The 72,089-nt window shown below is 43.8% G+C and overlaps 5 protein-coding genes across 5 annotated transcripts; all 5 read left to right on the top strand.

Annotated features, from left to right (window-relative positions):
• Nucleotides 1-18,199: 18,199 nt before the first annotated feature.
• LOC307084823 (uncharacterized protein) lies at nt 18,200-21,562 on the top strand (the record flags this gene model as incomplete). Its single annotated transcript, XM_079749324.1, has 6 exons — nt 18,200-18,263; nt 18,585-18,708; nt 20,482-20,570; nt 20,721-20,841; nt 21,057-21,190; nt 21,321-21,562. 6 exons carry the CDS (start codon nt 18,200-18,202, stop codon nt 21,380-21,382), a joined length of 594 nt encoding a protein of 197 aa, XP_079605450.1. The 3' UTR covers nt 21,383-21,562.
• A 16,021-nt stretch (nt 21,563-37,583) lies between these two features.
• Nucleotides 37,584-40,978, top strand: LOC307084822 (uncharacterized protein; the record flags this gene model as incomplete). Its single annotated transcript, XM_079749323.1, has 6 exons — nt 37,584-37,647; nt 37,975-38,092; nt 39,866-39,954; nt 40,105-40,225; nt 40,441-40,574; nt 40,737-40,978. The coding sequence occupies 6 exons, from the start codon at nt 37,584-37,586 to the stop codon at nt 40,796-40,798; spliced, it is 588 nt and encodes a 195-aa protein (XP_079605449.1). The 3' UTR covers nt 40,799-40,978.
• Nucleotides 40,979-41,882: 904 nt separating this feature from the next.
• LOC307084821 (uncharacterized protein) lies at nt 41,883-45,251 on the top strand (the record flags this gene model as incomplete). The annotated part of the gene is made up of 6 exons (XM_079749322.1): nt 41,883-41,946; nt 42,268-42,391; nt 44,165-44,253; nt 44,404-44,524; nt 44,740-44,873; nt 45,010-45,251. 6 exons carry the CDS (start codon nt 41,883-41,885, stop codon nt 45,069-45,071), a joined length of 594 nt encoding a protein of 197 aa, XP_079605448.1. The 3' UTR covers nt 45,072-45,251.
• Nucleotides 45,252-61,248: 15,997 nt separating this feature from the next.
• On the top strand, nt 61,249-64,626 carry LOC307084820 (uncharacterized protein; the record flags this gene model as incomplete). Its single annotated transcript, XM_079749321.1, has 6 exons — nt 61,249-61,312; nt 61,640-61,757; nt 63,531-63,619; nt 63,770-63,890; nt 64,106-64,239; nt 64,402-64,626. The coding sequence occupies 6 exons, from the start codon at nt 61,249-61,251 to the stop codon at nt 64,461-64,463; spliced, it is 588 nt and encodes a 195-aa protein (XP_079605447.1). The 3' UTR covers nt 64,464-64,626.
• A 3,245-nt stretch (nt 64,627-67,871) lies between these two features.
• On the top strand, nt 67,872-68,912 carry LOC307084941 (uncharacterized protein). The gene is made up of 4 exons (XM_079749475.1): nt 67,872-67,920; nt 68,071-68,191; nt 68,407-68,540; nt 68,671-68,912. Exons 1-4 carry the CDS (start codon nt 67,911-67,913, stop codon nt 68,730-68,732), a joined length of 327 nt encoding a protein of 108 aa, XP_079605601.1. The 5' UTR covers nt 67,872-67,910; the 3' UTR covers nt 68,733-68,912.
• The last annotated feature ends 3,177 nt before the right edge of the window (nt 68,913-72,089 follow it).

The raw sequence follows: 72,089 nt of genomic DNA, 5'->3' as shown, positions 1-72,089 counted from the left end.
TGCGGTGCTCTCCCAGTGTTCCTCCTCCGACCACAAGCTCCACCCCTGTGCCTTCTTCTCCCGAAGGCTGTCCCCGCCGGAGCGAAATTACGATATAGGCAATCGCGAGCTCTTGGCGGCCAAGCTCACCTTGGAGGAGTGGCGACATTGGTTGGAGGGCGTGGAGCATCCATTTATCATTTGGACTGACCACCGCAACCTAGCCTACATCCAGTCGGCAAAGAGGCTCAACTCCCGACAGGCCAGGTGGGCCTTATATTTTGGTCGGTTTAACTTCGCCCTCACCTACCGTCCCGGCTCCCAGAACGTCAACGCCGGATGCTCTGTCCCGCCTTTACTCCCCTGAGGACCCGGGTGCAGACCCAGAGACCATCCTGCCACCTGCTTGTCTCATCGCCACTCTCACCTGGGAGGTGGAGTCCGCGGTTCGTCTAGCTCAGAGGCAGCAGCCAGATCCCGGTCTCGGCCCCCCTAACCGTATGTTCGTTCCTGACGCTGCAAGGTCCAAGGTACTGACCTGGGCGCACTCCTCCCGGCTCACCTGCCACCCAGGTATCACCCGCACCTTGGACTTCATCCGGCAGCGTTTTTGGTGGTCCACCATGGACCAGGACGTTCGCTCATTTATTTCGGCGTGTGCAACCTGCGCCCGGAATAAGACCTCAACTCGTCCCCACTCCGGGTTACTACGGCCTCTACCCATCCCTAGTCGTCCCTGGTCCCACATAGCCCTGGACTTCGTCACCGGTCTACCCACGTCCGAGGGCAACACCACCATCTTGACCGTGATCGATCGTTTTTCTAAGACCGCCCACTTCATCGCGCTCCCCAAGCTTTCCTCCTCAACGGAGACCGTCAACCTTTTGGTCAGACCTGTGTTCCGCCTGCATGGCATTCCCGCGGACATAGTCTCTGACAGAGGCCCCCAGTTCACCTCACAGGTTTGGTGGTCATTCTGTAAGGCTCTTGGTGCCAGCCCCAGTCTCTCCTCCAGATTTCACCCCCAGTCAATCCGAGCGAGCTAATCAGGAGATGGAGGCGGCACTCCGTTGCATCACCCACGCCAGCCCCACCTCTTGGAACTCTCAGCTGCCCTGGGTTGAATATGCCCATAACAGTCTGGTGAACGCCTCCACGGGGCTCTCTCCGGGTTAAAGGGTATTTCTCCCAAACTTTCCCTCCGCTTCATCGGTCCTTTCGAGATCGAGAGAGTCATTAACCCCAGTGCCGTTCGCCTCAGGCTCCCCCCATCCCTCCGGGTACATCCAACCTTCCATGTCTCTCAGGTCAAGCCCGTCTCCACCAGCCCGTTGTCCCCCCCCGTCCCACCTCCAACCCTTCCAAGGGTGATTGACAATCATCCGGCTTGGACGGCCCGTCGCCTCCTGGATGTGCGGCGCCGCGGCCGGGGCCACCAGTACCTGGTCGACTGGAAGGGGTATGGTCCTGAGGAGCGTTCCTGGGTTCCCCGGAGGCACATCTTGGATGCCGCACTCATCCGGGACTTTCTCCGAGATCACCCGGCTGTGGGGCGTCCGCCGAGAGGCGTCCGTCGAGGGGGGGTACTGTCACGCTACGTCCTGCTACGCGGTCCAACACCCCCATCTAGTGGCCGCTGGTGGCTTCTGGTCCTCATCCCCTCGACGCACCTGCCGGTACTATGCCAATCACCGTACCCTACTTCAGTCGGGGATTTCCAGTCTGCTGGCGCCAGTTCGTCGTTTACTGCTACAAGTTAGTATCGCCCAACCAGCTCTTGTTCAAGTCTTGCCCCGATTCCTTGCTCCCTTGGTAATCCCCTCTCCCCCTCTCTAGTTCTCCTTCCGCCTGCCTGCCTACCCGTTATCGGACCTTCGCCTGCCTGACTACCCGTCCATCGCTGAGCCCTTGCCTACCCGATCGCCCGCCCGGTACCTGACCCTCCGCCTGCCTGTCCCGCCTTGCTTGTGTCAATAAATCCTGTTGCCCTTGCCCTGTCTCCGCCTCCCTGTGTCCAGCACTTGGGTCTCCGCGTTCTGTTCCCTAACATCGTCCAGTTAAAAAAAAAAAAAGCTAAGTCACTTCCTGCTATGGATCTTAACTAAGACTCCCTGCTGCTAGACTGGACTCAGGTCCCGTCCACACGCAGCCGATATTTTGGTGAAACCACAAGTCTTGTGCGTTTCGGCCGTCAAAACGGATCCGGCGGATCCGGTGCCCGAAACCGCTTTTTTCTGAAACCATGTCCCAGGGTGGTTTCAAATAAATCCGGACGTATGCGGTTTCGTGTTAGGATTCCTGTGGATGACAGAAACGCAAACGATGATGTCCTCGCCCACTCCTCGACCCTGTATCCTTAGGTATTGGCTAGCCCGCGGCGTCTCAGAACGACAACAACAATGATGGCGGATTACATGCTTGTGACGATTCGGCAGCAGATAATGTCCCTTGTTGGGTTGCAAGTGCAATATTTAATTTTGTTCCTCTACCAAAGTAAGCTCAAAAGGATTACTGACAGAGCACATACACCAAATCTAATTAGATCCACCGCGAAGCGCTAGCAGGAGGTACAGGGACTGTATGTTTGTAAACAGCAAGCAGGCTTCATGCGCATGCTAGCCTCTTCTTCTTCTGTTTTTTGCTGGAGTTCTGTAGCAGAAGCAGCGCCCCTTATGGGCTTGAAATGTGTACTACAGCGTTTCTACAGCTCGATGGGCTTTCGCAATGAATCCGTCTTTACATAGATGTTCCTGAGGCGCATGAAACGAAAACGGATTGTTTTCCTTTGTGTGGACGGGGCCTCAGACTCCCTGCTGTGAGACTGCACTCAGACTCCCTGGTGTGAGACTCAGACTCCCTGCTGTGAGACTTGACTAGGACTCCCTGCTGACTGACTCCCTTCAGAGACTGGAAAGCAAACATTTGTTCAGATTTGAGCTTTGATAAATGGTCATTGTAGGCGTTGTTTGTTTGTTATTCGAAACAACGCAACATTAAACGTATTGCTGCTTTACAGGGATATAGAATGATTTTAACTTTTTAATATCAAGCCCAAGATTTAAAAACAGCCATTTGGTGAAGAAGACATACCAGTGGTGTTTCGGATATCAATCTGCATTCTTATCATGAATTTCTGTTTTTGCAGGTACACAGTATCTGTTGCGTGGGACGGATGGCGTCATGTGCTTCTGATTGACTTCTTCAGAAAGGCAACACGTCTGAACACATTCCAACTTCTCTCACACCACACCTTTTGGCTTCAATGGGAATATAGGTAATTTTGGTTTGCCAGTAGCAAAAGCAAACCCCTTTTGAGGTCAATCAACTGGCGAGAATTATGCATTTTAGTTTTGGCCTTCATCTTCCAAAGTCCTTCTCGACCTCTCATATTTTGTTAGAGTTTTATATTGTGGGTTCTTATCCACAACACTACTGATCCAGAGAGGTGATCTCTGTCTACCACTTGGTATAATTAAGGATTACACTCCCATTGCCTTGAGCAATGAAACAGCTGATGCCTGTAACACAAACAAGATTCAAATTTTGTTTCATATAAAATATCAAATATTGTACACACACACATACGCATGCACACAACATTAGGTCTTGTTTAAAATCTAAACCAAAAGCTCCCAGTCGTGTGGTCTTGGACAAGTTGAGCAGGTTGTTCAATGTTTTTTCATTTGAATGACACGTCTCACAGCAGGGAGTCTTAGTTAAGATCCATAGCAGGAAATGACTTAACTTTTTTTTTTTAAACAGGACGATCGTTTTTCATTTTGGTTATGACTCAAATAATGAGTTCATAATATGAAAAGGAAAACTCACCACTGACCGGCGCCATGTTGTGGACAAGGAGTCGGTTCTATGTTTTGTGTTCAGGGAGGCTTCCAAAACAATCATGACTTGTGTAAAGTGTGAGTGGGCTGACCTGGCGAGCCTGATCATGGCCCCGATCAGAAGGCCTCCGGGCGGACCGTGTGCGGAGGACATCATTGGTTTGCTGTTGGGTTGGTTGTCCACCACCACCAGGTTGAAGGGCAGCTGGCCTCCATCTGGTCACAGTTGGTGGATCATTAAAGACCAAACTCACCACAGAACGGCGCCATGTTGTGGGCAAGGAGTGGCTACTCTGTTTATGTTCAGTGAGGTTTCCAAAAAAAGTACCATAATGCTCAACTCAACTCAAAACATGGCGACCCTTTAGAAAACAGTACTAAAGGTATTCAAGTCCTGAACAGTGTGTCACAGTCACTATTCAGGTACTTAGGACAAAAACACGTAGAGACAAAACTAAAATGACCTATTGTCACATTGAACCCAACGGGTGTGGGGAGGGAGGTCTGAATGTGCGTGGTCGTCGTTTCCAGGCTTACTTTGGGCGAGGATCACTGAGGGAGAGAGCAGCAGGAGAGACGAGAGGAGAGCTGAGGAGGCCATTCTGACGGTCGACTTCAACACCTGCGCCAACCTGCGTGATAACCACTGGAGCCAGGTCCTCACACAGTTTACACACTGCAGCAGTTGATTGGACAACTGCTGCATGAAGGGTAAGTATTGGTGAGCACTCTTGCATACGGCATGTATTCTCTATCCGCCACTTTCTTTTTTCGCAATCTACAAACATTAACGTAGAGGGACAAAAGACGTATCTTAACGTAGAAGGACAAAATAGATATCAGATGATAGTTCCTATAATGGAATGTTCTGGCAAGGCCTTTCAAAGCAATTGTGAGCAATTGCTTTGAGGGGGGGGGGAGATGGGAGCCTCTTTTTATATATTAGGTAAAAACATATAATTGCCGAAATTGAGTGACAGGTTATGCAATTAAGAAAAAACAACGGTGGGCCTCTTCATAACTAATTTATATATTTTTTTAATTCAATAATGTAATAATTTTTTTTAATTTTTTTTACAAACCATCATTTTTGGTGCCCCCCCAGGTACTTGGTGCCCTACGCACTCTGCGTACTCTTCGTATAGGGAGCGGCGGGCCTGCCCAGGGTGGTTTCAAATAAATCCGGACATATGCGGTTTCGTGTTAGGATTCCTGTGGATCACGAAACGCAAACGATGATGTCATCGCCCCACTCCTCGACCCTGTATCCTTAGGTATTGGCTAGCCCACGGCGTCTCAGAACGACAACAACAATGATGGCGGATTACATGCTTGTGACGATTCGGCAGCAGATAATGTCCCTTGTTGGGTTGCAAGTGCAATATTTAATTTTGTTCCTTTACCAAAGTAAGATCAAAAGGATTACGGACAGAACACATACACCAAATCTATTTAGATCCACCGCGAAGCGCTAGCAGGAGGTACTGGGACTGTATGTTTTTAAACAGCGCGCAGGCTTCATGCGCATGCTAGCCTCTTCTTCTCCTGTTTTTTGCTGGAGTTCTGTAGCAGAAGCAGCGCCCCTTATGGGCTTGGAATGTGTACTACAGCGTTTCGACAGCTCGGTGGGCTTTCGCAATGAATCCGTCTTTACATAGATATTCCTGAGGCGCATGAAACGAAAGCGGATTGTTTTCCTTTGTGTGGACGGGGCCTCTGACTCCCTGCTGTGAGACTGGACTCAGACTCCCTGCCGTGAGACTTGACTAGGATTCCCTGCTGACTGACTCCCTTCAGAGACTGGAAAGCAAACATTTGTTCAGATTTGAGCTTTGATAAATGATCATTGTAGGCGTTGTTCGTTTGTTAATCAAAACAACAACGCAAATTTAAACGTATTGCTGCTTTGCAGGATTTAGATTGATTTTAACTTTTTAATATCAAGCCCAAGATTTACAAACAGCAATTTAGTGAAGAAGACATAACAGTGGTGTTTCAGATGTTCATCTGCATTCATATCATGAATTTCTGTTTTTGCAGGTACGACGGAGGTAGGAGGTAGGCGTAATGTGCTTCTGATTGACTTCGGTGGAAAGGCAACATGTCTGAACACATTCAAACTTGTCTCACACCACACCTTTTGGATTCAATGGGACAATAGGTTATTTTAGTTTGCCATTGGCAAAAGCAAACCCCTTTTGAGGTCAATCAACTGGTGAGCATTAAGCATTTTAGTTTTGTTCTTAAGTATAGTTTTTCTGTTTTTATTTGAGTATTGCAAATGAGCATAGCCAGATTAATGGGATGGATAAGACTAAGCAGACTGTATTTTATATATTTTTTTGCTACATTATTGTTATGCTCATTCATTTTATGAGGTATTTATTTAGAGTGGAAAGGTCTGTATTATACATTTCATTTGTATAAAGGTATCAAGTTGTTTTTGTAGGCAAAAAAATGGAAAATAATTAACTTTAAAAGTTAGAACTTTGCTCACTTCTGTCTCTCTCTTCTCGTGTATTGATTATCTTGAAGTAGAGTATTGATTGTGGGTTTTTATCAACAACACTAGTGACCCAGAGAGGTGATCTCTGTCTACCACTTGGTATAATTCAGGATAACCCTCCCATTGGGTTGAAAAAAGAAACAGCTGATGCCTGCAACACACACATGATTCAAGTTTTATGTTTCATATCAAATATCAAATATTGTACACACAAACACACACTCACACACACACACACACACACACACACACACACACACACACACACACACACATGCACACGACATTAGGTTGTGTTTCTAATCACAACCAGCAGCTCCCACTCGGTGTGGTCTTGGACAAGTTGAGCAAGTTCTTCAATGTATTTTCATATGTTATTCTACAATATACTGTACACATGTATAATTGTGGGTAACAATAAAAATGTTTCCAAGGTTTCTTGATTCAATTCCTCAGAGTCTTATTAGCTTATAGAGCAGGGGTCTTCAATGAGGTTAGCTTGTATCGGCCAATCAAACTCAGTCCTGGTGGTATATAATATGTTCCCTTTAAGAGTTTACTCATTACTCAAACTATAGCTAGGCTACGCTTTATACGTCTACTACTTGTTCAATATGCTTTTTCTTGTGCTGTTGAAGTGAACTTTCGCCTGTTGGTGGAGACTGATGGCTGGTCAGACCGAAGGATCTTCAATCCTGCTGCACACCCACAATAGAGCATCCATTTGGCGCTGACTGAATTTGCAACAAGAGACTCAGAATTCAAGTATGTTATGTACTCCAAATGTGTTAGCCCCTTTAGGTCCTCATTCATCAATCATCTGGTGCATGGAAACGGACCCAGTCCCAGATGCCAGTTTACTTCTTCTACCGTCTGAATAAACTATACTTTATAATCGGCTTAGCTCAGGAGGTAGAGCAGTTGCCTTGTAACCTTGTAAACCTTGTAACCGAAAGGTCGCTAGTTCGATCCCCAGCTGATTGTTGATGTGTTCCTGAGCAAGACACTTAACCCTAACTGCTCCTGACGAGCTGGCTGTCGCCTTGCATGGTTGACTCTGCCGTCGGTGTGTCAATGTGTATATTAACCGATGTAAGTCGCTTTGGATAAAAGCGTCTGCTAAATGCCCTAATTGTAATAATAGAAATCATGTTGGTCATTATGAATTAAAGTAATTTACCTGTTGTCTATTACTGCGTCCTCTTTGCAGGTTCACAAGTGAAAGCAAATTTGGTTTGCCAACCTATTTGACCCAGGTTACTTTTGGTAGAATATTAAAAGTAAAACAAATAACCAATTCTGGCAAATTTTGGTCAATAAAAATGGCACCGTCACACCTGTTGGTAAGATGAAAAGAACAAATGAATCACACACACATACACATTTAAACAGATATCTACCAATATGGCAATCATTTGCTGCTGATATTTAGTTGTACTGCACCTGGTTTATCAGGACTCGAAAACTACTTTGTCCAGCCAGATGACAAGGTTTTCCTGCGCTTCACAACCCTCAAACTGTGACTGTGGCGCCATCTTCCTGCAGATTCCTGAAATACACTGAGGGCTGCTCGACAATCTTGCAATATTTGTCGCTCGCTTTAACAAATGAGTTGATTTGATATGGAAATTAGTTAAAAAAAAACGAAATGGAGGTCGAATTATAATTACTTATTATTTAATTACTATAATTAAATAAAGGATTGAATTTCTCTTATGAGTATCATTCAATTTTGTTCACACACAAACATACAGACAAACAGACCCACACAAACACACACACAAACGTGTTTTAGTGAATAAGGAAATGTCTCTTATAGACAGAAAGACAAAAGCAGACAAACAGACACAGTCAGGCAGACAGACACATGCATATAGGCAGACAGACAGACAGACAGAAAGACAGACGGACAGATTGAGAGAGAAACAGGCAGGCAAAAAACAGGCAGGAAGAAGGACAGACGGACGGAAAGAGAGACAGAGAGAGAGAGGGACAGACAGGCAGTCAGACAGATGTTGGATGCAGTGTGGTGCTTCAGTACTCTTGTGGTGCGTCAACTCTATAGTCCAAAGAATTCAATGGTCAAAACGTTAGACAGAACACACAAAATAGAGGCTTTTGTAATACCTACAGCTAGTACATTTTTAGAGCACTCATTCCCTCGACCAGTTTCCAGTTAAAGACGATCAGTATAAAATAAGCCATTGTAATTTAATAATTATAAAAATACTGATTATATGAAGGAGGTGGTCACCGGCTCTAGCCCAAGGTGGCTATCACAAAAGCTAACCATTGCGGACATCGCAGAACCTAAACAACATCAATATTTAACCTACAAACACAATGTTAAGCTTAAATAGTTACTGTATTTTTTATTACACTGGCGCTAATATTATTAATCGATTGGAAATACGATAGTTTCATATCAGGGTTTATCTATGGGGGCCCCGTTTACATGGCTGGAGGCTAGCTGCTTGCTACATGTGCAGTATACTCCTGATGGAAGCTAAATCTGAGACTATAGAGTACAATGGTATAAGCCTCATCATTTTGTGAACTTATTTCGATGAGCTAGAAGTGAAAGAATAACGTCAATAGCACACTTTTCCTGGCTACTACAAGTGATGACACACACACGACCACACACATACACACACACACACACACACACACACACACACACACACACACATTCACACACACTTGACTGAAATTTGTTGTAAACTATTTTACATTATTTAAATGGTGTGCATGTTGACATTGTTTAGTCCATTTAGAATCTGGTCATATCCCTTCACTTGATTCAAGCCTTCAACATTTCTTCACGTCTTAAACATGTTGATTTACTAAAACATATGTTCAACCTCACTTTGCACTACAGCATTTACCGCATTTTCTGTAGGGAATACATTTTTCATTTATTATTAATGTAGATATTAATAGTTTATTATTATAACTATAGTTATTGATAGTGGTTACATTATTATCTAAAAATAACAATGATATAGTTTAGTGTATATTGTAACAACCTCAAACATACATGAGCTGACATTTTTCTTAAAAGCCAGATTTAGAAACAGAACAGGACAATAATATTACATTGATTTGAATTTATTAATTTTGTGTGTGTGTGTTTTGTGTGTTGAGAGACAATGTTTGTGTGTTTGTGTTATAGAGGAGTGTGTGTGTGTGTGTGTGTGTGTGTGTGTGTGTGTGTGTGTGTGTTCTGGAAAGAATAAGCGTGTGTTTTTGTGTGTGTGTTTTATGGGAGTGTGTGTGTGTGTGTTATAAGGTTTGTGTGTGTCCCACAAACACATGGGTGTTGCAACTTACTTCAGCTTCACTTTTGCTCACAATTGCTTTGAAAGTTCTTGCCAGAACATTCCATTATAGGAACTATCATCTGATAGGTCTTTTGTCCTTCTACGTTAAGATACGTCTTTTGTCCCTCTACGTTAATGTTTGTAGATAGTAGAGTTGGATGTCTCGAGACCGGTCTCGAGACCACTTTTACGGCAGACTTACTGAAACATTTTTGACTAAGAGTGTAACTACATGCTAAGTACAGGTAGTTAACTTATCAGTGTCTCTCGGCTACTTAAACATTAACAGTTTTCACCAAAGTTAGATATTTTGGCGAATTCATTGAGTAGAAATACTGTATATCAAAACCATGTCAGTGAGCACTTTAAGGGCTGGTATCATGTGGTTTGTTGTTGATTTTGGCATAATATGGTTGCTGACACGCAAGGAAGGATGAGCAATTTTGGTGCCTCGACATTGCTAGGTTAGCACTAGCGGCATTCTCGACGATGAAGCCAGATCATATCAGAGCAGCTCTGGCCTAGATAGCAAGGATGATGATGGAATTTAGCCTTAATTTTATAGTTAATAAAACTCAATTTCTCTCCATTCCCAAAACGCTGCTTTGACATCTGTTTTCGACTGACATTGTGTCATAAAAGCTGTGAGGTAAAAACGTCCTAAAACCAGAGACACTTATGAAGGAGAAAGTACAATTTGACATGTTGATTGTTTAGTGACAGCTCGAAACTCCTTGCAACGAGTTTGATTCACACGCCGCAACTCCTCGTCATGAATCTTAAGACTTTTTTGAATATGTATATTTTTTTCTTTAATTTCTTGTCATCAGCTGTGTCTGATGCTGGCTGACACATAAGGAGGCTTAATGCAACGTGAAAAATCAATTTTCTGTTCATGTGTCACACTGGATTGGATGAGGTTATTTTGTATGTAAAGACCTGCACTCATTGATAGATTTAAAATTACTGCATTGTAAGATACAGTAGTTTGTTGTGGTTGAATAGAAACAGATGACTTACAGATTCTTTTTCCCCTATGTTGTAGGTACTTGGAGTACAAAGCTAGATCTACAGCATCATTGTCTGATCCAACACAGCCACAAATAGCGGTGTTTGCTTCAAACATCCAGCTATATTCTCCAAATTCATCCAGGCAACAGGCTATCACCCAGTCCATCCTCCAGGACCTCATAGTTGGATGTTCTCTCCCCCTGTCTATCGTTGAGAATCCATACTTTAGACACTTCCTGAATGTCCTGGATAGCAAATACACTCCTATGTCAAGGGCCACTTTGACAGAGAGGTTGATTCCTCACCTTGTCAAAAAAGTTAAGGATGACATAATCAAAGCCCTTGAAGTCCAGCCAAATGTAGCAATAACAACAGACCTCTGGTCTGACCAGAGGCCTCGGTCCTTCCTGGGAGTTACTGCTCATGTTATCTGCAAGAACAAGGACTCCTACATTTTACAGTCTTTTTTGCTAGACTGTAGCCATTTCACAGGGAAGCACTGTGGTGAACGAATTGCCTTAGCATTTGACAGCATTGTTGAGGAGTATGGCATTGGCCATAAGATAACCTACATCCTGACGGATAACGCGTCCAATATGAAGCGGGCCTTTAAAGTCAGGATGCTAGAAGTAGAGCAGCCTGAAGGTGACAGCAGCGATGAGCTCGATGATGAAACAATGTGGGAGGATGCAGAGGATTCTGATCCATGTTCAACGGGTGAACGTCTCTCTTGCTTTGCCCACTCGCTGCAACTCCTGATTAATGACGGGATGAAAGAGGTAAAGGCAATAGCTAGAGCCATTGCCAAGGCCAGCAAGTTTACAACCCTGCTGCACAGCAGTAGTAAGCACAGAGACTTGTTTGAGGCCCACTTTGGCTGCAATAAGTGTATCCCAGCAGCAAACAATACACGCTGGAATAGCACTTACAGACAGTTAAAGGCTCTCATCACACTTGACCACCGAGCCATCACTGAAATGTGCAGTGATACAGAGAATTTAGTCTTTTCAGCCCAAGAATGGGCTCAGGTAAAAGACCTTTGTGCTTTGCTTGAGCCTTTTTCTGAGGCAACAGACCTTACAGAAGGTGATCATCAGGTGACTATTAGCATAGTAGTCCCCACCGTACTGGACTTGAAGAGTCATCTTACAAAGATGGAAGTGCAAATGGCTCAGCTCGTAACTATAGTCAAGGCACTGAAAAGATCCTTAGAGAAACGGTTCTCTGGAATCTTTAGGCAGATTCGCATGGATGAAGAGGATCCAGAGGAGCCGTTTAGCCATCGGATCTACTTCCTTGCCGCCATGCTCGACCCCATTTTGGACTGACCTGGGTAGACTTAGATCTCCAAAATGGTGAAACCGGACCATCACTGAAGGGGTTCAGAGATGACCTTAAAACATCATTAACAGGTGGCTATATAGTTATCATTTATTACTGTTGTTATTGTTGCAATTACTATTACCGTCGTTGTTTTTTACCCTCATTAGAGGCATCCTGTCTAATCCTGTCTCTTTTGTGTGTGTGTGTGTGTGTGTGTGTGTGTGTGTGTGTGGCACTTTTTCAAGGCCTTTTGATCAGAGAGGCAGACAGAGATGCAGCAGCAGCACCAATAGAAGAAGATGCAGAAGCATCGGATAGTGACTCCGCCCCACCGCCGAAACAGCGTCTTCTTTCACGCTACAAGACCTTTAGGTTGCAACGCAGCACAACCCAGGATTCGAGCACTGATGCACAAATACGCAAGTACCTAGACAGCATAAATGACTGTGACTGTGATGCACTCACCTTTTGGTCGAAAAACAAAGAGCGTTTCCCCAGTCTGCACAGTGTTGCCATGAAAGTCCTCTCTGTCCCTGCCTCTTCTGCCCCAGTTGAGAGAGTTTTTAGTAGAGGTGGAATTCTAATGAGACCCCACTGTGTACGGCTAGGCTGTAAGCTGTTGCAATCTTTAATTTTCCTGAAGTGCAATCAGCCACTATTTTAAAATATGAACTGTTTTCTCTCACTCCCTCCACTCTGAAAATATGCCTGTTTAGTTAAGTGATGCCCTCATTCTGTGTCTCTCTCTCTCTCTCTCTCTCTCTCTCTCTCTCTCCCTCTCTCTCTCTCTTAAGTATGATCTGTTATGTGTTTATAGTGTCTGTTCTGTTGTTCTTGCCTTACTGAAGAACAGGCTTTATATTATTGGCAGTGTGTTGTAATCACATGCTATTGCAGACATCAAGATGTCAGCATCTTGTCTCTATTCTTGTTAATGCACCATTTGATGTGCAGTTTGTATTGGTATGTAGAATTTGTAGTTTGCATTTGATTCATGTGACATGTGCGCATGTCATTGTTGTTTACTGTATTTTATTTAAAATGGAGTTGTTTAACTAAATAAATGTGACCATTGACATTTAAATAACATCTGCATATCACATTGTTTTGACTTCACAGGCTTAATCCATTTCTGGCAAGGTTATAATTGTGTATCTTCAATTTCATCTACAAATTAAGTATAATTGTAATTAGTTACATATTTCCCATAGCTGTTGGAGGTTTTAGCTGTTTTATCAGATGACTTTTGGACCAGTTAGTACCAGTCAGTCAGTAATATCAGTCCTCAACAGCAGACAAAGGAGTCTCAATCCTCTAATAGTGCAGTAACAGCTGTCATGCAATTGCTATACATAGTTTATCTCACCCAGTCTACGAAAACATTTACAGTGAGTGAGCTCACAGTCACACACATTCATGACAAGCTCTGTCTCTGCATTGTTCTGTCTGTAGTTGAAATAATACCTTCTTAAATTGAATTTAAACTGGGACTGAACCTCTTACCCCAGTATGCTGCTCTTATTCAACTGATGCAAGTTATGGTGTAACACTAGCTCACTAGCTGTTTTTTTTGTTGGTTTTTTTGGTCTCGGTCTTGGTCTCGTCTCGGTCTCGTCTCGACTTTGTCTTGGTCTTGACTCAGTCTGTCTTGGGCTTGGTCATGTCTTGGTCTCGGTCTTGATACCCTCTGGTCTTGGTAGTGTCTTGGTCTCGGTTTAGGCGGTCTTGACAACAAGTCTAGTAGATAGCGAAAAAAGAAAGTGGCGGAAAGAGAATATACGCCGTAAGCAAGAGTGCTCACCAATACTTACCCTTCAAGCAGCAGTTGTCCAATCAACTGCTGCAGTGTGTAAACTGTGTGAGGACCTGGCTCCAGTGGTTATCACGCAGGTTGGCGCAGGTGTTGAAGTCGACCGTCAGAATGGCCTCCTCAGCTCTGCTCTCGTCTCTCCTGCTGCTCTCTCTCTCAGGGATCCTCGCCCAAAGTAAGCCTGGAAACGACGACCACGCACATTCAGACCTCCCTCCCCACACCCGTTGGGTTCAATGTGACAATAGGTCATTTTAGTTTTGTCTCTACGTGTTTTTGTCCAAAGTACCTGAATAGTGACTGTGACACACTGTTCAGGACTCGAATACCTTTAGTACTGTTTTCTAAAGGGTCGCCATGTTTTGAGTTGAGTTGAGCATTATGGTACTTTTTTTGGAAACCTCACTGAACATAAACAGAGTAGCCACTCCTTGCCCACAACATGGCGCCGTTCTGTGGTGAGCTTGGTCTTTAATGATCCACCATCTGTGACCAAATGGAGGCCAGCTGCCCTTCAACCTGGTGGTGGTGGACAACCAACCCAACAGCAAACCAATGATGTACTCCGCACACGGTCCGCCCGGAGGCCTTCTGATCGGGGCCATGATCAGGTTTGCCAGGTCAGCCCACTCACACTTTACACAAGTCATGATTGTTTTGGAAGCCTCCCTGAACACAAAACATAGAACCCACTCCTTGTCCACAACATGGCGCCGGTCATTGGTGAGTTTTACTTTTCATATTATGAACTCATTACTTGAGTCATAACCAAAATGAAAAACGATCGTCCAGTTAAAAAAAAAAAAAGTTAAGTACCTTCCTGCTATGGATCTTAACTAAGACTCCCTGCTGTGAGACTGGACTCAGGTCCCGTCCACACGCAGCCGATATTTTGGTGAAACCACACAAGTCTTGTGCATTTCGGCCGACCGTCAAGACGGATCCGGCGGATCCGGTGCCCGAAACCGCTTTTTTCTGAAACCATGTCCCAGGGTGGTTTCAAATAAATCCGGACGTATGCGGTTTCGGGTTAGGATTCCTGTGGATGACAGAAACGCAAACGATGATGTCATCGCCCCACTCCTCGACCCTGTAGCCTTAGGTATTGGCTAGCCCGCGGCATCTCAGAACAACAACAACTGGGACTGTATGTTCTTATCATGAATTTCTGTTTTTGCAGGTACAGAGTATCTGTTGCGTGGGACGGATGACGTTATGTGCTTCTGATGGACTTCGTCAGAAAGGCAACATGTCTGAACACATTCAAATTTCTCTCACACCACACCTTTTGGCTTCAATGGGACAATAGGTCATTTTAGTTTGCCAGTAGCAAAAGCAAACCCCTTTTGAGGTCAATCAACTGGTGAGCATTAAGCATTTTAGTTTTGGCCTTCATCTTTCAAAGTCCTTCTCGACCTCTCGTATTTTGGTAGAGTTTTATATTGTGGGTTCTTATCCACAACACAAGTCATCCAGAGATGTGATCTCTGTCTACCACTTGGTATGATTAAGGATAACCCTCCAATTGGCTTGAGGAATGAAACAGCTGATGCCTGTAACACAAACATGATTCAAATTTTATGTTTCATGTAAAATATCAAATATTGTCCACATACACACACGCATGCACACAACATTAGGTCTCGTTTACAATAAAAACCAAAAGCTCCCAGTCATGTGGTCTTGGACAAGTTGAGCAGGTTGTTCAATGTTTTTTCATTTGTCATTCTATGATATACTGTCTTCTAGAGTCTTAGTCAGTGATGTTTATTTAGTAAAATGGTCAAAAACGGAGCAGCCCCAGAACAGACGAAGAAAATACAGAAAAAATAAGAAAGAAAAAATTATTAAAGATGAAGTTAAAAAAAATTACATAAATACTAATAAACAACCAGACAGAAAAGAGATAAACAAACACACATGCAAACAGCGACTGGACAAACAGCGACCCAGTCCAAATTACATCATTTTTACACATGGAGGACCAGAGAACAGAGTTATGTTAGCAACTATACACAGAAATAGAGATCATAATGAGAACATTAATGAGATAAGACGGTTATGTCTATTATATTGTAAACCTCTTGACCCTGTGTTTTATTTAATAGAATTGTTCACCGTTAGGATGCAGAACCAAAGGCAAGTTGAGGTTTAAACACTTTTGACTGCAAGAAGAGACGATGAAACAACGTAGGATATTTCACAAACATAGCAAAGTCATCCGGGTTGGATGACTTTCCAAGGTGTTGACCAAGACAGATGTAAATCTGTGTTAAGGTGTTGTAATAATTACTTAGAATGCCAGTTCCTGGGCATATTGCCCAGTAACTAGTCTGGGGGTGGTTATGCTCTTGCCATAACAACGTCTTCCCTGAGGTTGACTATAAAGGCAGGGGTCCCAAGGGCAGTAACCTCACCAACGACTCCCATCGCTGCAGAAGAACACAACCAGTGAAGATCAACCTTCCAGACATGGCCCAAGGTAGGAGATACACACCTCTGACTTTAAGGGCAAGGGTTAGCCATCGGATTTTGGACAAACATTAAGAGTCTATTCATTACTCAGCCATAGCTAGACTAGGTTTTATACATCTACTACTTGCTCCTTATGCTTTTCATTGTGCTGTTGAAGTGAACTTTAAACTGGTGGTGACTGCTGATGGCAAGAGTCAGGAATTCAAACCTTCTACGGACTGCAACCAGCCACTCCTGTTGGCGTTGGCAGATTTGAAAGATTCAGTTTCAAGCTTCAAGTAGGTTGTGTTGTCAAAATGTGTCCCTTTATGGTCCTCAATCCTTATTCATCGATCATCTGGTGCATTGAAATGGAGTCCTGCATCCCAGTTTACTTCCTCAACATAATCTGGAAGATTAAACGATTTCAAATAAAACATTATTTCAGAAATCCAGATGGTCATTATGAATGAAAGTAATGTACCTGTTGTCTATTTCTGTGTACTCGTTACAGTTTCAAGTGTGCAAGCAAATTTGGATTGCCACCCTATTTGACCCAGGTGACTTTTGGTAATAATATTATTACCATAACTGAGAAAAGCTTCTGGCAAATTCTGGTGAAAAACCACAACATGATCACACCTGTTGGTAAGCTGAGAGAACAAAGACACGCACACACACACACACACACACACACACACACACGCACGCACGCACATGCACACACACACACACACAAACATATATCTATACATATGGTAACTTTTTATTGGCTGCTGATATTTAGATGTATTTAATCTGTTTTCTCAGGGCTCTGCAACTACCGTGTCCAGGACAGTGACCAGATCATCCTGCGCTACATGACCGCGTGATCCTGACTGTGGCGCCATCTTCCTGCAGGGTCCTGAATTACACTGAGTGCTGCTCGACTCTCCTTAAACATGATGATCATCTAGTCTGAAGATATCAAACCTAAAAAATGTGTTTAATTCAACATATATAGAAATGATTTGGAAGTGAAACATATAAATTGGAATAAAGGATTAAAATTATCTCATGCGTATCATTCCACTGTTTTTGCACACACTCACTCACAGTAAGCAGCCCCCACTTCCTGCCATCCTATCTCTTGGATGTACACAAAAACAGATCTTCACGTATATTTATATAGTTATGAAGTTATTAATATGGTTCTTATAGTTATTATTAATACAGATATATATAATTAGCATTAAAATAGTTCATTTATATTGTATAAACTGCCTACATATTAGATATTTTTCTAAAAAATAAGATTCATGAACGAAATAGTGCAAAACATTACATTTATTTGAATGTATTCATTTTTAACCATACAGTATAGGTTCATTACCATTTGAAAGCTGTGCAAAGAATTTATATATACAGAGAAATGTCACATAATGCACATTAATATTGTGCATTCAAGGGGTGTGTTTGTGTTTCTATGTAGTGTGTGTGTGTGTGTGTGTGTGTGTGTGTGTGTGTGTGTGTGTGTGTGTGTGTGTGTGTGTTCTGGAAAGAATAAGCGTGTGTTTTTGTGTGTGTGTTTTATGGGTGTGTGTGTGTGTGTGTGTTATAAGGTTTGTGTGTGTCCCACAAACACATAGGTGTTGCAACTTACTTCAGCTTTACTTTTGCTCACAATTGCTTTGAAAGGCCTTGCCAGAACATTCCATTATAGGAACTATCATCTGATGTGTATTTTGTCCTTCTACGTTAAGATACGTCTTTTGTCTCTCTACGTTAATGTTTGTAGATAGCGAAAAAAGAAAGTGGCCGAAAGAGAACACACGCCGTATGCAAGAATGCTCACCAATACTTACCCTTCATGCAGCAGTTGTCCAATCAACTGCTGCAGTGTGTAAACTGTGTGAGGACCTGGCTCCAGTGGTTATCACGCAGGTTGGCGCAGGTGTTGAAGTCGACCGTCAGAATGGCCTCCTCACCTCTGCTCTCGTCTCTCCTGCTGCTCTCTCTCTCAGGGATCCTCGCCCAAAGTAAGCCTGGAAACGACGACCACGCACATTCAGACCTCCCTCCCTACACCCGTTGGGTTCAACGTGACAATAGGTCATTTTAGTTTTGTCTTTACGTGTTCTTGTCCTAAGTACCTGAATAGTGACTGTTACACACTGTTTAGGACTTGAAGACCTTAAGTACTGTTTTCTAAAGGGTCGCCATGTTTTAAGTTGAGTTGAGCATTATGGTACTTTGTTTGGAAACCTCACTGAACATAAGCAGAGTAGCCACTCCTTGCCCACAACATGACGCCGTTCTGTGGTGAGTTTGGTCTTTAATGATCCACCAATTGTGACCAGATGAAGGCCAACTGCCCTTCAACCTGGTGGTGGTGGACAACCAACCCAACAGCAAACCAATGATGTACTCCGCACACGGCCCGCCCGGAGGCCTTCTGATCGGGGCCATGATCAGGCTCGCCAGGTCAGCCCACTCACACTTTACACAAGTCATGATTGTTTTGGAAGCCTCCCTGAACACAAAACATAGAACCGACTCCTTGCCCACAACATGGCTCCGGTCTGTGGTGAGTTTTACTTTTCATATTATGAACTCATTATTTGAGTCATAACCAAAATGAAAAACGATCGTCCAGTTAAAAAAATAAATAATTAAGTCACTTCCTGCTATGGATCTTAACTAAGACTCCCTGCTGTGAGACTGGACTCAGGCCCCGTCCACACGGAGCCGATATTTTGGTGAAACCACACAACTCTTGTGCGTTTCGGCCGACCGTCAAGACGGATCCGGCGGATCCGGTGCCCGAAACCGCTTTTTTCTGAAACCATGTCCAAGGGTGGTTTCAAATAAATCCGGACCTATGCGGTTTCGTGTTAGGATTCGTATGGATGACAGCCACGCAAACGATGATGTCATCGCCCCACTCCTCGACCCTGTAGCCTTAGGTATTGGCTAGCCCGCGGCATCTCAGAACGACAACAACTGGGACTGTATGTTCTTATCATGAATTTCTGTTTTTGCAGGTACAGAGTATCTGTTGCGTGGGATGGATGACGTTATGTGCTTCTGATTGACTTCGTCAGAAAGGCAACATGTCTGAACACATTCAAACTTCTCTCACACCACACCTTTTGGCTTCCATGGGACAATAGGTAATTTTAGTTTGCCAGTAGCAAAAGCAAACCCCTTTTGAGGTCAATCAACTGGTGAACATTAAGCATTTTAGTTTTGGCCTTCATCTTTCAAAGTCCTTCTCGACCTCTCGTATTTTGGTAGTTTTATATTGTGGGTTCTTATCCACAACACAAGTGATCCGGAGATGTGATCTCTGTCTACCACTTGGTATGATTAAGGATAGTCCTCCAATTGGCTTGAGGAATGAAACATCTGATGCCTGTAACACAAACATGATTCAAATTGTATGTTTTATGTAAAATATCAAATATTGTCCACACACACACACGCATGCACACAACATTAGGTCTCGTTTACAATAACAACCAAAAGCTCCCAGTCGTGTTGTCTTGGACAAGTTGAGCAGGTTGTTCAATGTTTTGTTCATTTGTCATTCTATGATATACTGTCTTCTAGAGTCTTAGTCAGTGATGTTTATTTAGTAAAAATGGTTAAAAATGGAGCAGCTCCAGAACAGACGAAGAAAATACAGAAAGAATAAGAAAGAAAAAATAATTAAAGATGAAGTTAAAAAAAATTACATCAATACTAATAAACAACCAGGAAGAAAACAGATAAACAAACACACATGCAAACAGCGACTGAACAAACAGCGACCCAGTCCAAATTACATCATTTTTACACATGGAGGACCAGAGAACAGAGTTATGTTAGCAACTATATACAGAAATAGAGATCATAATGACAACATTAATGAGATAAGACGGTTATGTCTATTATATTGTAAACCTCTTGACCCTGTGTTTTATTTAATTGAATTGTTCACCGTTAGGATGCAGAACCAAAGTCAGGTTGAGGTTTAAACACTTTTGACTCCAAGAAGAGACGATGAAACAACGTAGGATATTTCACAAATATAGCAAAGTCAGCCGGGTTGGATGACTCTTCAAGGTGTTGACCAAGACAGATGTAAATCTGTGTTATGGTGTTGTAATAATTACTTAGAATGACAGTTCTTGGGCATATTGCCCAGTAACTTGTCTGGGGGTGGTTATCTTCTTGCCATAACAACGTCTTCCCTGAGGTTGACTATAAAAGCAGGGGCCCCAAGGGCAGTAACCTCACCAACGACTCCCATCGCTGCAGAAGAACACAACCAGTGAAGATCAACCTTCCAGACATGGCCCAAGGTAGGAGATACACACCTCTGACTTTTAGGGTAAGGGTTAGCCATCGGATTTTGGACAAACATTAAGAGTCTATTCATTACTCAGCCAAAGCTAGACTAGGTTTTATACATCTACTACTTGCTCCTTATACTTTTCCTTGTGCTGTTGAAGTGAACTTTAAACTGGTGGTGACTGCTGATGGCAAGACTACTGAATACAATCCCTCTACGGAATGCAACCAGCGACTCATATGGGCGTTGACAGATTTGAAAGAATCAGTCTCAAACTTCAAGTAGGTTGTGTAGTCAAAATGTGTCCCTATTTGGTCCTCAATCCTTATTCATCGATCATCTGATGCATTGAAATGGAGTCCTGCATCCCAGTTTACTTCCTCCACATAATCTGGAAGATTAAACGATTTCAAATAAAACATTATTTCAGAAATCCAGATGGTCATTATGAATGAAAGTAATGTACCTGTTGTCTATTTCTGTGTCCTCGTTACAGTTTCGAGTCTGGAAGCAAATTTGGATTGCCACCCTATTTGACCCGGGTGACTTTTGGTAATAATATTATTACCAAAACTGAGAACAGCTTCTGGCAAATTCTGGTCAAAAACCACAACATGATCACCCCTGTTGGTAAGCTGAGAGCACTACATCATGCAAACACACACACACACACACACACACACACACAAACATATGTCTATACATATGGTAACTTTTTATTGGCTGCTGATATTTAGATGTGTTTAATCTGTTTTTTCAGGACTCTGCAAATACGTTGTCCAGGACAGAGACGTGATCATCCTGCGCTACATGACCGTGTGATCCTGACTGTGGCGCCATCTTCCTGCAGGGTTCTTAATTACACTGAGTGCTGCTCGACTCTCCTTAAACATGATGATTATCTAGTCTGAAGATATCAAACGTTAAAAATGTGTTTAATTCAAAATACATAGAAATGATTTGGAAGTGAAACATATAAATTGGAATAAAGGATTGAAATTATCTCATGCGTATCATTCCACTGTTTTTACACACACTCACTCACAGTAACCAGCCCCCACTTCCTGCCATCCTATCTCTTGGATGTACACAAAAACAGATCTTCACATTTATTTAGATAGTTATGAAGTTATTAATAGGGTTCTTTATAGTTATTAGTAATACAGATATTGATAATTAGCATTAATATAGTTCCGTTTATATTGTATGAACTGCCTACATATTAGATATATATTTTTCTTAAAATAAGATTCATGAACGAAATAGTACAAAACATTACATTTATTTGGATGTATTCATTTTTAACCATACAGTATAGGTTCATTACCATTTGAAAGCTGTGCAAAGAATTTATATATACAGAGAAATGTCACGTAATGCACATTAATATTGTGCATTCAAGGGGTGTGTTTGTGTGTTTCTATGTAATGTGTGTGTGTGTGTGTGTGTGTGTGTGTGTGTGTGTGTGTGTGTGTGTGTGTGTGTGTGTGTGTGTGTGTGTGTGTGTGTGTGTGTGTTCTGGAAAGAATAAGCGTGTGTTTTTGTGTGTGTGTTTTATGGGAGTGTGTGTGTGTTATAAGGTTTGCGTGTGTCCCACAAACAAATGGGTGTTGCAACTTTACTTTTGCTCACAATTGCTTTGAAAGACCTTGCCAGAACATCCCATTATAGGAACTATCATGTGATATGTATTTTGTCCTTCTACGTTAAGATACGTCTTTTGTCCCTCTACGTTAATGTTTGTAGATTGCGAAAAAAGAAAGTGGCGGAAAGAGAATATACGCCATATGCAAGAGTGCTCACCAATACTTACCCTTCATGCAGCAGTTGTCCAATCAACTGCTGCAGTGTGTAAACTGTGTGAGGACCTGGCTCCAGTGGTTATCACGCAGGTTGGCGCAGGTGTTGAAGTCGACCGTCAGAATGGCCTCCTCAGCTCTGCTCTCGTCTCTCCTGCTGCTCTCTCTCTCAGGGATCCTCGCCCAAAGTAAGCCTGGAAACGACGACCACGCACATTCAGACCCACCCTCCCCACACCCGTTGGGTTCAATGTGACAATAGGTCATTTTAGTTTTGTCGCTACGTGTTTTTGTCCAAAGTACCTGAATAGTGACTGTGACACACTGTTCTGGACTAATACCTTTAGTACTGTTTTCTAAAGGGTCGCCATGTTTTGAGTTGAGTTGAGCATTATGGTACTTTGTTTTAGAAACCTCCCTGAACACAAAACATAGAACCCACTCCTTGTCCACAACATGGCGCCGGTCAGTGGTGAGTTTTACTTTTCATATTATGAACTAATTATTTGAGTCATAACCAAAATGAAAAACCATCGTCTGTCACGCTACGTCCTGCTACGCGGTCCAACACCCCCATCTAGTGGCCGCTGGTGGCTTCTGGTCCTCATCCCCTCGACGCACCTGCCGGTAATATGCCAATCACCGTACCCTACTTCAGTCGGGGATTTCCAGTCTGCCGGCGCCAGTTTGTCGTTTACTGCTACAAGTTAGTATCGCCCTACCAGCTCTTGTTCAAGTCTTGCCCCGATTCCTTGCTCCCTTGGCAATCCCCTCTCCCCCTCTCTAGTTCTCCTTCCGCCTGTCTGCCTACCCGTTATCGGACCTTCGCCTGCCTGACTACCGGTCCATTTCCTTCCTGGGGTACATAATCAGCCAGGACCGGGTAGAGATGGATCCCTCCAAGGTCTCGGTGGTGGCCGAGTGGCCTCCTCCCGCAACCCACAAGAGGTTGAAGCAGTTCCTTGGCTTCGCAAACTTTTATCGTCGTTTTATACGCGGTTACAGCCAAATCGCAGCACCCCTCACGGCACTGACCTCCACCAAGAGCGCCTTTGTATGGACGCCGGAGGCGGAGACCGCCTTTCAGGGTCTCAAGCGGCGTTTCATTTCTCCGCCAATCCTCACGCAACCAGACCCCTCGCTCCAGTTCGTAGTGGAGGTCAACGCCTCGGACACCGGAGTGGGTGCGGTGCTCTCCCAGTGTTCCTCCTCCGACCACAAGCTCCACCCCTGTGCCTTCTTCTCCCGAAGGCTGTCCCCGCCGGAGTGAAATTACGATATAGGCAATCGCGAGCTCTTGGCGGCCAAGCTCGCCTTGGAGGAGTGGCGACATTGGTTGGAGGGCGTGGAGCATCCATTTATCGTTTGGACTGACCACCGCAACCTAGCCTACATCCAGTCGGCAAAGAGGCTCAACTCCCGACAGGCCAGGTGGGCCTTATATTTTGGTCGGTTTAACTTCTCCCTTACCTACCGTCCCGGCTCCCAGAACGTCAAGCCGGATGCTCTGTCCCGCCTTTACTCCCCTGAGGACCCGGGTACAGACCCAGAGACCATCCTGCCACCTGCTTGTCTCATCGCCACTCTCACCTGGGAGGTGGAGTCCGCGGTTTGTCTAGCTCAGAGGCAGCAGCCAGATCCCGGTCTCGGCCCCCCTAACCGTATGTTCGTTCCTGACGCTGCAAGGTCCAAGGTACTGACCTGGGCGCACTCCTCCCGGCTCACCTGCCACCCAGGTATCACCCGCACCTTGGACTTCATCCGGCAGCGTTTTTGGTGGTCCACCATGGACCAGGACGTTCGCTCATTTATTTTGGCGTGTGCAACCTGCGCCCGGAATAAGACCTCAACTCGTCCCCACTCCGGGTTACTACGGCCTCTACCCATCCCTAGTCATCCCTGGTCCCACATAGCCCTGGACTTCGTCACCGGTCTACCCACGTCCGAGGGCAACACCACCATCTTGACCGTGATCTATCGTTTTTCTAAGGCCGCCCACTTCATCGCGCTCCCCAAGCTTTCCTCCTCAAGGGAGACCGTCGACCTTTTGGTCAGAGCTGTGTTCCGCCTGCATGGCATTCCCGCGGACATAGTCTCTGACAGAGGCCCCCAGTTCACCTCACAGGTTTGGCGGACATTCTGTAAGGCTCTTGGTGCCACCCCCAGTCTCTCCTCCGGATTTCACCCCCAGTCAATCCGAGCGAGCTAATCAGGAGATGGAGGCAGCACTCCGTTGCATCACCCACGCCAGCCCCATCTCTTGGAACTCTCAGCTGCCCTGGGTTGAATATGCCCATAACACTCTGGTGAACGCCTCCACGGGGCTCTCTCCGTTCATGGCCTCCCTGGGGTACCAACCACCCCTGTTCCCTGAATTGGAGGAAGAGATAGCAGTCCCGTCCGTTCAGACTCATCTGCGCAGATGCCGGCGCACTTGGAGACGCACGCGCTGCGCTACTCCATGCATCCTCCCGCTCTCAACTACAGGCCAACAAGCGCCGACTACCGGCCCCCCAGTACGCCCCCGGACAAGGAGTTTGCCTTCGGGCTAAGGACCTCCCCTTAAAGGGTATTTCTCCCAAACTTTCCCTCCGCTTCATCGGTCCTTTCGAGATCGAGAGAGTCATTAACCCCAGTGCCGTTCGCCTCAGGCTCCCCCCATCCCTCCGGGTACATCCGACCTTCCATGTCTCCCAGGTCAAGCCCGTCTCCACCAGCCCGTTGTCCCCCCCCGTCCCACCTCCAACCCTTCCAAGGGTGATTGACAATCATCCGGCTTGGACGGCCCGTCGCCTCCTGGATGTGCGGCGCCGCGGCCGGGGCCACCAGTACCTGGTCGACTGGAAGGGGAATGGTCCTGGGGAGCGTTCCTGGGTTCCCCTGAGGCACATCTTGGATGCCGCACTCATCCGGGACTTTCTCCGAGATCACCCGGCTGTGGGGCGTCCGCCGAGAGGCGTCCGTCGAGGGGGGGTACTGTCACGCTACGTCCTGCTACGCGGTCCAACACCCCCATCTAGTGGCCGCTGGTGGCTTCTGGTCCTCATCCCCTCGACGCACCTGCCGGTAATATGCCAATCACCGTACCCTACTTCAGTCGGGGATTTCCAGTCTGCTGGCGCCAGTTCGTCGTTTACTGCTACAAGTTAGTATCGCCCAACCAGCTCTTGTTCAAGTCTTGCCCCGATTCCTTGCTCCCTTGGTAATCCCCTCTCCCCCTCTCTAGTTCTCCTTCCGCCTGCCTGCCTACCCGTTATCGGACCTTCGCCTGCCTGACTACCCGTCCATCGCTGAGCCCTTGCCTACCCGATCGCCCGCCCGGTACCTGACCCTCCGCCTGCCTGTCCCGCCTTGCTTGTGTCAATAAATCCCGTTGCCCTTGCCCTGTCTCCGCCTCCCTGTGTCCAGCACTTGGGTCTCCGCGTTCTGTTCCCTAACATCGTCCAGTTAAAAAAAAAAAAAGCTAAGTCACTTCCTGCTATGGATCTTAACTAAGACTCCCTGCTGTGAGACTGGACTCAGGTCCCGTCCACACGCAGCCGATATTTTGGTGAAACCACAAGTCTTGTGCGTTTCGGCCGACCGTCAAAACGGATCCGGCGGATCCGGTGCCCGAAACCGCTTTTTTCTGAAACCATGTCCCAGGGTGGTTTCAAATAAATCCGGACGTATGCGGTTTCGTGTTAGGATTCCTGTGGATGACAGAAACGCAAACGATGATGTCATCGCCCCACTCCTCGACCCTGTATCCTTAGGTATTGGCTAGCCCGCGGCGTCTCAGAACGACAACAACAATGATGGCGGATTACATGCTTGTGACGATTCGGCAGCAGATAATGTCCCTTGTTGGGTTGCAAGTGCAATATTTAATTTTGTTCCTCTACCAAAGTAAGCTCAAAAGGATTACTGACAGAGCACATACACCAAATCTAATTAGATCCACCGCGAAGCGCTAGCAGGAGGTACAGGGACTGTATGTTTGTAAACAGCAAGCAGGCTTCATGCGCATGCTAGCCTCTTCTTCTTCTGTTTTTTGCTGGAGTTCTGTAGCAGAAGCAGCGCCCCTTATGGGCTTGAAATGTGTACTACAGCGTTTCTACAGCTCGATGGGCTTTCGCAATGAATCCGTCTTTACATAGATGTTCCTGAGGCGCATGAAACGAAAACGGATTGTTTTCCTTTGTGTGGACGGGGCCTCAGACTCCCTGCTGTGAGACTGCACTCAGACTCCCTGGTGTGAGACTCAGACTCCCTGCTGTGAGACTTGACTAGGACTCCCTGCTGACTGACTCCCTTCAGAGACTGGAAAGCAAACATTTGTTCAGATTTGAGCTTTGATAAATGGTCATTGTAGGCGTTGTTTGTTTGTTATTCGAAACAACGCAACATTAAACGTATTGCTGCTTTGCAGGGATATAGAATGATTTTAACTTTTTAATATCAAGCCCAAGATTTAAAAACAGCCATTTGGTGAAGAAGACATACCAGTGGTGTTTCGGATATCAATCTGCATTCTTATCATGAATTTCTGTTTTTGCAGGTACACAGTATCTGTTGCGTGGGACGGATGGCGTCATGTGCTTCTGATTGACTTCTTCAGAAAGGCAACACGTCTGACGAGAATTATGCATTTTAGTTTTGGCCTTCATCTTCCAAAGTCCTTCTCGACCTCTCATATTTTGTTAGAGTTTTATATTGTGGGTTCTTATCCACAACACTACTGATCCAGAGAGGTGATCTCTGTCTACCACTTGGTATAATTAAGGATTACACTCCCATTGCCTTGAGCAATGAAACAGCTGATGCCTGTAACACAAACAAGATTCAAATTTTGTTTCATATAAAATATCAAATATTGTACACACACACATACGCATGCACACAACATTAGGTCTTGTTTAAAATCTAAACCAAAAGCTCCCAGTCGTGTGGTCTTGGACAAGTTGAGCAGGTTGTTCAATGTTTTTTCATTTGAATGACACGTCTCACAGCAGGGAGTCTTAGTTAAGATCCATAGCAGGAAATGACTTAACTTTTTTTTTTTAAACAGGACGATCGTTTTTCATTTTGGTTATGACTCAAATAATGAGTTCATAATATGAAAAGGAAAACTCACCACTGACCGGCGCCATGTTGTGGACAAGGAGTCGGTTCTATGTTTTGTGTTCAGGGAGGCTTCCAAAACAATCATGACTTGTGTAAAGTGTGAGTGGGCTGACCTGGCGAGCCTGATCATGGCCCCGATCAGAAGGCCTCCGGGCGGACCGTGTGCGGAGGACATCATTGGTTTGCTGTTGGGTTGGTTGTCCACCACCACCAGGTTGAAGGGCAGCTGGCCTCCATCTGGTCACAGTTGGTGGATCATTAAAGACCAAACTCACCACAGAACGGCGCCATGTTGTGGGCAAGGAGTGGCTACTCTGTTTATGTTCAGTGAGGTTTCCAAAAAAAGTACCATAATGCTCAACTCAACTCAAAACATGGCGACCCTTTAGAAAACAGTACTAAAGGTATTCAAGTCCTGAACAGTGTGTCACAGTCACTATTCAGGTACTTAGGACAAAAACACGTAGAGACAAAACTAAAATGACCTATTGTCACATTGAACCCAACGGGTGTGGGGAGGGAGGTCTGAATGTGCGTGGTCGTCGTTTCCAGGCTTACTTTGGGCGAGGATCACTGAGGGAGAGAGCAGCAGGAGAGACGAGAGGAGAGCTGAGGAGGCCATTCTGACGGTCGACTTCAACACCTGCGCCAACCTGCGTGATAACCACTGGAGCCAGGTCCTCACACAGTTTACACACTGCAGCAGTTGATTGGACAACTGCTGCATGAAGGGTAAGTATTGGTGAGCACTCTTGCATACGGCATGTATTCTCTATCCGCCACTTTCTTTTTTCGCAATCTACAAACATTAACGTAGAGGGACAAAAGACGTATCTTAACGTAGAAGGACAAAATAGATATCAGATGATAGTTCCTATAATGGAATGTTCTGGCAAGGCCTTTCAAAGCAATTGTGAGCAATTGCTTTGAGGGGGGGGGGAGATGGGAGCCTCTTTTTATATATTAGGTAAAAACATATAATTGCCGAAATTGAGTGACAGGTTATGCAATTAAGAAAAAACAACGGTGGGCCTCTTCATAACTAATTTATATATTTTTTTAATTCAATAATGTAATAATTTTTTTTAATTTTTTTTACAAACCATCATTTTTGGTGCCCCCCCAGGTACTTGGTGCCCTACGCACTCTGCGTACTCTTCGTATAGGGAGCGGCGGGCCTGCCCAGGGTGGTTTCAAATAAATCCGGACATATGCGGTTTCGTGTTAGGATTCCTGTGGATCACGAAACGCAAACGATGATGTCATCGCCCCACTCCTCGACCCTGTATCCTTAGGTATTGGCTAGCCCACGGCGTCTCAGAACGACAACAACAATGATGGCGGATTACATGCTTGTGACGATTCGGCAGCAGATAATGTCCCTTGTTGGGTTGCAAGTGCAATATTTAATTTTGTTCCTTTACCAAAGTAAGATCAAAAGGATTACGGACAGAACACATACACCAAATCTATTTAGATCCACCGCGAAGCGCTAGCAGGAGGTACTGGGACTGTATGTTTTTAAACAGCGCGCAGGCTTCATGCGCATGCTAGCCTCTTCTTCTCCTGTTTTTTGCTGGAGTTCTGTAGCAGAAGCAGCGCCCCTTATGGGCTTGGAATGTGTACTACAGCGTTTCGACAGCTCGGTGGGCTTTCGCAATGAATCCGTCTTTACATAGATATTCCTGAGGCGCATGAAACGAAAGCGGATTGTTTTCCTTTGTGTGGACGGGGCCTCTGACTCCCTGCTGTGAGACTGGACTCAGACTCCCTGCCGTGAGACTTGACTAGGATTCCCTGCTGACTGACTCCCTTCAGAGACTGGAAAGCAAACATTTGTTCAGATTTGAGCTTTGATAAATGATCATTGTAGGCGTTGTTCGTTTGTTAATCAAAACAACAACGCAAATTTAAACGTATTGCTGCTTTGCAGGATTTAGATTGATTTTAACTTTTTAATATCAAGCCCAAGATTTACAAACAGCAATTTAGTGAAGAAGACATAACAGTGGTGTTTCAGATGTTCATCTGCATTCATATCATGAATTTCTGTTTTTGCAGGTACGACGGAGGTAGGAGGTAGGCGTAATGTGCTTCTGATTGACTTCGGTGGAAAGGCAACATGTCTGAACACATTCAAACTTGTCTCACACCACACCTTTTGGATTCAATGGGACAATAGGTTATTTTAGTTTGCCATTGGCAAAAGCAAACCCCTTTTGAGGTCAATCAACTGGTGAGCATTAAGCATTTTAGTTTTGTTCTTAAGTATAGTTTTTCTGTTTTTATTTGAGTATTGCAAATGAGCATAGCCAGATTAATGGGATGGATAAGACTAAGCAGACTGTATTTTATATATTTTTTTGCTACATTATTGTTATGCTCATTCATTTTATGAGGTATTTATTTAGAGTGGAAAGGTCTGTATTATACATTTCATTTGTATAAAGGTATCAAGTTGTTTTTGTAGGCAAAAAAATGGAAAATAATTAACTTTAAAAGTTAGAACTTTGCTCACTTCTGTCTCTCTCTTCTCGTGTATTGATTATCTTGAAGTAGAGTATTGATTGTGGGTTTTTATCAACAACACTAGTGACCCAGAGAGGTGATCTCTGTCTACCACTTGGTATAATTCAGGATAACCCTCCCATTGGGTTGAAAAAAGAAACAGCTGATGCCTGCAACACACACATGATTCAAGTTTTATGTTTCATATCAAATATCAAATATTGTACACACAAACACACACTCACACACACACACACACACACACACACACACACACACACACACACACACATGCACACGACATTAGGTTGTGTTTCTAATCACAACCAGCAGCTCCCACTCGGTGTGGTCTTGGACAAGTTGAGCAAGTTCTTCAATGTATTTTCATATGTTATTCTATAATATACTGTACACATGTATAATTGTGGGTAACAATAAAAATGTTTCCAAGGTTTCTTGATTCAATTCCTCAGAGTCTTATTAGCTTATAGAGCAGGGGTCTTCAATGAGGTTAGCTTGTATCGGCCAATCAAACTCAGTCCTGGTGGTATATAATATGTTCCCTTTAAGAGTTTACTCATTACTCAAACTATAGCTAGGCTACGCTTTATACGTCTACTACTTGTTCAATATGCTTTTTCTTGTGCTGTTGAAGTGAACTTTCGCCTGTTGGTGGAGACTGATGGCTGGTCAGACCGAAGGATCTTCAATCCTGCTGCACACCCACAATAGAGCATCCATTTGGCGCTGACTGAATTTGCAACAAGAGACTCAGAATTCAAGTATGTTATGTACTCCAAATGTGTTAGCCCCTTTAGGTCCTCATTCATCAATCATCTGGTGCATGGAAACGGACCCAGTCCCAGATGCCAGTTTACTTCTTCTACCGTCTGAATAAACTATACTTTATAATCGGCTTAGCTCAGGAGGTAGAGCAGTTGCCTTGTAACCTTGTAAACCTTGTAACCGAAAGGTCGCTAGTTCGATCCCCAGCTGATTGTTGATGTGTTCCTGAGCAAGACACTTAACCCTAACTGCTCCTGACGAGCTGGCTGTCGCCTTGCATGGTTGACTCTGCCGTCGGTGTGTCAATGTGTATATTAACCGATGTAAGTCGCTTTGGATAAAAGCGTCTGCTAAATGCCCTAATTGTAATAATAGAAATCATGTTGGTCATTATGAATTAAAGTAATTTACCTGTTGTCTATTACTGCGTCCTCTTTGCAGGTTCACAAGTGAAAGCAAATTTGGTTTGCCAACCTATTTGACCCAGGTTACTTTTGGTAGAATATTAAAAGTAAAACAAATAACCAATTCTGGCAAATTTTGGTCAATAAAAATGGCACCGTCACACCTGTTGGTAAGATGAAAAGAACAAATGAATCACACACACATACACATTTAAACAGATATCTACCAATATGGCAATCATTTGCTGCTGATATTTAGTTGTACTGCACCTGGTTTATCAGGACTCGAAAACTACTTTGTCCAGCCAGATGACAAGGTTTTCCTGCGCTTCACAACCCTCAAACTGTGACTGTGGCGCCATCTTCCTGCAGATTCCTGAAATACACTGAGGGCTGCTCGACAATCTCGCAATATTGGTCGCTCGCTTTAACAAATGAGTTGATTTGATATGGAAATTAGTTAAAAAAAAAACGAAATGGAGGTCGAATTATAATTACTTATTATTTAATTACTATAATTAAATAAAGGATTGAATTTCTCTTATGAGTATCATTCAATTTTGTTCACACACAAACATACAGACAAACAGACCCACACAAACACACACACAAACGTGTTTTAGTGAATAAGGAAATGTCTCTTATAGACAGAAAGACAAAAGCAGACAAACAGACACAGTCAGGCAGACAGACACATGCATATAGGCAGACAGACAGACAGACAGAAAGACAGACGGACAGATTGAGAGAGAAACAGGCAGGCAAAAAACAGGCAGGAAGAAGGACAGACGGACGGAAAGAGAGACAGAGAGAGAGAGGGACAGACAGGCAGTCAGACAGATGTTGGATGCAGTGTGGTGCTTCAGTACTCTTGTGGTGCGTCAACTCTATAGTCCAAAGAATTCAATGGTCAAAACGTTAGACAGAACACACAAAATAGAGGCTTTTGTAATACCTACAGCTAGTACATTTTTAGAGCACTCATTCCCTCGACCAGTTTCCAGTTAAAGACGATCAGTATAAAATAAGCCATTGTAATTTAATAATTATAAAAATACTGATTATATGAAGGAGGTGGTCACCGGCTCTAGCCCAAGGTGGCTATCACAAAAGCTAACCATTGCGGACATCGCAGAACCTAAACAACATCAATATTTAACCTACAAACACAATGTTAAGCTTAAATAGTTACTGTATTTTTTATTACACTGGCGCTAATATTATTAATCGATTGGAAATACGATAGTTTCATATCAGGGTTTATCTATGGGGGCCCCGTTTACATGGCTGGAGGCTAGCTGCTTGCTACATGTGCAGTATACTCCTGATGGAAGCTAAATCTGAGACTATAGAGTACAATGGTATAAGCCTCATCATTTTGTGAACTTATTTCGATGAGCTAGAAGTGAAAGAATAACGTCAATAGCACACTTTTCCTGGCTACTACAAGTGATGACACACACACGACCACACACATACACACACACACACACACACACACACACACACACACACACACATTCACACACACTTGACTGAAATTTGTTGTAAACTATTTTACATTATTTAAATGGTGTGCATGTTGACATTGTTTAGTCCATTTAGAATCTGGTCATATCCCTTCACTTGATTCAAGCCTTCAACATTTCTTCACGTCTTAAACATGTTGATTTACTAAAACATATGTTCAACCTCACTTTGCACTACAGCATTTACCGCATTTTCTGTAGGGAATACATTTTTCATTTATTATTAATGTAGATATTAATAGTTTATTATTATAACTATAGTTATTGATAGTGGTTACATTATTATCTAAAAATAACAATGATATAGTTTAGTGTATATTGTAACAACCTCAAACATACATGAGCTGACATTTTTCTTAAAAGCCAGATTTAGAAACAGAACAGGACAATAATATTACATTGATTTGAATTTATTAATTTTGTGTGTGTGTGTTTTGTGTGTTGAGAGACAATGTTTGTGTGTTTGTGTTATAGAGGAGTGTGTGTGTGTGTGTGTGTGTGTGTGTGTGTGTGTGTGTGTGTGTGTGTGTGTTCTGGAAAGAATAAGCGTGTGTTTTTGTGTGTGTGTTTTATGGGAGTGTGTGTGTGTGTGTTATAAGGTTTGTGTGTGTCCCACAAACACATGGGTGTTGCAACTTACTTCAGCTTCACTTTTGCTCACAATTGCTTTGAAAGTTCTTGCCAGAACATTCCATTATAGGAACTATCATCTGATAGGTCTTTTGTCCTTCTACGTTAAGATACGTCTTTTGTCCCTCTACGTTAATGTTTGTAGATAGTAGAGTTGGATGTCTCGAGACCGGTCTCGAGACCACTTTTACGGCAGACTTACTGAAACATTTTTGACTAAGAGTGTAACTACATGCTAAGTACAGGTAGTTAACTTATCAGTGTCTCTCGGCTACTTAAACATTAACAGTTTTCACCAAAGTTAGATATTTTGGCGAATTCATTGAGTAGAAATACTGTATATCAAAACCATGTCAGTGAGCACTTTAAGGGCTGGTATCATGTGGTTTGTTGTTGATTTTGGCATAATATGGTTGCTGACACGCAAGGAAGGATGAGCAATTTTGGTGCCTCGACATTGCTAGGTTAGCACTAGCGGCATTCTCGACGATGAAGCCAGATCATATCAGAGCAGCTCTGGCCTAGATAGCAAGGATGATGATGGAATTTAGCCTTAATTTTATAGTTAATAAAACTCAATTTCTCTCCATTCCCAAAACGCTGCTTTGACATCTGTTTTCGACTGACATTGTGTCATAAAAGCTGTGAGGTAAAAACGTCCTAAAACCAGAGACACTTATGAAGGAGAAAGTACAATTTGACATGTTGATTGTTTAGTGACAGCTCGAAACTCCTTGCAACGAGTTTGATTCACACGCCGCAACTCCTCGTCATGAATCTTAAGACTTTTTTGAATATGTATATTTTTTTCTTTAATTTCTTGTCATCAGCTGTGTCTGATGCTGGCTGACACATAAGGAGGCTTAATGCAACGTGAAAAATCAATTTTCTGTTCATGTGTCACACTGGATTGGATGAGGTTATTTTGTATGTAAAGACCTGCACTCATTGATAGATTTAAAATTACTGCATTGTAAGATACAGTAGTTTGTTGTGGTTGAATAGAAACAGATGACTTACAGATTCTTTTTCCCCTATGTTGTAGGTACTTGGAGTACAAAGCTAGATCTACAGCATCATTGTCTGATCCAACACAGCCACAAATAGCGGTGTTTGCTTCAAACATCCAGCTATATTCTCCAAATTCATCCAGGCAACAGGCTATCACCCAGTCCATCCTCCAGGACCTCATAGTTGGATGTTCTCTCCCCCTGTCTATCGTTGAGAATCCATACTTTAGACACTTCCTGAATGTCCTGGATAGCAAATACACTCCTATGTCAAGGGCCACTTTGACAGAGAGGTTGATTCCTCACCTTGTCAAAAAAGTTAAGGATGACATAATCAAAGCCCTTGAAGTCCAGCCAAATGTAGCAATAACAACAGACCTCTGGTCTGACCAGAGGCCTCGGTCCTTCCTGGGAGTTACTGCTCATGTTATCTGCAAGAACAAGGACTCCTACATTTTACAGTCTTTTTTGCTAGACTGTAGCCATTTCACAGGGAAGCACTGTGGTGAACGAATTGCCTTAGCATTTGACAGCATTGTTGAGGAGTATGGCATTGGCCATAAGATAACCTACATCCTGACGGATAACGCGTCCAATATGAAGCGGGCCTTTAAAGTCAGGATGCTAGAAGTAGAGCAGCCTGAAGGTGACAGCAGCGATGAGCTCGATGATGAAACAATGTGGGAGGATGCAGAGGATTCTGATCCATGTTCAACGGGTGAACGTCTCTCTTGCTTTGCCCACTCGCTGCAACTCCTGATTAATGACGGGATGAAAGAGGTAAAGGCAATAGCTAGAGCCATTGCCAAGGCCAGCAAGTTTACAACCCTGCTGCACAGCAGTAGTAAGCACAGAGACTTGTTTGAGGCCCACTTTGGCTGCAATAAGTGTATCCCAGCAGCAAACAATACACGCTGGAATAGCACTTACAGACAGTTAAAGGCTCTCATCACACTTGACCACCGAGCCATCACTGAAATGTGCAGTGATACAGAGAATTTAGTCTTTTCAGCCCAAGAATGGGCTCAGGTAAAAGACCTTTGTGCTTTGCTTGAGCCTTTTTCTGAGGCAACAGACCTTACAGAAGGTGATCATCAGGTGACTATTAGCATAGTAGTCCCCACCGTACTGGACTTGAAGAGTCATCTTACAAAGATGGAAGTGCAAATGGCTCAGCTCGTAACTATAGTCAAGGCACTGAAAAGATCCTTAGAGAAACGGTTCTCTGGAATCTTTAGGCAGATTCGCATGGATGAAGAGGATCCAGAGGAGCCGTTTAGCCATCGGATCTACTTCCTTGCCGCCATGCTCGACCCCATTTTGGACTGACCTGGGTAGACTTAGATCTCCAAAATGGTGAAACCGGACCATCACTGAAGGGGTTCAGAGATGACCTTAAAACATCATTAACAGGTGGCTATATAGTTATCATTTATTACTGTTGTTATTGTTGCAATTACTATTACCGTCGTTGTTTTTTACCCTCATTAGAGGCATCCTGTCTAATCCTGTCTCTTTTGTGTGTGTGTGTGTGTGTGTGTGTGTGTGTGTGTGTGTGTGTGGCACTTTTTCAAGGCCTTTTGATCAGAGAGGCAGACAGAGATGCAGCAGCAGCACCAATAGAAGAAGATGCAGAAGCATCGGATAGTGACTCCGCCCCACCGCCGAAACAGCGTCTTCTTTCACGCTACAAGACCTTTAGGTTGCAACGCAGCACAACCCAGGATTCGAGCACTGATGCACAAATACGCAAGTACCTAGACAGCATAAATGACTGTGACTGTGATGCACTCACCTTTTGGTCGAAAAACAAAGAGCGTTTCCCCAGTCTGCACAGTGTTGCCATGAAAGTCCTCTCTGTCCCTGCCTCTTCTGCCCCAGTTGAGAGAGTTTTTAGTAGAGGTGGAATTCTAATGAGACCCCACTGTGTACGGCTAGGCTGTAAGCTGTTGCAATCTTTAATTTTCCTGAAGTGCAATCAGCCACTATTTTAAAATATGAACTGTTTTCTCTCACTCCCTCCACTCTGAAAATATGCCTGTTTAGTTAAGTGATGCCCTCATTCTGTGTCTCTCTCTCTCTCTCTCTCTCTCTCTCTCTCTCTCCCTCTCTCTCTCTCTTAAGTATGATCTGTTATGTGTTTATAGTGTCTGTTCTGTTGTTCTTGCCTTACTGAAGAACAGGCTTTATATTATTGGCAGTGTGTTGTAATCACATGCTATTGCAGACATCAAGATGTCAGCATCTTGTCTCTATTCTTGTTAATGCACCATTTGATGTGCAGTTTGTATTGGTATGTAGAATTTGTAGTTTGCATTTGATTCATGTGACATGTGCGCATGTCATTGTTGTTTACTGTATTTTATTTAAAATGGAGTTGTTTAACTAAATAAATGTGACCATTGACATTTAAATAACATCTGCATATCACATTGTTTTGACTTCACAGGCTTAATCCATTTCTGGCAAGGTTATAATTGTGTATCTTCAATTTCATCTACAAATTAAGTATAATTGTAATTAGTTACATATTTCCCATAGCTGTTGGAGGTTTTAGCTGTTTTATCAGATGACTTTTGGACCAGTTAGTACCAGTCAGTCAGTAATATCAGTCCTCAACAGCAGACAAAGGAGTCTCAATCCTCTAATAGTGCAGTAACAGCTGTCATGCAATTGCTATACATAGTTTATCTCACCCAGTCTACGAAAACATTTACAGTGAGTGAGCTCACAGTCACACACATTCATGACAAGCTCTGTCTCTGCATTGTTCTGTCTGTAGTTGAAATAATACCTTCTTAAATTGAATTTAAACTGGGACTGAACCTCTTACCCCAGTATGCTGCTCTTATTCAACTGATGCAAGTTATGGTGTAACACTAGCTCACTAGCTGTTTTTTTTGTTGGTTTTTTTGGTCTCGGTCTTGGTCTCGTCTCGGTCTCGTCTCGACTTTGTCTTGGTCTTGACTCAGTCTGTCTTGGGCTTGGTCATGTCTTGGTCTCGGTCTTGATACCCTCTGGTCTTGGTAGTGTCTTGGTCTCGGTTTAGGCGGTCTTGACAACAAGTCTAGTAGATAGCGAAAAAAGAAAGTGGCGGAAAGAGAATATACGCCGTAAGCAAGAGTGCTCACCAATACTTACCCTTCAAGCAGCAGTTGTCCAATCAACTGCTGCAGTGTGTAAACTGTGTGAGGACCTGGCTCCAGTGGTTATCACGCAGGTTGGCGCAGGTGTTGAAGTCGACCGTCAGAATGGCCTCCTCAGCTCTGCTCTCGTCTCTCCTGCTGCTCTCTCTCTCAGGGATCCTCGCCCAAAGTAAGCCTGGAAACGACGACCACGCACATTCAGACCTCCCTCCCCACACCCGTTGGGTTCAATGTGACAATAGGTCATTTTAGTTTTGTCTCTACGTGTTTTTGTCCAAAGTACCTGAATAGTGACTGTGACACACTGTTCAGGACTCGAATACCTTTAGTACTGTTTTCTAAAGGGTCGCCATGTTTTGAGTTGAGTTGAGCATTATGGTACTTTTTTTGGAAACCTCACTGAACATAAACAGAGTAGCCACTCCTTGCCCACAACATGGCGCCGTTCTGTGGTGAGCTTGGTCTTTAATGATCCACCATCTGTGACCAAATGGAGGCCAGCTGCCCTTCAACCTGGTGGTGGTGGACAACCAACCCAACAGCAAACCAATGATGTACTCCGCACACGGTCCGCCCGGAGGCCTTCTGATCGGGGCCATGATCAGGTTTGCCAGGTCAGCCCACTCACACTTTACACAAGTCATGATTGTTTTGGAAGCCTCCCTGAACACAAAACATAGAACCCACTCCTTGTCCACAACATGGCGCCGGTCATTGGTGAGTTTTACTTTTCATATTATGAACTCATTACTTGAGTCATAACCAAAATGAAAAACGATCGTCCAGTTAAAAAAAAAAAAAGTTAAGTACCTTCCTGCTATGGATCTTAACTAAGACTCCCTGCTGTGAGACTGGACTCAGGTCCCGTCCACACGCAGCCGATATTTTGGTGAAACCACACAAGTCTTGTGCATTTCGGCCGACCGTCAAGACGGATCCGGCGGATCCGGTGCCCGAAACCGCTTTTTTCTGAAACCATGTCCCAGGGTGGTTTCAAATAAATCCGGACGTATGCGGTTTCGGGTTAGGATTCCTGTGGATGACAGAAACGCAAACGATGATGTCATCGCCCCACTCCTCGACCCTGTAGCCTTAGGTATTGGCTAGCCCGCGGCATCTCAGAACAACAACAACTGGGACTGTATGTTCTTATCATGAATTTCTGTTTTTGCAGGTACAGAGTATCTGTTGCGTGGGACGGATGACGTTATGTGCTTCTGATGGACTTCGTCAGAAAGGCAACATGTCTGAACACATTCAAATTTCTCTCACACCACACCTTTTGGCTTCAATGGGACAATAGGTCATTTTAGTTTGCCAGTAGCAAAAGCAAACCCCTTTTGAGGTCAATCAACTGGTGAGCATTAAGCATTTTAGTTTTGGCCTTCATCTTTCAAAGTCCTTCTCGACCTCTCGTATTTTGGTAGAGTTTTATATTGTGGGTTCTTATCCACAACACAAGTCATCCAGAGATGTGATCTCTGTCTACCACTTGGTATGATTAAGGATAACCCTCCAATTGGCTTGAGGAATGAAACAGCTGATGCCTGTAACACAAACATGATTCAAATTTTATGTTTCATGTAAAATATCAAATATTGTCCACATACACACACGCATGCACACAACATTAGGTCTCGTTTACAATAAAAACCAAAAGCTCCCAGTCATGTGGTCTTGGACAAGTTGAGCAGGTTGTTCAATGTTTTTTCATTTGTCATTCTATGATATACTGTCTTCTAGAGTCTTAGTCAGTGATGTTTATTTAGTAAAATGGTCAAAAACGGAGCAGCCCCAGAACAGACGAAGAAAATACAGAAAAAATAAGAAAGAAAAAATTATTAAAGATGAAGTTAAAAAAAATTACATAAATACTAATAAACAACCAGACAGAAAAGAGATAAACAAACACACATGCAAACAGCGACTGGACAAACAGCGACCCAGTCCAAATTACATCATTTTTACACATGGAGGACCAGAGAACAGAGTTATGTTAGCAACTATACACAGAAATAGAGATCATAATGAGAACATTAATGAGATAAGACGGTTATGTCTATTATATTGTAAACCTCTTGACCCTGTGTTTTATTTAATAGAATTGTTCACCGTTAGGATGCAGAACCAAAGGCAAGTTGAGGTTTAAACACTTTTGACTGCAAGAAGAGACGATGAAACAACGTAGGATATTTCACAAACATAGCAAAGTCATCCGGGTTGGATGACTTTCCAAGGTGTTGACCAAGACAGATGTAAATCTGTGTTAAGGTGTTGTAATAATTACTTAGAATGCCAGTTCCTGGGCATATTGCCCAGTAACTAGTCTGGGGGTGGTTATGCTCTTGCCATAACAACGTCTTCCCTGAGGTTGACTATAAAGGCAGGGGTCCCAAGGGCAGTAACCTCACCAACGACTCCCATCGCTGCAGAAGAACACAACCAGTGAAGATCAACCTTCCAGACATGGCCCAAGGTAGGAGATACACACCTCTGACTTTAAGGGCAAGGGTTAGCCATCGGATTTTGGACAAACATTAAGAGTCTATTCATTACTCAGCCATAGCTAGACTAGGTTTTATACATCTACTACTTGCTCCTTATGCTTTTCATTGTGCTGTTGAAGTGAACTTTAAACTGGTGGTGACTGCTGATGGCAAGAGTCAGGAATTCAAACCTTCTACGGACTGCAACCAGCCACTCCTGTGGGCGTTGGCAGATTTGAAAGATTCAGTTTCAAGCTTCAAGTAGGTTGTGTTGTCAAAATGTGTCCCTTTATGGTCCTCAATCCTTATTCATCGATCATCTGGTGCATTGAAATGGAGTCCTGCATCCCAGTTTACTTCCTCAACATAATCTGGAAGATTAAACGATTTCAAATAAAACATTATTTCAGAAATCCAGATGGTCATTATGAATGAAAGTAATGTACCTGTTGTCTATTTCTGTGTACTCGTTACAGTTTCAAGTGTGCAAGCAAATTTGGATTGCCACCCTATTTGACCCAGGTGACTTTTGGTAATAATATTATTACCATAACTGAGAAAAGCTTCTGGCAAATTCTGGTGAAAAACCACAACATGATCACACCTGTTGGTAAGCTGAGAGAACAAAGACACGCACACACACACACACACACACACACACACACACGCACGCACGCACATGCACACACACACACACACAAACATATATCTATACATATGGTAACTTTTTATTGGCTGCTGATATTTAGATGTATTTAATCTGTTTTCTCAGGGCTCTGCAACTACCGTGTCCAGGACAGTGACCAGATCATCCTGCGCTACATGACCGCGTGATCCTGACTGTGGCGCCATCTTCCTGCAGGGTCCTGAATTACACTGAGTGCTGCTCGACTCTCCTTAAACATGATGATCATCTAGTCTGAAGATATCAAACCTAAAAAATGTGTTTAATTCAACATATATAGAAATGATTTGGAAGTGAAACATATTAATTGGAATAAAGGATTAAAATTATCTCATGCGTATCATTCCACTGTTTTTGCACACACTCACTCACAGTAAGCAGCCCCCACTTCCTGCCATCCTATCTCTTGGATGTACACAAAAACAGATCTTCACGTATATTTATATAGTTATGAAGTTATTAATATGGTTCTTATAGTTATTATTAATACAGATATATATAATTAGCATTAAAATAGTTCATTTATATTGTATAAACTGCCTACATATTAGATATTTTTCTAAAAAATAAGATTCATGAACGAAATAGTGCAAAACATTACATTTATTTGAATGTATTCATTTTTAACCATACAGTATAGGTTCATTACCATTTGAAAGCTGTGCAAAGAATTTATATATACAGAGAAATGTCACATAATGCACATTAATATTGTGCATTCAAGGGGTGTGTTTGTGTTTCTATGTAGTGTGTGTGTGTGTGTGTGTGTGTGTGTGTGTGTGTGTGTGTGTGTGTGTGTGTGTGTGTGTGTTCTGGAAAGAATAAGCGTGTGTTTTTGTGTGTGTGTTTTATGGGTGTGTGTGTGTGTGTGTGTTATAAGGTTTGTGTGTGTCCCACAAACACATAGGTGTTGCAACTTACTTCAGCTTTACTTTTGCTCACAATTGCTTTGAAAGGCCTTGCCAGAACATTCCATTATAGGAACTATCATCTGATGTGTATTTTGTCCTTCTACGTTAAGATACGTCTTTTGTCTCTCTACGTTAATGTTTGTAGATAGCGAAAAAAGAAAGTGGCCGAAAGAGAACACACGCCGTATGCAAGAATGCTCACCAATACTTACCCTTCATGCAGCAGTTGTCCAATCAACTGCTGCAGTGTGTAAACTGTGTGAGGACCTGGCTCCAGTGGTTATCACGCAGGTTGGCGCAGGTGTTGAAGTCGACCGTCAGAATGGCCTCCTCAGTTCTGCTCTCGTCTCTCCTGCTGCTCTCTCTCTCAGGGATCCTCGCCCAAAGTAAGCCTGGAAACGACGACCACGCACATTCAGACCTCCCTCCCTACACCCGTTGGGTTCAACGTGACAATAGGTCATTTTAGTTTTGTCTTTACGTGTTCTTGTCCTAAGTACCTGAATAGTGACTGTTACACACTGTTTAGGACTTGAAGACCTTAAGTACTGTTTTCTAAAGGGTCGCCATGTTTTAAGTTGAGTTGAGCATTATGGTACTTTGTTTGGAAACCTCACTGAACATAAGCAGAGTAGCCACTCCTTGCCCACAACATGACGCCGTTCTGTGGTGAGTTTGGTCTTTAATGATCCACCAATTGTGACCAGATGAAGGCCAACTGCCCTTCAACCTGGTGGTGGTGGACAACCAACCCAACAGCAAACCAATGATGTACTCCGCACACGGCCCGCCCGGAGGCCTTCTGATCGGGGCCATGATCAGGCTCGCCAGGTCAGCCCACTCACACTTTACACAAGTCATGATTGTTTTGGAAGCCTCCCTGAACACAAAACATAGAACCGACTCCTTGCCCACAACATGGCTCCGGTCTGTGGTGAGTTTTACTTTTCATATTATGAACTCATTATTTGAGTCATAACCAAAATGAAAAACGATCGTCCAGTTAAAAAAATAAATAATTAAGTCACTTCCTGCTATGGATCTTAACTAAGACTCCCTGCTGTGAGACTGGACTCAGGCCCCGTCCACACGGAGCCGATATTTTGGTGAAACCACACAACTCTTGTGCGTTTCGGCCGACCGTCAAGACGGATCCGGCGGATCCGGTGCCCGAAACCGCTTTTTTCTGAAACCATGTCCAAGGGTGGTTTCAAATAAATCCGGACCTATGCGGTTTCGTGTTAGGATTCGTATGGATGACAGCCACGCAAACGATGATGTCATCGCCCCACTCCTCGACCCTGTAGCCTTAGGTATTGGCTAGCCCGCGGCATCTCAGAACGACAACAACTGGGACTGTATGTTCTTATCATGAATTTCTGTTTTTGCAGGTACAGAGTATCTGTTGCGTGGGATGGATGACGTTATGTGCTTCTGATTGACTTCGTCAGAAAGGCAACATGTCTGAACACATTCAAACTTCTCTCACACCACACCTTTTGGCTTCCATGGGACAATAGGTAATTTTAGTTTGCCAGTAGCAAAAGCAAACCCCTTTTGAGGTCAATCAACTGGTGAACATTAAGCATTTTAGTTTTGGCCTTCATCTTTCAAAGTCCTTCTCGACCTCTCGTATTTTGGTAGTTTTATATTGTGGGTTCTTATCCACAACACAAGTGATCCGGAGATGTGATCTCTGTCTACCACTTGGTATGATTAAGGATAGTCCTCCAATTGGCTTGAGGAATGAAACATCTGATGCCTGTAACACAAACATGATTCAAATTGTAAGTTTTATGTAAAATATCAAATATTGTCCACACACACACACGCATGCACACAACATTAGGTCTCGTTTACAATAACAACCAAAAGCTCCCAGTCGTGTTGTCTTGGACAAGTTGAGCAGGTTGTTCAATGTTTTGTTCATTTGTCATTCTATGATATACTGTCTTCTAGAGTCTTAGTCAGTGATGTTTATTTAGTAAAAATGGTTAAAAATGGAGCAGCTCCAGAACAGACGAAGAAAATACAGAAAGAATAAGAAAGAAAAAATAATTAAAGATGAAGTTAAAAAAAATTACATCAATACTAATAAACAACCAGGAAGAAAACAGATAAACAAACACACATGCAAACAGCGACTGAACAAACAGCGACCCAGTCCAAATTACATCATTTTTACACATGGAGGACCAGAGAACAGAGTTATGTTAGCAACTATATACAGAAATAGAGATCATAATGACAACATTAATGAGATAAGACGGTTATGTCTATTATATTGTAAACCTCTTGACCCTGTGTTTTATTTAATTGAATTGTTCACCGTTAGGATGCAGAACCAAAGTCAGGTTGAGGTTTAAACACTTTTGACTCCAAGAAGAGACGATGAAACAACGTAGGATATTTCACAAATATAGCAAAGTCAGCCGGGTTGGATGACTCTTCAAGGTGTTGACCAAGACAGATGTAAATCTGTGTTATGGTGTTGTAATAATTACTTAGAATGACAGTTCTTGGGCATATTGCCCAGTAACTTGTCTGGGGGTGGTTATCTTCTTGCCATAACAACGTCTTCCCTGAGGTTGACTATAAAAGCAGGGGCCCCAAGGGCAGTAACCTCACCAACGACTCCCATCGCTGCAGAAGAACACAACCAGTGAAGATCAACCTTCCAGACATGGCCCAAGGTAGGAGATACACACCTCTGACTTTTAGGGTAAGGGTTAGCCATCGGATTTTGGACAAACATTAAGAGTCTATTCATTACTCAGCCAAAGCTAGACTAGGTTTTATACATCTACTACTTGCTCCTTATACTTTTCCTTGTGCTGTTGAAGTGAACTTTAAACTGGTGGTGACTGCTGATGGCAAGACTACTGAATACAATCCCTCTACGGAATGCAACCAGCGACTCATATGGGCGTTGACAGATTTGAAAGAATCAGTCTCAAACTTCAAGTAGGTTGTGTAGTCAAAATGTGTCCCTATTTGGTCCTCAATCCTTATTCATCGATCATCTGATGCATTGAAATGGAGTCCTGCATCCCAGTTTACTTCCTCCACATAATCTGGAAGATTAAACGATTTCAAATAAAACATTATTTCAGAAATCCAGATGGTCATTATGAATGAAAGTAATGTACCTGTTGTCTATTTCTGTGTCCTCGTTACAGTTTCGAGTCTGGAAGCAAATTTGGATTGCCACCCTATTTGACCCGGGTGACTTTTGGTAATAATATTATTACCAAAACTGAGAACAGCTTCTGGCAAATTCTGGTCAAAAACCACAACATGATCACCCCTGTTGGTAAGCTGAGAGCACTACATCATGCAAACACACACACACACACACACACACACACACACACACAAACATATGTCTATACATATGGTAACTTTTTATTGGCTGCTGATATTTAGATGTGTTTAATCTGTTTTTTCAGGACTCTGCAAATACGTTGTCCAGGACAGAGACGTGATCATCCTGCGCTACATGACCGTGTGATCCTGACTGTGGCGCCATCTTCCTGCAGGGTTCTTAATTACACTGAGTGCTGCTCGACTCTCCTTAAACATGATGATTATCTAGTCTGAAGATATCAAACGTTAAAAATGTGTTTAATTCAAAATACATAGAAATGATTTGGAAGTGAAACATATAAATTGGAATAAAGGATTGAAATTATCTCATGCGTATCATTCCACTGTTTTTACACACACTCACTCACAGTAACCAGCCCCCACTTCCTGCCATCCTATCTCTTGGATGTACACAAAAACAGATCTTCACATTTATTTAGATAGTTATGAAGTTATTAATAGGGTTCTTTATAGTTATTAGTAATACAGATATTGATAATTAGCATTAATATAGTTCCGTTTATATTGTATGAACTGCCTACATATTAGATATTTTTCTTAAAATAAGATTCATGAACGAAATAGTACAAAACATTACATTTATTTGGATGTATTCATTTTTAACCATACAGTATAGGTTCATTACCATTTGAAAGCTGTGCAAAGAATTTATATATACAGAGAAATGTCACGTAATGCACATTAATATTGTGCATTCAAGGGGTGTGTTTGTGTGTTTCTATGTAATGTGTGTGTGTGTGTGTGTGTGTGTGTGTGTGTGTGTGTGTGTGTGTGTGTGTGTGTGTGTGTGTGTGTGTGTGTTCTGGAAAGAATAAGCGTGTGTTTTTGTGTGTGTGTTTTATGGGAGTGTGTGTGTGTTATAAGGTTTGCGTGTGTCCCACAAACAAATGGGTGTTGCAACTTTACTTTTGCTCACAATTGCTTTGAAAGACCTTGCCAGAACATCCCATTATAGGAACTATCATGTGATATGTATTTTGTCCTTCTACGTTAAGATACGTCTTTTGTCCCTCTACGTTAATGTTTGTAGATTGCGAAAAAAGAAAGTGGCGGAAAGAGAATATACGCCATATGCAAGAGTGCTCACCAATACTTACCCTTCATGCAGCAGTTGTCCAATCAACTGCTGCAGTGTGTAAACTGTGTGAGGACCTGGCTCCAGTGGTTATCACGCAGGTTGGCGCAGGTGTTGAAGTCGACCGTCAGAATGGCCTCCTCAGCTCTGCTCTCGTCTCTCCTGCTGCTCTCTCTCTCAGGGATCCTCGCCCAAAGTAAGCCTGGAAACGACGACCACGCACATTCAGACCCACCCTCCCCACACCCGTTGGGTTCAATGTGACAATAGGTCATTTTAGTTTTGTCGCTACGTGTTTTTGTCCAAAGTACCTGAATAGTGACTGTGACACACTGTTCTGGACTTGAATACCTTTAGTACTGTTTTCTAAAGGGTCGCCATGTTTTGAGTTGAGTTGAGCATTATGGTACTTTGTTTTAGAAACCTCCCTGAACACAAAACATAGAACCCACTCCTTGTCCACAACATGGCGCCGGTCAGTGGTGAGTTTTACTTTTCATATTATGAACTAATTATTTGAGTCATAACCAAAATGAAAAACCATCGTCTGTCACGCTACGTCCTGCTACGCGGTCCAACACCCCCATCTAGTGGCCGCTGGTGGCTTCTGGTCCTCATCCCCTCGACGCACCTGCCGGTAATATGCCAATCACCGTACCCTACTTCAGTCGGGGATTTCCAGTCTGCCGGCGCCAGTTTGTCGTTTACTGCTACAAGTTAGTATCGCCCTACCAGCTCTTGTTCAAGTCTTGCCCCGATTCCTTGCTCCCTTGGCAATCCCCTCTCCCCCTCTCTAGTTCTCCTTCCGCCTGTCTGCCTACCCGTTATCGGACCTTCGCCTGCCTGACTACCGGTCCATTTCCTTCCTGGGGTACATAATCAGCCAGGACCGGGTAGAGATGGATCCCTCCAAGGTCTCGGTGGTGGCCGAGTGGCCTCCTCCCGCAACCCACAAGAGGTTGAAGCAGTTCCTTGGCTTCGCAAACTTTTATCGTCGTTTTATACGCGGTTACAGCCAAATCGCAGCACCCCTCACGGCACTGACCTCCACCAAGAGCGCCTTTGTATGGACGCCGGAGGCGGAGACCGCCTTTCAGGGTCTCAAGCGGCGTTTCATTTCTCCGCCAATCCTCACGCAACCAGACCCCTCGCTCCAGTTCGTAGTGGAGGTCAACGCCTCGGACACCGGAGTGGGTGCGGTGCTCTCCCAGTGTTCCTCCTCCGACCACAAGCTCCACCCCTGTGCCTTCTTCTCCCGAAGGCTGTCCCCGCCGGAGTGAAATTACGATATAGGCAATCGCGAGCTCTTGGCGGCCAAGCTCGCCTTGGAGGAGTGGCGACATTGGTTGGAGGGCGTGGAGCATCCATTTATCGTTTGGACTGACCACCGCAACCTAGCCTACATCCAGTCGGCAAAGAGGCTCAACTCCCGACAGGCCAGGTGGGCCTTATATTTTGGTCGGTTTAACTTCTCCCTTACCTACCGTCCCGGCTCCCAGAACGTCAAGCCGGATGCTCTGTCCCGCCTTTACTCCCCTGAGGACCCGGGTACAGACCCAGAGACCATCCTGCCACCTGCTTGTCTCATCGCCACTCTCACCTGGGAGGTGGAGTCCGCGGTTTGTCTAGCTCAGAGGCAGCAGCCAGATCCCGGTCTCGGCCCCCCTAACCGTATGTTCGTTCCTGACGCTGCAAGGTCCAAGGTACTGACCTGGGCGCACTCCTCCCGGCTCACCTGCCACCCAGGTATCACCCGCACCTTGGACTTCATCCGGCAGCGTTTTTGGTGGTCCACCATGGACCAGGACGTTCGCTCATTTATTTTGGCGTGTGCAACCTGCGCCCGGAATAAGACCTCAACTCGTCCCCACTCCGGGTTACTACGGCCTCTACCCATCCCTAGTCATCCCTGGTCCCACATAGCCCTGGACTTCGTCACCGGTCTACCCACGTCCGAGGGCAACACCACCATCTTGACCGTGATCTATCGTTTTTCTAAGGCCGCCCACTTCATCGCGCTCCCCAAGCTTTCCTCCTCAAGGGAGACCGTCGACCTTTTGGTCAGAGCTGTGTTCCGCCTGCATGGCATTCCCGCGGACATAGTCTCTGACAGAGGCCCCCAGTTCACCTCACAGGTTTGGCGGACATTCTGTAAGGCTCTTGGTGCCACCCCCAGTCTCTCCTCCGGATTTCACCCCCAGTCAATCCGAGCGAGCTAATCAGGAGATGGAGGCAGCACTCCGTTGCATCACCCACGCCAGCCCCATCTCTTGGAACTCTCAGCTGCCCTGGGTTGAATATGCCCATAACACTCTGGTGAACGCCTCCACGGGGCTCTCTCCGTTCATGGCCTCCCTGGGGTACCAACCACCCCTGTTCCCTGAATTGGAGGAAGAGATAGCAGTCCCGTCCGTTCAGACTCATCTGCGCAGATGCCGGCGCACTTGGAGACGCACGCGCTGCGCTACTCCATGCATCCTCCCGCTCTCAACTACAGGCCAACAAGCGCCGACTACCGGCCCCCCAGTACGCCCCCGGACAAGGAGTTTGCCTTCGGGCTAAGGACCTCCCCTTAAAGGGTATTTCTCCCAAACTTTCCCTCCGCTTCATCGGTCCTTTCGAGATCGAGAGAGTCATTAACCCCAGTGCCGTTCGCCTCAGGCTCCCCCCATCCCTCCGGGTACATCCGACCTTCCATGTCTCCCAGGTCAAGCCCGTCTCCACCAGCCCGTTGTCCCCCCCCGTCCCACCTCCAACCCTTCCAAGGGTGATTGACAATCATCCGGCTTGGACGGCCCGTCGCCTCCTGGATGTGCGGCGCCGCGGCCGGGGCCACCAGTACCTGGTCGACTGGAAGGGGAATGGTCCTGGGGAGCGTTCCTGGGTTCCCCTGAGGCACATCTTGGATGCCGCACTCATCCGGGACTTTCTCCGAGATCACCCGGCTGTGGGGCGTCCGCCGAGAGGCGTCCGTCGAGGGGGGGTACTGTCACGCTACGTCCTGCTACGCGGTCCAACACCCCCATCTAGTGGCCGCTGGTGGCTTCTGGTCCTCATCCCCTCGACGCACCTGCCGGTAATATGCCAATCACCGTACCCTACTTCAGTCGGGGATTTCCAGTCTGCTGGCGCCAGTTCGTCGTTTACTGCTACAAGTTAGTATCGCCCAACCAGCTCTTGTTCAAGTCTTGCCCCGATTCCTTGCTCCCTTGGTAATCCCCTCTCCCCCTCTCTAGTTCTCCTTCCGCCTGCCTGCCTACCCGTTATCGGACCTTCGCCTGCCTGACTACCCGTCCATCGCTGAGCCCTTGCCTACCCGATCGCCCGCCCGGTACCTGACCCTCCGCCTGCCTGTCCCGCCTTGCTTGTGTCAATAAATCCCGTTGCCCTTGCCCTGTCTCCGCCTCCCTGTGTCCAGCACTTGGGTCTCCGCGTTCTGTTCCCTAACATCGTCCAGTTAAAAAAAAAAAAAGCTAAGTCACTTCCTGCTATGGATCTTAACTAAGACTCCCTGCTGTGAGACTGGACTCAGGTCCCGTCCACACGCAGCCGATATTTTGGTGAAACCACAAGTCTTGTGCGTTTCGGCCGACCGTCAAAACGGATCCGGCGGATCCGGTGCCCGAAACCGCTTTTTTCTGAAACCATGTCCCAGGGTGGTTTCAAATAAATCCGGACGTATGCGGTTTCGTGTTAGGATTCCTGTGGATGACAGAAACGCAAACGATGATGTCATCGCCCCACTCCTCGACCCTGTATCCTTAGGTATTGGCTAGCCCGCGGCGTCTCAGAACGACAACAACAATGATGGCGGATTACATGCTTGTGACGATTCGGCAGCAGATAATGTCCCTTGTTGGGTTGCAAGTGCAATATTTAATTTTGTTCCTCTACCAAAGTAAGCTCAAAAGGATTACTGACAGAGCACATACACCAAATCTAATTAGATCCACCGCGAAGCGCTAGCAGGAGGTACAGGGACTGTATGTTTGTAAACAGCAAGCAGGCTTCATGCGCATGCTAGCCTCTTCTTCTTCTGTTTTTTGCTGGAGTTCTGTAGCAGAAGCAGCGCCCCTTATGGGCTTGAAATGTGTACTACAGCGTTTCTACAGCTCGATGGGCTTTCGCAATGAATCCGTCTTTACATAGATGTTCCTGAGGCGCATGAAACGAAAACGGATTGTTTTCCTTTGTGTGGACGGGGCCTCAGACTCCCTGCTGTGAGACTGCACTCAGACTCCCTGGTGTGAGACTCAGACTCCCTGCTGTGAGACTTGACTAGGACTCCCTGCTGACTGACTCCCTTCAGAGACTGGAAAGCAAACATTTGTTCAGATTTGAGCTTTGATAAATGGTCATTGTAGGCGTTGTTTGTTTGTTATTCGAAACAACGCAACATTAAACGTATTGCTGCTTTGCAGGGATATAGAATGATTTTAACTTTTTAATATCAAGCCCAAGATTTAAAAACAGCCATTTGGTGAAGAAGACATACCAGTGGTGTTTCGGATATCAATCTGCATTCTTATCATGAATTTCTGTTTTTGCAGGTACACAGTATCTGTTGCGTGGGACGGATGGCGTCATGTGCTTCTGATTGACTTCTTCAGAAAGGCAACACGTCTGACGAGAATTATGCATTTTAGTTTTGGCCTTCATCTTCCAAAGTCCTTCTCGACCTCTCATATTTTGTTAGAGTTTTATATTGTGGGTTCTTATCCACAACACTACTGATCCAGAGAGGTGATCTCTGTCTACCACTTGGTATAATTAAGGATTACACTCCCATTGCCTTGAGCAATGAAACAGCTGATGCCTGTAACACAAACAAGATTCAAATTTTGTTTCATATAAAATATCAAATATTGTACACACACACATACGCATGCACACAACATTAGGTCTTGTTTAAAATCTAAACCAAAAGCTCCCAGTCGTGTGGTCTTGGACAAGTTGAGCAGGTTGTTCAATGTTTTTTCATTTGAATGACACGTCTCACAGCAGGGAGTCTTAGTTAAGATCCATAGCAGGAAATGACTTAACTTTTTTTTTTTAAACAGGACGATCGTTTTTCATTTTGGTTATGACTCAAATAATGAGTTCATAATATGAAAAGGAAAACTCACCACTGACCGGCGCCATGTTGTGGACAAGGAGTCGGTTCTATGTTTTGTGTTCAGGGAGGCTTCCAAAACAATCATGACTTGTGTAAAGTGTGAGTGGGCTGACCTGGCGAGCCTGATCATGGCCCCGATCAGAAGGCCTCCGGGCGGACCGTGTGCGGAGGACATCATTGGTTTGCTGTTGGGTTGGTTGTCCACCACCACCAGGTTGAAGGGCAGCTGGCCTCCATCTGGTCACAGTTGGTGGATCATTAAAGACCAAACTCACCACAGAACGGCGCCATGTTGTGGGCAAGGAGTGGCTACTCTGTTTATGTTCAGTGAGGTTTCCAAAAAAAGTACCATAATGCTCAACTCAACTCAAAACATGGCGACCCTTTAGAAAACAGTACTAAAGGTATTCAAGTCCTGAACAGTGTGTCACAGTCACTATTCAGGTACTTAGGACAAAAACACGTAGAGACAAAACTAAAATGACCTATTGTCACATTGAACCCAACGGGTGTGGGGAGGGAGGTCTGAATGTGCGTGGTCGTCGTTTCCAGGCTTACTTTGGGCGAGGATCACTGAGGGAGAGAGCAGCAGGAGAGACGAGAGGAGAGCTGAGGAGGCCATTCTGACGGTCGACTTCAACACCTGCGCCAACCTGCGTGATAACCACTGGAGCCAGGTCCTCACACAGTTTACACACTGCAGCAGTTGATTGGACAACTGCTGCATGAAGGGTAAGTATTGGTGAGCACTCTTGCATACGGCATGTATTCTCTATCCGCCACTTTCTTTTTTCGCAATCTACAAACATTAACGTAGAGGGACAAAAGACGTATCTTAACGTAGAAGGACAAAATAGATATCAGATGATAGTTCCTATAATGGAATGTTCTGGCAAGGCCTTTCAAAGCAATTGTGAGCAATTGCTTTGAGGGGGGGGGGAGATGGGAGCCTCTTTTTATATATTAGGTAAAAACATATAATTGCCGAAATTGAGTGACAGGTTATGCAATTAAGAAAAAACAACGGTGGGCCTCTTCATAACTAATTTATATATTTTTTTAATTCAATAATGTAATAATTTTTTTTAATTTTTTTTACAAACCATCATTTTTGGTGCCCCCCCAGGTACTTGGTGCCCTACGCACTCTGCGTACTCTTCGTATAGGGAGCGGCGGGCCTGCCCAGGGTGGTTTCAAATAAATCCGGACATATGCGGTTTCGTGTTAGGATTCCTGTGGATCACGAAACGCAAACGATGATGTCATCGCCCCACTCCTCGACCCTGTATCCTTAGGTATTGGCTAGCCCACGGCGTCTCAGAACGACAACAACAATGATGGCGGATTACATGCTTGTGACGATTCGGCAGCAGATAATGTCCCTTGTTGGGTTGCAAGTGCAATATTTAATTTTGTTCCTTTACCAAAGTAAGATCAAAAGGATTACGGACAGAACACATACACCAAATCTATTTAGATCCACCGCGAAGCGCTAGCAGGAGGTACTGGGACTGTATGTTTTTAAACAGCGCGCAGGCTTCATGCGCATGCTAGCCTCTTCTTCTCCTGTTTTTTGCTGGAGTTCTGTAGCAGAAGCAGCGCCCCTTATGGGCTTGGAATGTGTACTACAGCGTTTCGACAGCTCGGTGGGCTTTCGCAATGAATCCGTCTTTACATAGATATTCCTGAGGCGCATGAAACGAAAGCGGATTGTTTTCCTTTGTGTGGACGGGGCCTCTGACTCCCTGCTGTGAGACTGGACTCAGACTCCCTGCCGTGAGACTTGACTAGGATTCCCTGCTGACTGACTCCCTTCAGAGACTGGAAAGCAAACATTTGTTCAGATTTGAGCTTTGATAAATGATCATTGTAGGCGTTGTTCGTTTGTTAATCAAAACAACAACGCAAATTTAAACGTATTGCTGCTTTGCAGGATTTAGATTGATTTTAACTTTTTAATATCAAGCCCAAGATTTACAAACAGCAATTTAGTGAAGAAGACATAACAGTGGTGTTTCAGATGTTCATCTGCATTCATATCATGAATTTCTGTTTTTGCAGGTACGACGGAGGTAGGAGGTAGGCGTAATGTGCTTCTGATTGACTTCGGTGGAAAGGCAACATGTCTGAACACATTCAAACTTGTCTCACACCACACCTTTTGGATTCAATGGGACAATAGGTTATTTTAGTTTGCCATTGGCAAAAGCAAACCCCTTTTGAGGTCAATCAACTGGTGAGCATTAAGCATTTTAGTTTTGTTCTTAAGTATAGTTTTTCTGTTTTTATTTGAGTATTGCAAATGAGCATAGCCAGATTAATGGGATGGATAAGACTAAGCAGACTGTATTTTATATATTTTTTTGCTACATTATTGTTATGCTCATTCATTTTATGAGGTATTTATTTAGAGTGGAAAGGTCTGTATTATACATTTCATTTGTATAAAGGTATCAAGTTGTTTTTGTAGGCAAAAAAATGGAAAATAATTAACTTTAAAAGTTAGAACTTTGCTCACTTCTGTCTCTCTCTTCTCGTGTATTGATTATCTTGAAGTAGAGTATTGATTGTGGGTTTTTATCAACAACACTAGTGACCCAGAGAGGTGATCTCTGTCTACCACTTGGTATAATTCAGGATAACCCTCCCATTGGGTTGAAAAAAGAAACAGCTGATGCCTGCAACACACACATGATTCAAGTTTTATGTTTCATATCAAATATCAAATATTGTACACACAAACACACACTCACACACACACACACACACACACACACACACACACACACACACACACACATGCACACGACATTAGGTTGTGTTTCTAATCACAACCAGCAGCTCCCACTCGGTGTGGTCTTGGACAAGTTGAGCAAGTTCTTCAATGTATTTTCATATGTTATTCTATAATATACTGTACACATGTATAATTGTGGGTAACAATAAAAATGTTTCCAAGGTTTCTTGATTCAATTCCTCAGAGTCTTATTAGCTTATAGAGCAGGGGTCTTCAATGAGGTTAGCTTGTATCGGCCAATCAAACTCAGTCCTGGTGGTATATAATATGTTCCCTTTAAGAGTTTACTCATTACTCAAACTATAGCTAGGCTACGCTTTATACGTCTACTACTTGTTCAATATGCTTTTTCTTGTGCTGTTGAAGTGAACTTTCGCCTGTTGGTGGAGACTGATGGCTGGTCAGACCGAAGGATCTTCAATCCTGCTGCACACCCACAATAGAGCATCCATTTGGCGCTGACTGAATTTGCAACAAGAGACTCAGAATTCAAGTATGTTATGTACTCCAAATGTGTTAGCCCCTTTAGGTCCTCATTCATCAATCATCTGGTGCATGGAAACGGACCCAGTCCCAGATGCCAGTTTACTTCTTCTACCGTCTGAATAAACTATACTTTATAATCGGCTTAGCTCAGGAGGTAGAGCAGTTGCCTTGTAACCTTGTAAACCTTGTAACCGAAAGGTCGCTAGTTCGATCCCCAGCTGATTGTTGATGTGTTCCTGAGCAAGACACTTAACCCTAACTGCTCCTGACGAGCTGGCTGTCGCCTTGCATGGTTGACTCTGCCGTCGGTGTGTCAATGTGTATATTAACCGATGTAAGTCGCTTTGGATAAAAGCGTCTGCTAAATGCCCTAATTGTAATAATAGAAATCATGTTGGTCATTATGAATTAAAGTAATTTACCTGTTGTCTATTACTGCGTCCTCTTTGCAGGTTCACAAGTGAAAGCAAATTTGGTTTGCCAACCTATTTGACCCAGGTTACTTTTGGTAGAATATTAAAAGTAAAACAAATAACCAATTCTGGCAAATTTTGGTCAATAAAAATGGCACCGTCACACCTGTTGGTAAGATGAAAAGAACAAATGAATCACACACACATACACATTTAAACAGATATCTACCAATATGGCAATCATTTGCTGCTGATATTTAGTTGTACTGCACCTGGTTTATCAGGACTCGAAAACTACTTTGTCCAGCCAGATGACAAGGTTTTCCTGCGCTTCACAACCCTCAAACTGTGACTGTGGCGCCATCTTCCTGCAGATTCCTGAAATACACTGAGGGCTGCTCGACAATCTCGCAATATTTGTCGCTCGCTTTAACAAATGAGTTGATTTGATATGGAAATTAGTTAAAAAAAAAACGAAATGGAGGTCGAATTATAATTACTTATTATTTAATTACTATAATTAAATAAAGGATTGAATTTCTCTTATGAGTATCATTCAATTTTGTTCACACACAAACATACAGACAAACAGACCCACACAAACACACACACAAACGTGTTTTAGTGAATAAGGAAATGTCTCTTATAGACAGAAAGACAAAAGCAGACAAACAGACACAGTCAGGCAGACAGACACATGCATATAGGCAGACAGACAGACAGACAGAAAGACAGACGGACAGATTGAGAGAGAAACAGGCAGGCAAAAAACAGGCAGGAAGAAGGACAGACGGACGGAAAGAGAGACAGAGAGAGAGAGGGACAGACAGGCAGTCAGACAGATGTTGGATGCAGTGTGGTGCTTCAGTACTCTTGTGGTGCGTCAACTCTATACTCCAAAGAATTCAATGGTCAAAACGTTAGACAGAACACACAAAATAGAGGCTTTTGTAATACCTACAGCTAGTACATTTTTAGAGCACTCATTCCCTCGACCAGTTTCCAGTTAAAGACGATCAGTATAAAATAAGCCATTGTAATTTAATAATTATAAAAATACTGATTATATGAAGGAGGTGGTCACCGGCTCTAGCCCAAGGTGGCTATCACAAAAGCTAACCATTGCGGACATCGCAGAACCTAAACAACATCAATATTTAACCTACAAACACAATGTTAAGCTTAAATAGTTACTGTATTTTTTATTACACTGGCGCTAATATTATTAATCGATTGGAAATACGATAGTTTCATATCAGGGTTTATCTATGGGGGCCCCGTTTACATGGCTGGAGGCTAGCTGCTTGCTACATGTGCAGTATACTCCTGATGGAAGCTAAATCTGAGACTATAGAGTACAATGGTATAAGCCTCATCATTTTGTGAACTTATTTCGATGAGCTAGAAGTGAAAGAATAACGTCAATAGCACACTTTTCCTGGCTACTACAAGTGATGACACACACACGACCACACACATACACACACACACACACACACACACACACACACACACACACACATTCACACACACTTGACTGAAATTTGTTGTAAACTATTTTACATTATTTAAATGGTGTGCATGTTGACATTGTTTAGTCCATTTAGAATCTGGTCATATCCCTTCACTTGATTCAAGCCTTCAACATTTCTTCACGTCTTAAACATGTTGATTTACTAAAACATATGTTCAACCTCACTTTGCACTACAGCATTTACCGCATTTTCTGTAGGGAATACATTTTTCATTTATTATTAATGTAGATATTAATAGTTTATTATTATAACTATAGTTATTGATAGTGGTTACATTATTATCTAAAAATAACAATGATATAGTTTAGTGTATATTGTAACAACCTCAAACATACATGAGCTGACATTTTTCTTAAAAGCCAGATTTAGAAACAGAACAGGACAATAATATTACATTGATTTGAATTTATTAATTTTGTGTGTGTGTGTTTTGTGTGTTGAGAGACAATGTTTGTGTGTTTGTGTTATAGAGGAGTGTGTGTGTGTGTGTGTGTGTGTGTGTGTGTGTGTGTGTGTGTGTGTGTGTGTTCTGGAAAGAATAAGCGTGTGTTTTTGTGTGTGTGTTTTATGGGAGTGTGTGTGTGTGTGTTATAAGGTTTGTGTGTGTCCCACAAACACATGGGTGTTGCAACTTACTTCAGCTTCACTTTTGCTCACAATTGCTTTGAAAGTTCTTGCCAGAACATTCCATTATAGGAACTATCATCTGATAGGTCTTTTGTCCTTCTACGTTAAGATACGTCTTTTGTCCCTCTACGTTAATGTTTGTAGATAGTAGAGTTGGATGTCTCGAGACCGGTCTCGAGACCACTTTTACGGCAGACTTACTGAAACATTTTTGACTAAGAGTGTAACTACATGCTAAGTACAGGTAGTTAACTTATCAGTGTCTCTCGGCTACTTAAACATTAACAGTTTTCACCAAAGTTAGATATTTTGGCGAATTCATTGAGTAGAAATACTGTATATCAAAACCATGTCAGTGAGCACTTTAAGGGCTGGTATCATGTGGTTTGTTGTTGATTTTGGCATAATATGGTTGCTGACACGCAAGGAAGGATGAGCAATTTTGGTGCCTCGACATTGCTAGGTTAGCACTAGCGGCATTCTCGACGATGAAGCCAGATCATATCAGAGCAGCTCTGGCCTAGATAGCAAGGATGATGATGGAATTTAGCCTTAATTTTATAGTTAATAAAACTCAATTTCTCTCCATTCCCAAAACGCTGCTTTGACATCTGTTTTCGACTGACATTGTGTCATAAAAGCTGTGAGGTAAAAACGTCCTAAAACCAGAGACACTTATGAAGGAGAAAGTACAATTTGACATGTTGATTGTTTAGTGACAGCTCGAAACTCCTTGCAACGAGTTTGATTCACACGCCGCAACTCCTCGTCATGAATCTTAAGACTTTTTTGAATATGTATATTTTTTTCTTTAATTTCTTGTCATCAGCTGTGTCTGATGCTGGCTGACACATAAGGAGGCTTAATGCAACGTGAAAAATCAATTTTCTGTTCATGTGTCACACTGGATTGGATGAGGTTATTTTGTATGTAAAGACCTGCACTCATTGATAGATTTAAAATTACTGCATTGTAAGATACAGTAGTTTGTTGTGGTTGAATAGAAACAGATGACTTACAGATTCTTTTTCCCCTATGTTGTAGGTACTTGGAGTACAAAGCTAGATCTACAGCATCATTGTCTGATCCAACACAGCCACAAATAGCGGTGTTTGCTTCAAACATCCAGCTATATTCTCCAAATTCATCCAGGCAACAGGCTATCACCCAGTCCATCCTCCAGGACCTCATAGTTGGATGTTCTCTCCCCCTGTCTATCGTTGAGAATCCATACTTTAGACACTTCCTGAATGTCCTGGATAGCAAATACACTCCTATGTCAAGGGCCACTTTGACAGAGAGGTTGATTCCTCACCTTGTCAAAAAAGTTAAGGATGACATAATCAAAGCCCTTGAAGTCCAGCCAAATGTAGCAATAACAACAGACCTCTGGTCTGACCAGAGGCCTCGGTCCTTCCTGGGAGTTACTGCTCATGTTATCTGCAAGAACAAGGACTCCTACATTTTACAGTCTTTTTTGCTAGACTGTAGCCATTTCACAGGGAAGCACTGTGGTGAACGAATTGCCTTAGCATTTGACAGCATTGTTGAGGAGTATGGCATTGGCCATAAGATAACCTACATCCTGACGGATAACGCGTCCAATATGAAGCGGGCCTTTAAAGTCAGGATGCTAGAAGTAGAGCAGCCTGAAGGTGACAGCAGCGATGAGCTCGATGATGAAACAATGTGGGAGGATGCAGAGGATTCTGATCCATGTTCAACGGGTGAACGTCTCTCTTGCTTTGCCCACTCGCTGCAACTCCTGATTAATGACGGGATGAAAGAGGTAAAGGCAATAGCTAGAGCCATTGCCAAGGCCAGCAAGTTTACAACCCTGCTGCACAGCAGTAGTAAGCACAGAGACTTGTTTGAGGCCCACTTTGGCTGCAATAAGTGTATCCCAGCAGCAAACAATACACGCTGGAATAGCACTTACAGACAGTTAAAGGCTCTCATCACACTTGACCACCGAGCCATCACTGAAATGTGCAGTGATACAGAGAATTTAGTCTTTTCAGCCCAAGAATGGGCTCAGGTAAAAGACCTTTGTGCTTTGCTTGAGCCTTTTTCTGAGGCAACAGACCTTACAGAAGGTGATCATCAGGTGACTATTAGCAGAGTAGTCCCCACCGTACTGGACTTGAAGAGTCATCTTACAAAGATGGAAGTGCAAATGGCTCAGCTCGTAACTATAGTCAAGGCACTGAAAAGATCCTTAGAGAAACGGTTCTCTGGAATCTTTAGGCAGATTCGCATGGATGAAGAGGATCCAGAGGAGCCGTTTAGCCATCGGATCTACTTCCTTGCCGCCATGCTCGACCCCATTTTGGACTGACCTGGGTAGACTTAGATCTCCAAAATGGTGAAACCGGACCATCACTGAAGGGGTTCAGAGATGACCTTAAAACATCATTAACAGGTGGCTATATAGTTATCATTTATTACTGTTGTTATTGTTGCAATTACTATTACCGTCGTTGTTTTTTACCCTCATTAGAGGCATCCTGTCTAATCCTGTCTCTTTTGTGTGTGTGTGTGTGTGTGTGCGTGTGTGTGTGTGTGTGGCACTTTTTCAAGGCCTTTTGATCAGAGAGGCAGACAGAGATGCAGCAGCAGCACCAATAGAAGAAGATGCAGAAGCATCGGATAGTGACTCCGCCCCACCGCCGAAACAGCGTCTTCTTTCACGCTACAAGACCTTTAGGTTGCAACGCAGCACAACCCAGGATTCGAGCACTGATGCACAAATACGCAAGTACCTAGACAGCATAAATGACTGTGACTGTGATGCACTCACCTTTTGGTCGAAAAACAAAGAGCGTTTCCCCAGTCTGCACAGTGTTGCCATGAAAGTCCTCTCTGTCCCTGCCTCTTCTGCCCCAGTTGAGAGAGTTTTTAGTAGAGGTGGAATTCTAATGAGACCCCACTGTGTACGGCTAGGCTGTAAGCTGTTGCAATCTTTAATTTTCCTGAAGTGCAATCAGCCACTATTTTAAAATATGAACTGTTTTCTCTCACTCCCTCCACTCTGAAAATATGCCTGTTTAGTTAAGTGATGCCCTCATTCTGTGTCTCTCTCTCTCTCTCTCTCTCTCTCTCTCTCCCTCTCTCTCTCTCTTAAGTATGATCTGTTATGTGTTTATAGTGTCTGTTCTGTTGTTCTTGCCTTACTGAAGAACAGGCTTTATATTATTGGCAGTGTGTTGTAATCACATGCTATTGCAGACATCAAGATGTCAGCATCTTGTCTCTATTCTTGTTAATGCACCATTTGATGTGCAGTTTGTATTGGTATGTAGAATTTGTAGTTTGCATTTGATTCATGTGACATGTGCGCATGTCATTGTTGTTTACTGTATTTTATTTAAAATGGAGTTGTTTAACTAAATAAATGTGACCATTGACATTTAAATAACATCTGCATATCACATTGTTTTGACTTCACAGGCTTAATCCATTTCTGGCAAGGTTATAATTGTGTATCTTCAATTTCATCTACAAATTAAGTATAATTGTAATTAGTTACATATTTCCCATAGCTGTTGGAGGTTTTAGCTGTTTTATCAGATGACTTTTGGACCAGTTAGTACCAGTCAGTCAGTAATATCAGTCCTCAACAGCAGACAAAGGAGTCTCAATCCTCTAATAGTGCAGTAACAGCTGTCATGCAATTGCTATACATAGTTTATCTCACCCAGTCTACGAAAACATTTACAGTGAGTGAGCTCACAGTCACACACATTCATGACAAGCTCTGTCTCTGCATTGTTCTGTCTGTAGTTGAAATAATACCTTCTTAAATTGAATTTAAACTGGGACTGAACCTCTTACCCCAGTATGCTGCTCTTATTCAACTGATGCAAGTTATGGTGTAACACTAGCTCACTAGCTGTTTTTTTTGTTGGTTTTTTTGGTCTCGGTCTTGGTCTCGTCTCGGTCTCGTCTCGACTTTGTCTTGGTCTTGACTCAGTCTGTCTTGGGCTTGGTCATGTCTTGGTCTCGGTCTTGATACCCTCTGGTCTTGGTAGTGTCTTGGTCTCGGTTTAGGCGGTCTTGACAACAAGTCTAGTAGATAGCGAAAAAAGAAAGTGGCGGAAAGAGAATATACGCCGTAAGCAAGAGTGCTCACCAATACTTACCCTTCAAGCAGCAGTTGTCCAATCAACTGCTGCAGTGTGTAAACTGTGTGAGGACCTGGCTCCAGTGGTTATCACGCAGGTTGGCGCAGGTGTTGAAGTCGACCGTCAGAATGGCCTCCTCAGCTCTGCTCTCGTCTCTCCTGCTGCTCTCTCTCTCAGGGATCCTCGCCCAAAGTAAGCCTGGAAACGACGACCACGCACATTCAGACCTCCCTCCCCACACCCGTTGGGTTCAATGTGACAATAGGTCATTTTAGTTTTGTCTCTACGTGTTTTTGTCCAAAGTACCTGAATAGTGACTGTGACACACTGTTCAGGACTCGAATACCTTTAGTACTGTTTTCTAAAGGGTCGCCATGTTTTGAGTTGAGTTGAGCATTATGGTACTTTTTTTGGAAACCTCACTGAACATAAACAGAGTAGCCACTCCTTGCCCACAACATGGCGCCGTTCTGTGGTGAGCTTGGTCTTTAATGATCCACCATCTGTGACCAAATGGAGGCCAGCTGCCCTTCAACCTGGTGGTGGTGGACAACCAACCCAACAGCAAACCAATGATGTACTCCGCACACGGTCCGCCCGGAGGCCTTCTGATCGGGGCCATGATCAGGTTTGCCAGGTCAGCCCACTCACACTTTACACAAGTCATGATTGTTTTGGAAGCCTCCCTGAACACAAAACATAGAACCCACTCCTTGTCCACAACATGGCGCCGGTCATTGGTGAGTTTTACTTTTCATATTATGAACTCATTACTTGAGTCATAACCAAAATGAAAAACGATCGTCCAGTTAAAAAAAAAAAAAGTTAAGTACCTTCCTGCTATGGATCTTAACTAAGACTCCCTGCTGTGAGACTGGACTCAGGTCCCGTCCACACGCAGCCGATATTTTGGTGAAACCACACAAGTCTTGTGCATTTCGGCCGACCGTCAAGACGGATCCGGCGGATCCGGTGCCCGAAACCGCTTTTTTCTGAAACCATGTCCCAGGGTGGTTTCAAATAAATCCGGACGTATGCGGTTTCGGGTTAGGATTCCTGTGGATGACAGAAACGCAAACGATGATGTCATCGCCCCACTCCTCGACCCTGTAGCCTTAGGTATTGGCTAGCCCGCGGCATCTCAGAACAACAACAACTGGGACTGTATGTTCTTATCATGAATTTCTGTTTTTGCAGGTACAGAGTATCTGTTGCGTGGGACGGATGACGTTATGTGCTTCTGATGGACTTCGTCAGAAAGGCAACATGTCTGAACACATTCAAATTTCTCTCACACCACACCTTTTGGCTTCAATGGGACAATAGGTCATTTTAGTTTGCCAGTAGCAAAAGCAAACCCCTTTTGAGGTCAATCAACTGGTGAGCATTAAGCATTTTAGTTTTGGCCTTCATCTTTCAAAGTCCTTCTCGACCTCTCGTATTTTGGTAGAGTTTTATATTGTGGGTTCTTATCCACAACACAAGTCATCCAGAGATGTGATCTCTGTCTACCACTTGGTATGATTAAGGATAACCCTCCAATTGGCTTGAGGAATGAAACAGCTGATGCCTGTAACACAAACATGATTCAAATTTTATGTTTCATGTAAAATATCAAATATTGTCCACATACACACACGCATGCACACAACATTAGGTCTCGTTTACAATAAAAACCAAAAGCTCCCAGTCATGTGGTCTTGGACAAGTTGAGCAGGTTGTTCAATGTTTTTTCATTTGTCATTCTATGATATACTGTCTTCTAGAGTCTTAGTCAGTGATGTTTATTTAGTAAAATGGTCAAAAACGGAGCAGCCCCAGAACAGACGAAGAAAATACAGAAAAAATAAGAAAGAAAAAATTATTAAAGATGAAGTTAAAAAAAATTACATAAATACTAATAAACAACCAGACAGAAAAGAGATAAACAAACACACATGCAAACAGCGACTGGACAAACAGCGACCCAGTCCAAATTACATCATTTTTACACATGGAGGACCAGAGAACAGAGTTATGTTAGCAACTATACACAGAAATAGAGATCATAATGAGAACATTAATGAGATAAGACGGTTATGTCTATTATATTGTAAACCTCTTGACCCTGTGTTTTATTTAATAGAATTGTTCACCGTTAGGATGCAGAACCAAAGGCAAGTTGAGGTTTAAACACTTTTGACTGCAAGAAGAGACGATGAAACAACGTAGGATATTTCACAAACATAGCAAAGTCATCCGGGTTGGATGACTTTCCAAGGTGTTGACCAAGACAGATGTAAATCTGTGTTAAGGTGTTGTAATAATTACTTAGAATGCCAGTTCCTGGGCATATTGCCCAGTAACTAGTCTGGGGGTGGTTATGCTCTTGCCATAACAACGTCTTCCCTGAGGTTGACTATAAAGGCAGGGGTCCCAAGGGCAGTAACCTCACCAACGACTCCCATCGCTGCAGAAGAACACAACCAGTGAAGATCAACCTTCCAGACATGGCCCAAGGTAGGAGATACACACCTCTGACTTTAAGGGCAAGGGTTAGCCATCGGATTTTGGACAAACATTAAGAGTCTATTCATTACTCAGCCATAGCTAGACTAGGTTTTATACATCTACTACTTGCTCCTTATGCTTTTCATTGTGCTGTTGAAGTGAACTTTAAACTGGTGGTGACTGCTGATGGCAAGAGTCAGGAATTCAAACCTTCTACGGACTGCAACCAGCCACTCCTGTGGGCGTTGGCAGATTTGAAAGATTCAGTTTCAAGCTTCAAGTAGGTTGTGTTGTCAAAATGTGTCCCTTTATGGTCCTCAATCCTTATTCATCGATCATCTGGTGCATTGAAATGGAGTCCTGCATCCCAGTTTACTTCCTCAACATAATCTGGAAGATTAAACGATTTCAAATAAAACATTATTTCAGAAATCCAGATGGTCATTATGAATGAAAGTAATGTACCTGTTGTCTATTTCTGTGTACTCGTTACAGTTTCAAGTGTGCAAGCAAATTTGGATTGCCACCCTATTTGACCCAGGTGACTTTTGGTAATAATATTATTACCATAACTGAGAAAAGCTTCTGGCAAATTCTGGTGAAAAACCACAACATGATCACACCTGTTGGTAAGCTGAGAGAACAAAGACACGCACACACACACACACACACACACACACACACACGCACGCACGCACATGCACACACACACACACACAAACATATATCTATACATATGGTAACTTTTTATTGGCTGCTGATATTTAGATGTATTTAATCTGTTTTCTCAGGGCTCTGCAACTACCGTGTCCAGGACAGTGACCAGATCATCCTGCGCTACATGACCGCGTGATCCTGACTGTGGCGCCATCTTCCTGCAGGGTCCTGAATTACACTGAGTGCTGCTCGACTCTCCTTAAACATGATGATCATCTAGTCTGAAGATATCAAACCTAAAAAATGTGTTTAATTCAACATATATAGAAATGATTTGGAAGTGAAACATATAAATTGGAATAAAGGATTAAAATTATCTCATGCGTATCATTCCACTGTTTTTGCACACACTCACTCACAGTAAGCAGCCCCCACTTCCTGCCATCCTATCTCTTGGATGTACACAAAAACAGATCTTCACGTATATTTATATAGTTATGAAGTTATTAATATGGTTCTTATAGTTATTATTAATACAGATATATATAATTAGCATTAAAATAGTTCATTTATATTGTATAAACTGCCTACATATTAGATATTTTTCTAAAAAATAAGATTCATGAACGAAATAGTGCAAAACATTACATTTATTTGAATGTATTCATTTTTAACCATACAGTATAGGTTCATTACCATTTGAAAGCTGTGCAAAGAATTTATATATACAGAGAAATGTCACATAATGCACATTAATATTGTGCATTCAAGGGGTGTGTTTGTGTTTCTATGTAGTGTGTGTGTGTGTGTGTGTGTGTGTGTGTGTGTGTGTGTGTGTGTGTGTGTGTGTGTGTGTGTGTTCTGGAAAGAATAAGCGTGTGTTTTTGTGTGTGTGTTTTATGGGTGTGTGTGTGTGTGTGTGTTATAAGGTTTGTGTGTGTCCCACAAACACATAGGTGTTGCAACTTACTTCAGCTTTACTTTTGCTCACAATTGCTTTGAAAGGCCTTGCCAGAACATTCCATTATAGGAACTATCATCTGATGTGTATTTTGTCCTTCTACGTTAAGATACGTCTTTTGTCTCTCTACGTTAATGTTTGTAGATAGCGAAAAAAGAAAGTGGCCGAAAGAGAACACACGCCGTATGCAAGAATGCTCACCAATACTTACCCTTCATGCAGCAGTTGTCCAATCAACTGCTGCAGTGTGTAAACTGTGTGAGGACCTGGCTCCAGTGGTTATCACGCAGGTTGGCGCAGGTGTTGAAGTCGACCGTCAGAATGGCCTCCTCAGTTCTGCTCTCGTCTCTCCTGCTGCTCTCTCTCTCAGGGATCCTCGCCCAAAGTAAGCCTGGAAACGACGACCACGCACATTCAGACCTCCCTCCCTACACCCGTTGGGTTCAACGTGACAATAGGTCATTTTAGTTTTGTCTTTACGTGTTCTTGTCCTAAGTACCTGAATAGTGACTGTTACACACTGTTTAGGACTTGAAGACCTTAAGTACTGTTTTCTAAAGGGTCGCCATGTTTTAAGTTGAGTTGAGCATTATGGTACTTTGTTTGGAAACCTCACTGAACATAAGCAGAGTAGCCACTCCTTGCCCACAACATGACGCCGTTCTGTGGTGAGTTTGGTCTTTAATGATCCACCAATTGTGACCAGATGAAGGCCAACTGCCCTTCAACCTGGTGGTGGTGGACAACCAACCCAACAGCAAACCAATGATGTACTCCGCACACGGCCCGCCCGGAGGCCTTCTGATCGGGGCCATGATCAGGCTCGCCAGGTCAGCCCACTCACACTTTACACAAGTCATGATTGTTTTGGAAGCCTCCCTGAACACAAAACATAGAACCGACTCCTTGCCCACAACATGGCTCCGGTCTGTGGTGAGTTTTACTTTTCATATTATGAACTCATTATTTGAGTCATAACCAAAATGAAAAACGATCGTCCAGTTAAAAAAATAAATAATTAAGTCACTTCCTGCTATGGATCTTAACTAAGACTCCCTGCTGTGAGACTGGACTCAGGCCCCGTCCACACGGAGCCGATATTTTGGTGAAACCACACAACTCTTGTGCGTTTCGGCCGACCGTCAAGACGGATCCGGCGGACCCGGTGCCCGAAACCGCTTTTTTCTGAAACCATGTCCAAGGGTGGTTTCAAATAAATCCGGACCTATGCGGTTTCGTGTTAGGATTCGTATGGATGACAGCCACGCAAACGATGATGTCATCGCCCCACTCCTCGACCCTGTAGCCTTAGGTATTGGCTAGCCCGCGGCATCTCAGAACGACAACAACTGGGACTGTATGTTCTTATCATGAATTTCTGTTTTTGCAGGTACAGAGTATCTGTTGCGTGGGATGGATGACGTTATGTGCTTCTGATTGACTTCGTCAGAAAGGCAACATGTCTGAACACATTCAAACTTCTCTCACACCACACCTTTTGGCTTCCATGGGACAATAGGTAATTTTAGTTTGCCAGTAGCAAAAGCAAACCCCTTTTGAGGTCAATCAACTGGTGAACATTAAGCATTTTAGTTTTGGCCTTCATCTTTCAAAGTCCTTCTCGACCTCTCGTATTTTGGTAGTTTTATATTGTGGGTTCTTATCCACAACACAAGTGATCCGGAGATGTGATCTCTGTCTACCACTTGGTATGATTAAGGATAGTCCTCCAATTGGCTTGAGGAATGAAACATCTGATGCCTGTAACACAAACATGATTCAAATTGTATGTTTTATGTAAAATATCAAATATTGTCCACACACACACACGCATGCACACAACATTAGGTCTCGTTTACAATAACAACCAAAAGCTCCCAGTCGTGTTGTCTTGGACAAGTTGAGCAGGTTGTTCAATGTTTTGTTCATTTGTCATTCTATGATATACTGTCTTCTAGAGTCTTAGTCAGTGATGTTTATTTAGTAAAAATGGTTAAAAATGGAGCAGCTCCAGAACAGACGAAGAAAATACAGAAAGAATAAGAAAGAAAAAATAATTAAAGATGAAGTTAAAAAAAATTACATCAATACTAATAAACAACCAGGAAGAAAACAGATAAACAAACACACATGCAAACAGCGACTGAACAAACAGCGACCCAGTCCAAATTACATCATTTTTACACATGGAGGACCAGAGAACAGAGTTATGTTAGCAACTATATACAGAAATAGAGATCATAATGACAACATTAATGAGATAAGACGGTTATGTCTATTATATTGTAAACCTCTTGACCCTGTGTTTTATTTAATTGAATTGTTCACCGTTAGGATGCAGAACCAAAGTCAGGTTGAGGTTTAAACACTTTTGACTCCAAGAAGAGACGATGAAACAACGTAGGATATTTCACAAATATAGCAAAGTCAGCCGGGTTGGATGACTCTTCAAGGTGTTGACCAAGACAGATGTAAATCTGTGTTATGGTGTTGTAATAATTACTTAGAATGACAGTTCTTGGGCATATTGCCCAGTAACTTGTCTGGGGGTGGTTATCTTCTTGCCATAACAACGTCTTCCCTGAGGTTGACTATAAAAGCAGGGGCCCCAAGGGCAGTAACCTCACCAACGACTCCCATCGCTGCAGAAGAATACAACCAGTGAAGATCAACCTTCCAGACATGGCCCAAGGTAGGAGATACACACCTCTGACTTTTAGGGTAAGGGTTAGCCATCGGATTTTGGACAAACATTAAGAGTCTATTCATTACTCAGCCAAAGCTAGACTAGGTTTTATACATCTACTACTTGCTCCTTATACTTTTCCTTGTGCTGTTGAAGTGAACTTTAAACTGGTGGTGACTGCTGATGGCAAGACTACTGAATACAATCCCTCTACGGAATGCAACCAGCGACTCATATGGGCGTTGACAGATTTGAAAGAATCAGTCTCAAACTTCAAGTAGGTTGTGTAGTCAAAATGTGTCCCTATTTGGTCCTCAATCCTTATTCATCGATCATCTGATGCATTGAAATGGAGTCCTGCATCCCAGTTTACTTCCTCCACATAATCTGGAAGATTAAACGATTTCAAATAAAACATTATTTCAGAAATCCAGATGGTCATTATGAATGAAAGTAATGTACCTGTTGTCTATTTCTGTGTCCTCGTTACAGTTTCGAGTCTGGAAGCAAATTTGGATTGCCACCCTATTTGACCCGGGTGACTTTTGGTAATAATATTATTACCAAAACTGAGAACAGCTTCTGGCAAATTCTGGTCAAAAACCACAACATGATCACCCCTGTTGGTAAGCTGAGAGCACTACATCATGCAAACACACACACACACACACACACACACACACAAACATATGTCTATACATATGGTAACTTTTTATTGGCTGCTGATATTTAGATGTGTTTAATCTGTTTTTTCAGGACTCTGCAAATACGTTGTCCAGGACAGAGACGTGATCATCCTGCGCTACATGACCGTGTGATCCTGACTGTGGCGCCATCTTCCTGCAGGGTTCTTAATTACACTGAGTGCTGCTCGACTCTCCTTAAACATGATGATTATCTAGTCTGAAGATATCAAACGTTAAAAATGTGTTTAATTCAAAATACATAGAAATGATTTGGAAGTGAAACATATAAATTGGAATAAAGGATTGAAATTATCTCATGCGTATCATTCCACTGTTTTTACACACACTCACTCACAGTAACCAGCCCCCACTTCCTGCCATCCTATCTCTTGGATGTACACAAAAACAGATCTTCACATTTATTTAGATAGTTATGAAGTTATTAATAGGGTTCTTTATAGTTATTAGTAATACAGATATTGATAATTAGCATTAATATAGTTCCGTTTATATTGTATGAACTGCCTACATATTAGATATTTTTCTTAAAATAAGATTCATGAACGAAATAGTACAAAACATTACATTTATTTGGATGTATTCATTTTTAACCATACAGTATAGGTTCATTACCATTTGAAAGCTGTGCAAAGAATTTATATATACAGAGAAATGTCACGTAATGCACATTAATATTGTGCATTCAAGGGGTGTGTTTGTGTGTTTCTATGTAATGTGTGTGTGTGTGTGTGTGTGTGTGTGTGTGTGTGTGTGTGTGTGTGTGTGTGTGTGTGTGTGTGTGTGTGTGTGTGTGTGTGTGTGTGTGTGTTCTGGAAAGAATAAGCGTGTGTTTTTGTGTGTGTGTTTTATGGGAGTGTGTGTGTGTTATAAGGTTTGCGTGTGTCCCACAAACAAATGGGTGTTGCAACTTTACTTTTGCTCACAATTGCTTTGAAAGACCTTGCCAGAACATCCCATTATAGGAACTATCATGTGATATGTATTTTGTCCTTCTACGTTAAGATACGTCTTTTGTCCCTCTACGTTAATGTTTGTAGATTGCGAAAAAAGAAAGTGGCGGAAAGAGAATATACGCCATATGCAAGAGTGCTCACCAATACTTACCCTTCATGCAGCAGTTGTCCAATCAACTGCTGCAGTGTGTAAACTGTGTGAGGACCTGGCTCCAGTGGTTATCACGCAGGTTGGCGCAGGTGTTGAAGTCGACCGTCAGAATGGCCTCCTCAGCTCTGCTCTCGTCTCTCCTGCTGCTCTCTCTCTCAGGGATCCTCGCCCAAAGTAAGCCTGGAAACGACGACCACGCACATTCAGACCCACCCTCCCCACACCCGTTGGGTTCAATGTGACAATAGGTCATTTTAGTTTTGTCGCTACGTGTTTTTGTCCAAAGTACCTGAATAGTGACTGTGACACACTGTTCTGGACTTGAATACCTTTAGTACTGTTTTCTAAAGGGTCGCCATGTTTTGAGTTGAGTTGAGCATTATGGTACTTTGTTTTAGAAACCTCCCTGAACACAAAACATAGAACCCACTCCTTGTCCACAACATGGCGCCGGTCAGTGGTGAGTTTTACTTTTCATATTATGAACTAATTATTTGAGTCATAACCAAAATGAAAAACCATCGTCTGTCACGCTACGTCCTGCTACGCGGTCCAACACCCCCATCTAGTGGCCGCTGGTGGCTTCTGGTCCTCATCCCCTCGACGCACCTGCCGGTAATATGCCAATCACCGTACCCTACTTCAGTCGGGGATTTCCAGTCTGCCGGCGCCAGTTTGTCGTTTACTGCTACAAGTTAGTATCGCCCTACCAGCTCTTGTTCAAGTCTTGCCCCGATTCCTTGCTCCCTTGGCAATCCCCTCTCCCCCTCTCTAGTTCTCCTTCCGCCTGTCTGCCTACCCGTTATCGGACCTTCGCCTGCCTGACTACCGGTCCATTTCCTTCCTGGGGTACATAATCAGCCAGGACCGGGTAGAGATGGATCCCTCCAAGGTCTCGGTGGTGGCCGAGTGGCCTCCTCCCGCAACCCACAAGAGGTTGAAGCAGTTCCTTGGCTTCGCAAACTTTTATCGTCGTTTTATACGCGGTTACAGCCAAATCGCAGCACCCCTCACGGCACTGACCTCCACCAAGAGCGCCTTTGTATGGACGCCGGAGGCGGAGACCGCCTTTCAGGGTCTCAAGCGGCGTTTCATTTCTCCGCCAATCCTCACGCAACCAGACCCCTCGCTCCAGTTCGTAGTGGAGGTCAACGCCTCGGACACCGGAGTGGGTGCGGTGCTCTCCCAGTGTTCCTCCTCCGACCACAAGCTCCACCCCTGTGCCTTCTTCTCCCGAAGGCTGTCCCCGCCGGAGTGAAATTACGATATAGGCAATCGCGAGCTCTTGGCGGCCAAGCTCGCCTTGGAGGAGTGGCGACATTGGTTGGAGGGCGTGGAGCATCCATTTATCGTTTGGACTGACCACCGCAACCTAGCCTACATCCAGTCGGCAAAGAGGCTCAACTCCCGACAGGCCAGGTGGGCCTTATATTTTGGTCGGTTTAACTTCTCCCTTACCTACCGTCCCGGCTCCCAGAACGTCAAGCCGGATGCTCTGTCCCGCCTTTACTCCCCTGAGGACCCGGGTACAGACCCAGAGACCATCCTGCCACCTGCTTGTCTCATCGCCACTCTCACCTGGGAGGTGGAGTCCGCGGTTTGTCTAGCTCAGAGGCAGCAGCCAGATCCCGGTCTCGGCCCCCCTAACCGTATGTTCGTTCCTGACGCTGCAAGGTCCAAGGTACTGACCTGGGCGCACTCCTCCCGGCTCACCTGCCACCCAGGTATCACCCGCACCTTGGACTTCATCCGGCAGCGTTTTTGGTGGTCCACCATGGACCAGGACGTTCGCTCATTTATTTTGGCGTGTGCAACCTGCGCCCGGAATAAGACCTCAACTCGTCCCCACTCCGGGTTACTACGGCCTCTACCCATCCCTAGTCATCCCTGGTCCCACATAGCCCTGGACTTCGTCACCGGTCTACCCACGTCCGAGGGCAACACCACCATCTTGACCGTGATCTATCGTTTTTCTAAGGCCGCCCACTTCATCGCGCTCCCCAAGCTTTCCTCCTCAAGGGAGACCGTCGACCTTTTGGTCAGAGCTGTGTTCCGCCTGCATGGCATTCCCGCGGACATAGTCTCTGACAGAGGCCCCCAGTTCACCTCACAGGTTTGGCGGACATTCTGTAAGGCTCTTGGTGCCACCCCCAGTCTCTCCTCCGGATTTCACCCCCAGTCAATCCGAGCGAGCTAATCAGGAGATGGAGGCAGCACTCCGTTGCATCACCCACGCCAGCCCCATCTCTTGGAACTCTCAGCTGCCCTGGGTTGAATATGCCCATAACACTCTGGTGAACGCCTCCACGGGGCTCTCTCCGTTCATGGCCTCCCTGGGGTACCAACCACCCCTGTTCCCTGAAT

This window comes from Pollachius pollachius (genome assembly GCF_949987615.1).
Source record: "Pollachius pollachius genome assembly, chromosome: 13".
NCBI lineage: Eukaryota > Metazoa > Chordata > Actinopteri > Gadiformes > Gadidae > Pollachius > Pollachius pollachius.
Note: the sequence above shows the minus strand (reverse complement) of the source record. Positions and strands in the feature narration are given on the sequence as shown.

Coding starts and splice junctions, on each gene's coding strand:
- LOC307084941 (XM_079749475.1), top strand. Junction 68,192..68,406: donor GAATCAGTCTCAAACTTCAA/GTAGGTTGTGTA, acceptor TCCTCGTTACAG/TTTCGAGTCTGGAAGCAAAT. Junction 68,541..68,670: donor CAACATGATCACCCCTGTTG/GTAAGCTGAGAG, acceptor CTGTTTTTTCAG/GACTCTGCAAATACGTTGTC.